General features: G+C 44.8%; 3 protein-coding genes across 3 annotated transcripts; 2 read left to right on the plus strand and 1 right to left on the minus strand.

The window, feature by feature from the left end:
• The first annotated feature begins 20,041 nt into the window (after window positions 1-20,041).
• Window positions 20,042-23,955, plus strand: LOC139377395 (protocadherin-8-like). The gene is made up of 3 exons (XM_071120422.1): window positions 20,042-22,601; window positions 22,729-22,963; window positions 23,218-23,955. Exons 1-3 carry the CDS (start codon window positions 20,184-20,186, stop codon window positions 23,583-23,585), a joined length of 3,021 nt encoding a protein of 1,006 aa, XP_070976523.1. The 5' UTR covers window positions 20,042-20,183; the 3' UTR covers window positions 23,586-23,955.
• A 1,663-nt stretch (window positions 23,956-25,618) lies between these two features.
• On the plus strand, window positions 25,619-32,111 carry LOC139377396 (leukocyte cell-derived chemotaxin 1-like). The gene is made up of 7 exons (XM_071120424.1): window positions 25,619-25,753; window positions 25,992-26,132; window positions 26,747-26,887; window positions 27,010-27,123; window positions 30,006-30,159; window positions 30,957-31,063; window positions 31,818-32,111. The coding sequence occupies exons 1-7, from the start codon at window positions 25,682-25,684 to the stop codon at window positions 32,040-32,042; spliced, it is 954 nt and encodes a 317-aa protein (XP_070976525.1). The 5' UTR covers window positions 25,619-25,681; the 3' UTR covers window positions 32,043-32,111.
• A 1,450-nt stretch (window positions 32,112-33,561) lies between these two features.
• On the minus strand, window positions 33,562-54,881 carry LOC139376275 (SGT1 homolog, MIS12 kinetochore complex assembly cochaperone). The gene is made up of 13 exons (XM_071118633.1): window positions 54,713-54,881; window positions 54,576-54,624; window positions 53,861-53,951; window positions 53,536-53,605; window positions 49,328-49,398; window positions 48,380-48,433; window positions 44,594-44,622; window positions 43,833-43,852; window positions 43,545-43,641; window positions 38,771-38,878; window positions 34,895-34,985; window positions 34,515-34,687; window positions 33,562-34,404 (listed from the first exon to the last, which is right to left on the minus strand). The coding sequence occupies exons 1-13, from the start codon at window positions 54,724-54,726 to the stop codon at window positions 34,303-34,305; spliced, it is 969 nt and encodes a 322-aa protein (XP_070974734.1). The 5' UTR covers window positions 54,727-54,881; the 3' UTR covers window positions 33,562-34,302.
• Between the last annotated feature and the right edge of the window lie 4,831 nt (window positions 54,882-59,712).

Raw genomic sequence — 59,712 nt, forward strand, 5'->3', positions numbered from 1 at the left:
GAACCAAAAATCATCAATTTGGATTCATCAGACCAAAGGACAGATTTCCACCAGTCTAATCTCCATTGCTCGTGTTTTTGGCCCAAGCAAGTCTCTTCTTATTATGGGTGTCCTTTAGTAGTGTCTTTGTAGTTTCTTTGCAGCAATTAGACCATGAAGGCCTGATTACTTGAACTCTGTGAAGCATTTATTTGGGCTGCAATTTCTGAGTCTGTTAACGCTAATGAACTTATCCTCTGCAGCAGAGATAACTCTGGGTCTTCTTTTCCTGTGGCGGTCCTCATGAGAGCCAGTTTCATCATAGCGCTTGATGGTTTTTGCGACTGCACTTGAAGAAACTATCAAAGTTCTTGACAATTTCCGGATTGACTGACATTCATGTCTTAAAGTATGGATGGACTGTCCTTTCTCTTTGCTTATTTGAGCTGTTCTTGCAATAATATGGACTTGGTATTTTACCAAATAGGGCTATCTTCTGTATACCACCCCTACCTTGTCACAACACCACTGATTGGGTCAAACAAGTAAAGGTAGACCTACCAATTAGGAAACAGTGTTTTTACTGATAACAATTTGGTTGATGATCTATTAAGTGGTTAAAACACGTAATTCTCTTATCAAATCGGTAACAGAATGACTGCAACTGAATTGGCTACAATGGGAATTTATAGCAATCACAATCCACAGTTGGGTCACCTGCTACTTGTCCTCTCTTCCACTGGCATACTGTTATGTTCAGCTCATTCTTGTTGTCAGCGTTTGTGAGGAATGATGATCTGCCCAATGGCTCCTTTTCCAAGTACACCTAGCATATCACCAATCCAATCCAACCGTCTCTCTCTCTCTCTCTCTCTCTCTCTCTCTCTCTCTCTCTCTCTCTCTCTCTCTCTCTCTCTCTCTCTCTCTCTCTCTCTCTCTCTCTCTCTCTCTCTCTCTCTCTCTCTCTCTCTCTCTCTCTCTCTCTCTCTCTCTCTCTCTCTCTCTCTCTCTCTCTCTCTCTCTCTCTCTCTCTCTCTCTCTCTCTCTCTCTCTCTCTCTCTCTCTCTCTCTCTCTCTCTCTCTCCAGTTAATGTCACCAGCCTTCTCACCCGCTGAGCACCGGCCGACACCAGACGTCCTACGTTGAAAAGCAGTTGAAATTTGGTCAGTCCAAATCTGAACCAAACATAGACGTCTGTTTCACAAGTTTGAACAGCTCACTATAGTAGAGCACAGTGCAGTACAATACAGTAAAGACAAGTAGAGTATCGGTCAGTACAATACAGTACAGCAGAGGTACTCAACTAGTATTAGCGCAGGTCCAGTGACACAAATGTCCTAGGCGGCAAAGGTCCGGATGGATGTCGTCCAATTTTGGGGCTGTGGTACAGCCGTGGCAACAAACATAGTCGCCTACGACTTAGGAAACATGTTGCCATACAAAAATGTTCGTTAAATGAGACTACAATTGGAATTGATTACACATTCTTCAGAACGCAAACATGCGCAACGTTGCGTCAACATCGCTGATGAACAAAAGTGGTTGCATAATTGTCTATGCAACGAGTGCACTTTGAACCATTGTACACTGGCCTTGAGTTATTCTGACTTGTTTTCAACAAAACACAGTGCATGTTTTCTGGAGAAGGAAGTGAGAGTTGAACCAAAAGAATCCTCTGAACACACATGACGTCACTGTGGGTCATACAATGTCCATGTATAAGTCACTCGGGGCCTTGCCCTGTATTAATGAGAGAAATGACACTTTGTCTCTTGCCAAAGCTTTGAACTTTGGCACAAATGGTGCGAGAGCAACTCAGAGACACAGGTGTTCATTGACGAGCCTGGTGCGGTATTTGTTTTGAAGAAAGTTAATTGTGGAGAAGGCTGATTCACAGCTGTATGTGGAGCCAAACATGGTCAGGATGTATGGTGCCAGTTTCTTGAGAACAGAGACTTCAGCTGCAGGCACCATCTTTCCCCAGAAAGTGACAGGGTCATTTCCTCGCCGCTCAATCAACTCCATTTGCAGTGATGTAACTTCTACCGATCTGAAGATCTGTGTTGCTTCTTCTGACAACTTTTGTCAGTTTGTGACCAAGATGGGGTTCTGGATGAGCAGCAGCAGTTCTCTTCCAACAGTGAAGTCATCAAATCCTTCAACTTCAGTATGAAATCAACATGGTTGGGAACATCTTTGTCTCCCTGCGTTTGCACCAGAAGATTGGGGAGATGGACAAGTTCTCCCTGCGTTTGCACCAGAAGATTTGGGAGGTGGACAAGTTCTCCCTGTGTTTGCACCAGAAGATTGGGGAGGTGGACAAGTTCTCCATGGGGATCCTCCTTGAAAAGCTCCAATTTCCTCTGGAAAGCTCGGACTGCTGTTATCATATCACACACTGTGCTGTCCCGTCCCTGCAGCTTAACATTCAGTGGATTAAGTTGTGATGTAATGTCTGTCAAAAATGCAACTGTTTCCCATCTTCTCCTCATCTTCCAAAAACTCAGAAACTGAGTGGCCTTGTCACTCTTTGGCTCTGATAAGAAAGCTTTGATTTCCTCCTGAATGGCCAAAAAGTGTTTCCAAAACCCTGCCTTTGATGAGCCATCTGACATTGTTGTGCTGTAGTAAGTCATCAGAATTGCCATTGGCCTCTGTCAGAATGCCTTTGTAGCAGGCGGTGTTGTAGGGATGATGTTGCTCTTAAAAAGTTGATCGGTTTCATCATTGTTGCAACCCAAGCCGAATGGTCGTCCATGCTATTGGTTCGGTTGCCAGATACAGTCTTTTTCTTCTGTATCTATGTTGTGCAGTAGTAAGTCATCCAAATTGCCACTGGCCTCTGTCAGAATGCTTGTAGCAGGCGGTGTTGTAGGGATGATATATACTTTTAAAAAGTTGTTCATGACCTCAGAATAATATTTTCCCAGACTGGCACACAGGACAGATTAATGGATGATGCAGTGATATGATGTCAGGTCAGGGTGGTCGTCTTTCAAGCGTGCAAGCAGTCCCCTCATGGCTGAACCTCCATCTGTAGTGATGGAGACCAGTGACTTCCGGTGTACCCCCATTTTAGTCAGAGACCTTTGATGGCCTCATGGATATCCTCTATGTGTGTGTGCTTCTAGATTTGTTAAGCCCAACCGCTCCTCAAAGTAATTCTTTCTTTGTTTCGTTATAAAATCTGACAAACACCAGAAGCTGGGCATTATCAGTGTTATCTGTTGATTCATCCACAGCTAATGAAATGCATGGTGCATTCTGAATGGCCTCATCAAGTTGTGAAGTTAAATCTTCAGGTAATACTTCAGTTCTCCTCATTGCTGTGGAATCTGACGGTAGGATCTGTTTGATCTTTTCTCTGAGCTCATCTTTTAGTTCACCTTCGAGCAAGGTGTCAGCAACTTCACACGTGCATTCTTTTACCATCTCAGCATCTGAAAAAGTTTTTTTTTGTGTTTTTCCAAAACCCGAGCTATCCTCAGTGAACAATCCATTGCCATTGCACGTTGTTGGACTGTAAGGGAATATACAAGGACTTTGGTGGAACTCTCAAATTGGGATTTGAGTTGGTTAATCTGGTTTGTTCTCACCTCATGTTCAGGGGATACGTCTGACCGAATTTACTATGCCTGGTGTCATAATGGCGCTTAACATTGGCACTTTTCACAAGAGCTAAGGACTCCCTGCATATCAGGCACATTAGTTTCGTGCTAGTTGAGGGGAGAATGAATAAATACTGTTCCGTCCACGTCTTGGAATATATGTTTTTTTTTTAAACAAGCCATATTAACAAAGATACTGGAAACTAAGCTCCTTCTATCTGTGATATTTACAGTTGAACCGTGGTCAAATCTTTCTGTTTCTTTCTGCCTGCTTGTCCCAAGGTTCCGCAGAGGATATTTGGATGAATGTGATTGGGTAAGACGCGGTCTCTTGTATTTAAGCCAGTCGTTCGTTCTAAATGTTCCATTGCCATACTGGCTGGCAACATTCGTATCCCTTGCTTGCTAGCTAGCCAACTACAGCTAACTTACACATCACGTCAAAAAGTAAAACCAGAATAACAGCAAAGTAGCTTCATTTGCATTTGTTTAAGCTGGTTGCATTTAATTGGTCACATCCATAACAAGGAGCTAATGAGGCCCTCCATTTGTTTTGTACACTGCTGTTACTCGCTGTTTATTATCTATATATAGTCACTTCACCCCTACCTACATGTACAAATTGCCTCAACTAACCTGTACCCCCGCACACTCACTCGGCACGGGTACCCCCTGTATATAGCCTCGTTATTGTTATGTTATTGTGTTACTTTTTATTATTTTTTACTTTAGTTACTTTGGTAAATATTTTCTTAACTCTTCTTGAACCGCACTGTTTGTTAAGGGCATGTAAGTAAGCATTTCACGGTAAGGTCTACACTTCTTGTTTTCGGCGAATGTGACAAATAAAGTTTGATTTGAACTATACTCTACTGTATTTGACTCTACTTAACTCTACTCAAGACTATAGTACTATACTGTACTGTGCTGTGCTGTACTGTACTGTACTGTACTGAACTCTACTCTGCTGTGCTGTGCTCTACTGTACTGTACTGTAGTGTAGTCTAGTGTGCTCTACTGCGTGATGTCCAAACTTGTGAAACATAGACATCGATGATAGGTGCAGTGCGAACCAACCAAATGTGGTCTTGTTTGGGAGCGGAGTACATTAGAATAATAGACCGTGTGTAGAATAATACCCAATGAGGATGTTACATATTTCTACCTTTGTGTACCTATTCAGGATACATCACCAGGAAGAGAATGACATCCATCATTATGCATTTCTGTATAGTACAGATCAGGGAACCATGATGTCACTCTGTTACCATCACTCTGTTACCATCACTCTGTTACCATCACTCTGTTACCATCACTCTGTTACCGGGTGTTAATACACTTCACTTACTGTAGTTCAATAATCAAAAGATATTTTTTTTCAAACTCAAGGTGTCATATCATCGTTGACACCCCATTCTTTCTGCAGACATCGTTGAATCTTAATTCCGAGTAGATATTTAACCGTTTCTGGAAAACGAGGTCGCATAATTCTGTTTTTCAAAATGTACATCTGCACTGTTCTTTGAGTAAATGTGTTTTTGTCAAATGTTCCGTGGAAATTGTTGAAAGTAGTCCTTCTCTCAGAGCACTATCCTTACGACTGACAGGACACAGTCACACGGAGTGTTACAAATGGAATGGTCCCTCTGCTTCTTCCCAGGCTACGCTAGAATTGACCCTTGTATACACAGATCATCTTTCACCACTTGGCCAATCTGAGAGGATAGGAGTTCCATTCAGTGGGTCTCTCTCTCCCATCCAGTCATTGCATGAAGCTGAGTCCCTGAACCACTTGAAACGAAAATGTGCAATGCACTGCATGTAACCCCTCAAAAAGTGCTATAGAAATGTCTATCCAATACGTGTTGGCTGCTGCAGGCCTATTTTATGAAATATTGTGATACTGGGTTGGTATTTCGAGTGCCACTGCTTTAAAAATAAGCCTAGGACTAATTGTGGCCTGTCTTTCACTTTACCTACCACTGCTGGTCTATCCTGTTTGTCTCTAAGCTATGGGAGTCCAGTGTCTGAAAGCACACGCCTGGTAGCAGGTTCGTGGCACCCACACTCTTTGTTGTGTGTTCTACAGAATATTAATGCAATCTGTTATATTCTATACGGGTCTTGTTTACCATATATAGATAGCCACTCGCCTCTGTTGGTTAAACAGTAGCAGTTGCTATCAACAGGGGTTTGGAGCTACAATATAACTCCCGCCGCGTGCGCCCATTCACTACCGTTTAGCGAGGAAAACACTCGGGTGGCTTTTGTCTAATAAGGACTAACTAAACTAGGAGAATGGCGCGCTGCACGGAGCGCCTTTTGATGGATTTAGACGCGCCTCATTAACAGTTTAAATGTACACCTGTCTCACGGGTTCCAGTCCTCGCCGGGGAGAAGAGGGACCCCGCGGTGTTCTAAATGGCCCTTCTGACGCGCGACGACAATGACGTCCTGTCTAAAAAGAGCACTTTCCTTCGGACCAAGAGAGATGCATTTACACAGTAGTTATAAAGCCGTTGATTTGTGATAGGGTATTTGAATGACTATGAAGTTGTGTAGTTTAAATTCATCATGGCTATTTCTGGAGAGGTTATTGACGGTGGGGGTTCCCCTAATGACATTATGCATGCAATAGGCCTACGCTTCCTTACACTGAGCTGGCTAATATAGCATTGAGTTGATCGACTGTATAAATAATGTATTTGAGAAGAGAACATGAAGCAGCCTATAACGCAACCAAACAACCCCTCTCCCGTGCGTAACAAAAATATTGGGTTAGGCCTATAGAAAAATAACATTAGGCCTGGATATTATAGCCTTCTAGATTACTCTTAGAGACAGATTTTAATTCGTAGAGGAATCTGGACCAACTTCAACTGTGTTCCTTTGCTGTTTCATTCAAAAAAATCCAACGGAAATAGCCTAAAACAAAAATCCAATAGCCTAAAACATCGATTGCAGGAATATACGCCAACCTCGTGGTCTTCATTTGCAATCGTGTCTCTTTGATGGCTCACTTAAACTCCATAATATATGTATGACCACCAGACTCTGGTGAATGGAGTCTCCATCGGCCAACCAGGCCTGCACATATTTCACGCAGTAACGAGGGCTGAAGCGCAGCGAGAGTTCGCCTCCCAAACGCGTTTAATTGTCCTCGTTATTGACAATTCGGTTCCGGTTTATTACCGATTTTCCGCTACTTCTTGGAGGCTTTGGTTTGGTCGGGCCATCTGCAGGGGGTCACGAGAGAGGGTAACCCCCAGAGTTCTGTCCATCTGCCCCACAAATACACGTTTCTCCATCATGCATGGGCTCTCAGATCAAATTCATTGGTAGGCCTAACTGTTTTATAATGTACTATAATGCGGTCAAATTGGTCAACGCAGTGCAAGACTTGTCATAGGCATGAACCACTTTATGTATTTATCATCTCATAATGATCCACAGTTGTATCGGCCATTGACACCATTGGAAGCTTACCACACATAGCCTAGGACATACCATGACATGAGTTGATGATTTAAAAAAAAATGTCATCTGCCATGTTTTTTATTTAGCTGAATATGCAGGTTTTAGGTGTTACCACATTTCGCCCTACCAATGGATGGGAAAAGAGACAGCCATGCACGGCACCATATGAATAGATGAACAGACACCAAGACATGATAGCTGTGTTTTCTGACCGCAGGTTCTACCCTGAAAGGTACCGTTATGTGTGTATAATATTGGGTCCAATAGACAGGCCTACTGTTCTAAACAGCTTGAGGCTATGGATCTGAGTGAGTCTATTGAGATGGGGTCTTTGAATGAATGGACATCGCCTAGGGCTCTGGCCTGAAAGCTATAGCTTGTAGGCTCGGCATAACAGTAGTCACCAAATGGGGAGCGCTACAGGGTGTGTATACGCTTTCCTTCCAGCCCAGCACAACACACTAGATTCAACTAATCAAGGTGATTGTGATTATTTGATTAGCAGAACGTGTGTTTGTGCTGGGACAGAACAAAAGCCTGCAACCTCCAGTACCAGAATTGATGACCCATGCACGGCTAGAGCTCACAGCAGGGATGGGCAATCCACCCCCAGAGGACCGAGCTGGTGTGGGCGAAGGCTTTAACTCCAGCCAACAAATCTGAATCAACTAATTATAATATTCAATCAAGGCTTTGACGAGAAGCTTTGAATTAGGTGTGTTAGGCCTACTGTTTGACTAAAGCAAAAGCATGCATCCACATGGGCCCTTACAGCGTAAGATTCCTAAACCACTCCTTCAGGTTTATAGACTCATTTAGAACACTGTGTAGCAAAGGAGGCTGGTTGGAGGAGATATATTACATTGTAATGGCTCGTATGTTTGATACGTTCCATTTATTCCATCCCAGCCATTACCATGAGCCCTGTCCTCCTATAGCTCCTTCCACCAGCCTCCTCTGCTGTATATATTACCCTGGGCCCCAGAAGCACTTGTTCTGGGGTAATGAACTCATTTTAGTCCAGTCACTGCCTCTCTATTAGACCGCAGAGACCTTGAATATAGAGCAGGCATTCTTTCTAATGAGGCAGAACTTCATGGTTCCTCTTTAATAAAACTTTGTCTGGCTCCACTCCTTCAGCAACAAAGCCTACATTTTAAAAAGTTTTCCCTGTTTTTTTATATTTTTTTGCTGTGACACACAAACGATTCAGATGAATCGAACGCTGCCTCCTTTCTCCCCCTCATGCTGATACAGTGACGCCAGCATGTGTGACTGCGTTCCAGAGATGCTCATCCAGAGAAATAGGCCGCTTTGGCGGGAAACGCGAGCGTCAGAACAGCGGCTCCTCAGGGGAAAGCTTTGATGGTGCCGGTTTGTAGTTAAATAATCTACATTTCAATTTGTGTCTAGAAGTCTGTTAGGAATTGAGGTTAAGGATTTTTTCATTCCTTTTTGTATGTTTAATTATTCTTCCCAGCCCCTATCCTAATTTAGCTTGTTTATTGTATGCAAGGCTGGGGGGGTAACTGTGTGTGTGTGTGTGTGTGTGTGTGTGTGTGTGTGTGTGTGTGTGTGTGTGTGTGTGTGTGTGTGTGTGTGCGTGTGAGAGAGAGGGGGAGAGGGAGAGAGAGAGAGAGTGAGAGAGAGAGAAAGAAAGAGAGGCCTACAGGTTCACTGGCCCCTAGCCAAAGAAGGCTAATCACAGCCACATTGTATTAGATTATTCAAATGGTTTGTTAACCTCCCTCAACAGATAGGGGTTAAGAAAAGATGGGTAATGGGTGGTCTATCTGCATGCCTCTGGAGTGGAGGTGGCTCATTGAACCACAAGATATCAAAATGTGTGTTCGCCCCCACAAATGCCAAGGCTTTAGCTCAGTGGGCTAACACAGTATTGAGTCTAGTGCACAACCTGTGTCCAGATGTCCAGTTGACCCATAGTTGACCCATACCAGTCGGTCACACCTCTCACATTTAGAGACAAACGCCTTCATGAATGACGTTCATCCTCTCTGAGTCCAACCATCGAACATTCCCAGAATTTCACACAGTGTGGAATCTGGAAGTTTCAGTCCAATCACAATCACTCCTGGGAGGAAAGTGTGTCTTTGGGCGGGATCTAAAGACTTAGAACAAGTATATTTTGTTTTTCAAAGAGTTAAACAGAGTATACTTTGGTAAGTGCCAAGAACCCAGCCTCGGCTCATTACTGTCTCAGGGCCCTCTTGAACAAGAACAATCAAGGCTGAGTGTTGAAATATTAATTAGAGAATATTGTGCTCGGTGTTGTTTCAGAGTTCTCGTGTGAGGCTTTGCTGCATATGTAAGTGATCTTCTTTTTTCTTTTTTTTAAACAGCGGTTGTTTTCTCCCTCAGGAAACCGGGGCCCTTTCTTCAAACCCTCCCTGACGCACGCGGAGGGAGGACAGTGTATGCGACGCGTTGATCATGCGCTACCGCGTGTGTGTGTGTGTGCTGTCCCCTGAAAATAGCTTTTTTAAAGAAGTGTGTGTTCTAACATCTAAAGGGAATTCTATATGAAGGATTTGCATGTGACCCCTAAACATGGGCCTTTCCTGTGTGCTCTGCGAGTGCCAATTTCCTCTCCAATGACACACCTTCTGATGATAGGCTTAGCGTGTTTGTCACATCAACAGCCCACCAGGAAACTGCCCACAGTCAAAGGTTCCATAACCAGACCGGTACAACAGCAGCCTAATCCAAATAATAGGAATGTTGTCATTCTTCCTAACATGATCCAAATGTCAACATGTGACCAAAGAAGCATGAGATCACATCATCAACAGATATGACATAGGGATTTGGCACAAATTCTCATTAGTTCATTTGTAGGTATTTTTGAACTAAAATTCCTTTCTCTTTCTCTCTCTCCCTCCCCCCACCCCCACCCCCACCCCACCCTCTCTCCCTGGACCTCTCTCACTCCATCCCCCTCTCTCCCTCCACTCTCTCTTCTGTCTCTCTTTCCCTCCACTATCCCTCTTTCTCCTCTCCCTCTCTCTTCATTCTCCCATCGCTCCATTCTCTCGCCGCCCCCCCCCCTCGCTCTCTCTCGCCCCCTTTACTCTCTCTCCGTTCTACCTCACTATCTCTCCCTCAAGTGTGGGCAGGTATCAGCTTTACATACTGATCCACTGATCCTGCTGTGGGCTGATGAGACCACCATAGTTATTGGCTAATTAATTACAAATGCATGCAGACAGAGAAGGAGCGATAGAGAGGGGGAGCGGGATGGCGGGGCGGGGGTAGCGATGCGACAGAGAAAGGGGGAGAGGGAGGGGGTGGTGAGAGTGATGGGGGAGATGTGAAAGGGAGCGGGAGAGTGGGAGAAAGATGAGAGAGGAATTGTGAAGTGAGTGGTGGGAGGAAAGGAGAAGATTTCTGTATCGTTGTTTACTTTAAAGACCCGTTTCCACCTCGGCCATTAATGCAGTCAGTAATTCTTGCGTGTGACTCATCGGCTCTTTATAAAGTAGGTCAGTAGGTTTTTTTGCTCAAAGTTCTAATAAGACTTGCAGAGTTCTAAAAGCCCCCGAGTTCTCATGTTCTGGGGGGGGGGGAATCACACAGAGATTCAAGGCTCCCACGCTCACCTCTACAGTATCATGCCAAAAATGGTGGAATAGATAATTCTACCCAAAACATGTCTTACTAGATGTCAATGGTTATCCTTTTCATTCTATTGTAGTAACTTGTCCTACATTGTATATATGCCTAAAATGATCCCATGTCTGTCTCAAGGCAGGTAGCCTTGTGGTTAAAGAATTGGGCCAGTAACCGAAAGGTGAACAAATCTTTCGAAGTGCCCTTGACCAAGGCACTTAACCCTAAATGCTCCTGTATGTCGCTCTGGATAAGAGCGTCTGTTAAATGACTAAACTGTTAAAACATTTAAATGGAAGACATTGATTCTGGCCCTTAGCACGAGTCAGGATCAGCTTTGGCCTACCTCTTCCCTAAATATTTATGGGGTGAATTTTAATTCTGATTTATGGTCAGTGTTGGCAACAGCATGTTAGAAGGGACAACAGCAGACATAACTTCACATGAGTGATACCCGGCGTCTGCCGCTCCCCCTTTTAACAGCTTTCTTAACTCATCCTCCCCATCTGTCCATCTGCAACCCACCCAATCTGGCTGGCCCCTGTCATCAAGTACGTATGTGTGCTCGCAAGTGTGTGTTTGTGTGCTGGAGCACATTTGTAGCTACTCCTTTGATTATTCTCCCAATTAAACTCTTAAACTCCCTTATTTTCTTTTAAAGAATACTGAAAATATTTGTCCTTCCACAGACGTCCTGAATCCTTTAACTACAGCCTCATCTTCTGTTCATTCCCTCCAACTGAAACACTCACTCACTCAGTAGTGTATGGACCAAGGTTGTTCTTCCTCAGACAATAACTTACTGCCATTCCCTTTATCCAATTCTAATGTGAGGATCTTTATGTGCGTGTTCCTTTGACCTCCTGCCTCTCTTTCAATGAAACAGCGCAGGGGTGGCGGGCGGGGCGGCGTGGCGAGAAACAGCGAGACAAAAGCTGATGAGTTTCAAAAGCTGCAAAAGGAGAGAAAGAGACAAGGAACGGAGGAGGTAGAATGAGGGAGGAGAGGGAGGAACCCTTTAAATCATCATTTTAAAGTAATTAGAAACCTGGCGGGGCCGGACCGGGACGGCCGCACAGATTGCCTGCTCCCGAACACAAAACCAGTAATGAAGTGGAAGGCAGAAGGGAGTGGCGGGGGACAGATTTCTTTGGGTTAGCTATACTGGCCCTAAAGTTCCCCTCAGTCTGTGTGGGTGTAAAGAAAGCTGTATTCATGAGGTGTTAACCATTTTGTTTATCTGATGGCTGAATTTATTCAAAGTGTTGCCGCTATGAGTGACAGATGGCTGCGATGTGATGGATCTGAGCAGAAGTTGACACATCGGTGAAGAAAAAAACAGGAGAAAAGGAGAGAAAAGAGAACATAGTGGAGAGAAACAAGGTTTAATGTGCTGCCCTGCCCCAGTATCTGTGCGTTAGCGATGTCGATAATGAGTAGGCCTATTAATATGTCTCGTATATTACGCCCAGGAAGCTCTGATTTAAACTCCCGTTACACAGCTCTGAGAGCGCTATAATGTCAAATTATGTTAATTACTCGTCAAATATGGAGTTTCGCCGAACAACTATATTCAGTTATTCCCGTTATGGCCGGTATGTACTTCCAAAAAAAGGATTAAATAAACATGTCAAAACAACCGAAAAGATGCCGATTCGGCACCTCCACTCATTAGCCCACTGCCACCCATAGGTCAGAAGTCTACAACAGCTCAATACATTCGGGGGGCTGAAGAGGCCTTTTGTTTTGGGTTGCTTGTAAATTAGTATTTAGACTTAAAAAAAAAAAAAATGGAAGTACATACTGGCGGTAATGAAGACCGCTGATCAGCTAAACTCCATATTTTGTGAGTGATAACGCTTGCAGAGCTGTCAAATTGGAGTGAATCGGAGCTTCCTGTCTCTTTAACGCACAGGAAGCTCCGATTCACTCCAATTTGACAGCTCTGCAAGCGTTATAGGTGTTGCAGCTCTGCATCGGTGTTGCCCATGCTATTTCGATGTTACCAATCTGGTGGTAATTAGAGGCTATCTGAGCTCACCGCTCTAACTGGTTCCCGGGTCATATGCGCATAGAAAATGTGATTGGAAAATAGCTGTGGTGAACACTGATAATACATTTTTCAATCGAACACGTTGTGATTTTATAATTGGTTCCGACCTGCATGAAGTTTGGTCTGGAGTCGGTACATGATGTAGCCTAGGCCTAAAACGTTCCATGCTAGAGTTGTCCGTGATGAGATTTGAACTCGCAACCTTTAGGTTGCTAGACGTTTGTGTTATACGCTCGTTTATGCCTAAAGTAACCACATGTCTTATGTAAGTATAACAAACATAACGTATCATACTAATTTGAGTCTAGTCTAAGAGACCAGGTTGGCCATCCATGGAGGATCATGTTCAAAATGTCCCTTTTGATTATTAAATCAAACACTTTAAACGCCTTCAACAAGGTGTCTGAAGCAGTCTCATTTCTATATTATTCTGTCATTCTGTGACCTGATTCCTCAATTCACACGACATCTGGAGCCTAAATACTGTCAATTAGAGAACATGACTCAATACTCTCTAAAATGCCCCTCAATTTAGCCTGGTTAAACCGACTGCTAACTGTTGAGCTTGATGATGTATTCACACATGGTGGGGAGGTATAATTTAAAAACTGGGCCCTTTGAGTCTCCTCTTTCCATTGGTGAGGCGATAATTGGATAATTAGTGGTGAATTGCGTTATGAAATAATTAGTATATGTGCGTGTGATGGCACGTGAGTTAAGCAAAGGTTAGCGGGGTTGAAGGGGTGCGAGAGAGGGGCTTCGACTACCTGCCTAAACAGCTGAGGATCGATTATCTTGGACAGCCCTCTGTACCCCTCCAGCCCTAACCCTCTCACCCCTCCTCTCCTCCTCTGCCTCTATTATCTTGGACAGCCCTCTGTACCCCTCCTCTCCTAACCCTCTCACCCCTCCTTTCCTCCTCTGCCTCCATTCCCTACCGCTTATCTGACGGACAATAGATCCTAAATCGCCTCGTTTCCATCTCAATGAGTTAAGCCCAACAAGAGGCGAGGATCAGGAGACCAACTCCACACCACAAATGTCGGGCGATCACTTGAGCAAATGGGACGTCAATGACAGGAAGAGAGGGAGGAAAGAAAGGGAAGGTGTGGGTCTCCTAAAATATATATTTTTTAAGAAAATGCTAATACGTCTCGTGAAGAATAGATGGGATTTGCGAGGCTCGCTCTAATTCTGCTATTGTTGAACTCGCGTGCAGACGGGCGAGATTGACACACCAATCACGTGAGGGAATGAGTTGTGTGCGAGTGTGTCAGAGCTGGAGTAGTGAAAGCACGCTCACACAATAGGCAGCTTCGGGTTGGCCGAATGTCTGGCCAGCAGTTTAAAGAGAATCAAAAGAGGTCTTAAGAGCAACCCCCCCCCCCTCTCTCATACATAATCCGTAATGCGAGACTCTACACAGTGTAATTTGCCTTTGATTGCTCTCTCTCTGTGAGAACACTGAGCTGTATTAGAATATGCAGACCCGTGTATTCGCAGCCTAATAGAGAATAAACAGAACAGTTCTCACCGCATAGAATAGAATAGCCTGCAGTGAACAGGCTATATAGGCATAATACAGCTATAGAATCAGTCTATAGAATGTATTGAGTTAGAATGGATTTCAAGAGGTATTAAACCGTTTTATTAAAGAATGTTTGGATTAAGGCTGTTTCCACAATCGCAGCCTATTTGATGTAGATTGTGGCAAACACTTTGCCCAAGTGTATTTTCTCACAGGCTGTTGCTTCTCTGGTAGGCCCCTACTATAGCCAACATATCGTGTTCACAGGTATAACCTAGTTCATGGTTCTCAGAATATTTGACATTCTGCGACAGATGGGTCTTTAGAAGGTGCCAACTAATACTAGTTCCCTCTGGAAAGGCGAGTGTTCCCTAAGAGTTGTGTGTGTGTGTGTGTCTGTTTTACTTTCGGAAAGAAGAGAACATCTCTTAAAGAGCCGTGACGAGGCCCAGGCCGTCTTCTAAATGTATTTTAATACCCCGTCCGATTCATCCACCATCTCCTGTTTAATGAAAGGAGTTGTGGCCGGGTCTGGCTGGGGCAGGCTCATTATGCTGCCGTTAGGTAAAGTGCTGTGTGAGAGCAGCGGAGCTTAGGGTCCCTACAGGCCAGCTCACAGGCACAATACACCAGGCGCTGCCTCCAAAGAGAGGCCCTGCCATGCCATTATACTGCCTTTGCTAACGAGCGCTTCATACGCCTTTGATATAATATCACCATTGAAATCTGGATAAACCTCCCCGCGCTAACAGCCAAATCCCATTTGATACGGGTGTGTGTATGCGACTGTGTGTGACTGTGCTGGTGAGTGTGTTGTCTCTTCACCTGCGCAGCTCTGTTCTGGCAGACGAGGTTATGGAGGCGCGCGACGCGCTGACACGCATGTTAAAACGGCCCCGGCACACCGGATTTCATTAACGAATCCCCTCTCACATGACATCTCGTGAGCTGATCTGAGCTGAGTCGGAATTAGAAGAAAATCAATGTTTAAGTAGATAAAGTGGATATAGCCGTTTCTATTGAGTCAAATCGGATCTGATAACAGTTATTGGATTAAGCCACGGGGGGGTAGTCAAAATATCTAGACGGGTCTTGGTGAATAGAGTTATGGAATTATGAATGACAATGAAATAGCCACATTGGAGAAGCATAGGAAACTGTTGCACTTTTTTTTTGGTTTGTAGTCCAATATCTCATACATTTGTGAAGCATGGCTATAGGCCGACACAAGATTTGGACAGACCTTTCAAGTTTCTATTGTCACCTTCATTAGTATGGGTGGCAGGTAGCCTGTCGTTGGGCCAGTAACCAAAAGGTGGAAAGAAAATCTTCTTTTTTTAAGTCAAGGAGAACAAAAACACATGAGAAATATAATTAAGAAGAACATGAGATAGTAAAGTAAGCTATATACAGGGTCAGTGCCAAAACCATATTTACAATATACAAAGGTATACTGGAGTGGTAGGGTTAGATAGAGTGCCTTCAGAAAGTATTCAGACCAGTTGACTTATTCCACATTATGTTACGTTACAGCCTTATTCTAAAATGGATTAAATCATTTAAAAAATCTCAGCAATCTACACACAATACCCCATAATGACAAAGCAAAAACTGTTTTTTTTAGAGATTTTTGCAAATTAATTAAATAAATAAAACAGAAACATCACATTTACATAAGTATTCAGACCCTTTACTCAGTACTTTGTTAAAGCACATTTGGCAGTGATTACAGGCTTGATTCTTCTTGGGTATGACACTACAAGCTTGGCCCACCTGTATTTGGAAAGCTTCTCCCATTCCTCTCTGCAGATCCTCCAAAGCTCTGTCAGGTTGGATGGGGAGCATCGTTGCACAGCTATTTTCAGGTCTCTCCAGAGATGTTGGATAGGGTTTAGGTCCGGGCTCTGGCTGGGCAACTCAAGGACATTTCAGAGACTTGTCCCGAAGCCACTACTGCATTGTCTAGGCTGTGTGCTTAGGGTTGTTGTTCTGTTGTTGTCCTGTTGGAAGGTGAACCTTCGCCCCAGTCTGGAGGTCCTGAGCTCTTTGGAGCAGGTTTTCATCAAGGATCTCTCTGTCCTTTGCTCCATTTATCTTTCCCTCGATCCTGACTAGTCTCCCAGTTCATGCCACTGACAAACATTCCCACAGCATGATGCTCCCACCACCATGCTTCACTGTAGGGATGGTGCCAGATTTACTCCAGAGGTGACACTTGGCATTCAGGACAAATAATTCAATCTTGGTTTCATCAGATCAGAGAATCTTGTTTCTCATGGTCTGAGAGTCTTTAGATGCCTTTTGCCAAACTCCAAGAGGGCTGTCATGTGCCTTTTACTGAAGAGTGGCTTCCGTATGGACACTACCATAAAGGCCTGATTGGTGGATGGCTGCAGAGATGGTTGTCGTCCTGGAATTTTCTCCCATCTCCACAGAGGAACTAGAGCTCTGTCAGAGTGACCATCAAGTTCTTGGTCACTTTCCTGACCAAGGCCCTTCTCCCCCGATTGCTCAGTTTGGCCGGGCGGCCAGCTCTAGAAATAGTCTTGGTGGTTCCAAACTTCTTCCATTGAGGAATGATGGAGGCCACTGTGTTCTTGTGGACCTTCAATGCTGCAGACATTTTATCGTACCCTTCCCCAGATCTGTGCCTCAACACAATGCCGTCTCGGAGCTCTATGGACAATTCCTTCGACCTCATTGCTTGTTTTTTGCTCTGACATGCACTGTCAACTGTGGGACCTTATATAGACAGGTGTGTGCCTTTCCAAATCATGTCCAAGCAATTGAATTTACTACAGGTGGACTAGAATCAAGTTGTAGAAACATCTCAAGGATGATTAATGGAAACAGGATCCACCTGAACTCAACTTCGAGTCTCATAACAAAGGGTTTGAATGCTTACAAATAAGGTATTTCTGTTTTCTATTTCTAATAAATTTGCTAGAATTCCTAACGACTTGTTTTCGCTTTGTCATTATGGGGCATTGTGTGCAGATTGCTGAGGATTTTTATCTTATTTCAACCATTTTAGAATAAGGCTGTAACGTAACAAAATGTGGAAAGAGTCAAGGGGTCTGAATACTTTATGAATGCATTGTATATGATGATTGCATGTACGTGTGAGTGTGTAGAGTGTGCATAGAGTGAGTGTATTAACATCCTTTACAGTGGTGCCGTGACCCGGATCTACAGTTGCGCTGGGCTTGCTGTTGAGTACATTTGAGGGGTGAATGTAGCACATGGGGATGTGTGAAACTTATTCCTCAGCCTGAAGTATCCCCACTTGTGCCAGCGAGGCACCAACTGCTAAGATGCTTCAGGTGGGCTGTCACGTGTGCTAGCAGAGGTCCCGAGTTCGTGCCAGGTATTGGCCGAATTGGGAGGAAGTGTTACTCGCTACGCAAGCAATGTCCTTTACACATAGAGAAGATATATGGGTCAGTGCAGATAGTCCGTGTGGCCACTTAGCAGTCTTATGGCTTGGGGATAGAAGCTGTTCAGAAGTCTGTTGGTGTCAGATTTAATTCTCCGGTACCACTTGCTGTGCACAAACAGCGGAAAAAAGTCTATGGCTTGGGTGGCTGGAGTCTTTCCTTTCACACCACCTGATATGATATGTGGGGTCCTGGATGGCAGGGAGCTAGGCCCCAGTAATGTACTGGGCTGTCCACACCATCCTCTGTAGCGCCATGCAATCGAGAGCGGTGCAGTTGCCATAGCAAGCAGTGCTGTGGCCAGTCAAGGTGCTCTCAATGGTGCAGCTGTATAACTTTGTGGGATTTGAGGGCCCATGCCAAATTATTAAACCTCCTGAGGGGGAAGAAGCGCTGTTGCACCTTCTTCACAATTGTTTTTTTTTGCGTGTGTGTGAAGCTCTTGACCTGCTCTACTGCAGCCCCGTCAATATGGTTGGTGGCATCCTCACCCTCCTGTTTCCTGTAGTCCACGATCCTTGGTCTTACTAACGTTGACGGAGAGGTTGTTGTCCTGGCACCACACTGCAAGGTCCCTGACATCCTCTCTGTAGGCTGTCTCATCGTCACCAGTGATCAGGCCTACGAACTTTGTGTCTCCAGAAAACTTGATGATGGTGTTGGCGTCGTACATGGCCATGCAGATGTGGGTGAACAGGGAGTACAGGAGGGGACTAAACACACACCCCTGTGGGGTCCCCTTGTTGATGGCAGTAATGTTACATACCATCACTACTTGGGGTCGGCCTGTCAGGAAGTCCAGGATCAATTTGCAGTGGGAGGTGTTCAGTCCCAGGGTCCCAAGCATTTTCACTTTTGTTAGCAAAATTGGAATGTATATTACACGTTTTAATTGGGTTATTGGGGGAAAGAGATGCTGATCTGTCAAGGACAAACAAATGTGCCTTCTTAAAGGGTTGAGGGGCTCTTTGGGTTGGGACAGGGCTACGGAATACGATTTCCCCTCATAATTGGTCCTTTACAAAGAGGGATGGATAGGCTTCTGTTCAAAGCTTCCCAACCAAACTTATCAGCCTGGTCTCATAGATTAGACACAACTTGGTAAAAGTAAATCCGGGACACTCAAATTAGTATGATATGTTAGATTTGGTATAGTTACATAAGACAGACGGTTATTTAAAGGCAAAATAAAAGGAAGGTGGATGGGTAGGCATATAATGCAAATATTTAGCGACCCAAAGGTTGTGTTCAAATCTCTTCAAGGACAACTTTAACATTTTAGCTAATTGGAAACTTTTCAACTATTTACTACTTTTTATCTACTTAGCATGTTAGCTAAGCCTGACCTTGACCCTTTAACCTAACTCCTAACCTTAAACTTAACCCTAACCCATAGCCTAGCTAAAGTTAGCCAGCTAGCTAAAGTTATCCAGTTAGGTAAAGTTAGCCAGCTAGCTAAAGTTGGACACCTAGCTAAAGTTAGACACCTTGCTAAAGTTAGACATCTAGCTGAAGTTAGACACCTAGCTAAAGTTAGCCACAAAAACAAATCTGAATTCGTAACATATAATACGTTTAGCAAATTCATTGCATATTGCACATTTGCAAATTGTAACCATATTGTACGTTTGGCAAATTCGTAACATATCATAATAATTGTAATACGTAACATATCATCCATCCTTAATGGATGATGGACAACCACAAATGAATACATACCATACGAAACTTACGAAACATATCATATTAAATGGAGGGGTTTGGGTTCAGGTACAGAATAATACAAAATACTCTGGGAGCAGGTTGAACATATCAATCTTCTGGTGAAGAACCTGATATGACCCTGTGGATAATGCATCAATAGCCTAATGATCCAGTAAATTGTAGGCTGCCTGGCATACAGCAGAGAACAATAAAAGTCCCTATGCATTGTCCATAATGACCCATATTTGTCTTTATATGCGACTGTAGCTATACTGTCTGTTACCCGAGTGCTTTGTCCTCTAGCTCAGGGGCACTGCGCATCACAGCGCCCCGCGTGTGTTTGTGCGCAGACTCATTAAACAGACCAACAAGACGTAAATAATCAACGGAAACTAAACATTAAAATCAAGCCTTGCCTTTAGACCACATATCTGTGCCAAGTTTATCCGCACAGTCCAGGAATCTCTAAGCAGGCTTAGAGGTCTTTTAGGAGTCCCCTTTTCGTTTTCAACGCGCGGATTGGTTACAGTGCAGCTCATTTGCATGCACCGCGGTATAAACCCTCCCGCCACTGCAGCCCTCTCGCGCTGAGAGAGCACACCTCGGAGCGAGCACGGCGGAGAGAGTTAGAGCTTTATTACGTCGTCGTCCTAAAACGAACACTGTCGTACCCAACGAGACTTGGAAAGTGCTTTTGTTTGAATAAATAGTTGAGCCAAGCTCCAGACAGTTTTTAGTGGATTTTTGTTGTGTTATTTAAATTGGCAGGATGGGTATGAGAGGGTGGAATTGGTGGGTGCTGGTGTGCACCTCACTGGCTGTCCTGCCCGCTCTCACGGAGGGAAAGACGGTGAAGTATGAGACATTTGAGGAGGACGCCCCGACGACTGTCATCGGAAACTTGGCCAAGGACATTTCAATCAGCCCCTCCTCGGGCTCCAAGACAAATTTCAGGATGATGAAGCAGTTCAACTCGTCTTTTATCCGTTTGAGGGAGAGCGACGGCCAGCTGACTATCGGAGAGAGAATTGACAGAGAGAGAATTTGCAAACACACCCTTCACTGCCTCATCGCATTTGATGTGGTCAGCTTCTCCAAAGAGCAGTTCAAACTCATCCACGTCGAGGTGGAGGTCAAGGACATCAACGACAATTCCCCCGAGTTCCCCCGGAAAGAGTCGAGTCTGGAGATCTCCGAAAACACAGCTGTGGGCACGCGGATCCCGTTAGACTTCGCTGTGGATGAGGACGTGGGTTTGAATTACATCCAGAGCTACCAGATATCCGTTAACAGTCACTTCACCATAGATGTGCTCAGCAGAGCCGACGGGGTTAAATATGCGGAGCTTGTGCTCATGAAGGAGCTGGACCGTGAGACACAGGCTTCCTATGCGCTCGAGCTGGTTGCTATGGATGGTGGCAACCCGTCCCGCACTGGAACGACTCGCATCAACGTCAAGGTGAAAGACTACAATGACAACAGCCCGGTGTTCGACAGGAACAATTTCTCAGTCGACCTCCCTGAGGACGCACCGGTAGGGTTTCTCTTACTGGACCTGAACGCAGAAGACCCGGATGAGGGGCTGAATGGGGAGGTGGTGTATGGGTTTGGTAACCAGGTGCCATCAGAGATTCGACAACTTTTCAGAGTGGACCGCAAAACGGGACGCCTCACCCTTGAGAGCCCCATTGACTTTGAAAGCAAAAAAACGTACGAATTCGACGTCCAGGCGACTGACCTGGGTCCAAACCCGAGCCCGGCTATCTGTAAGATAGTGGTGCAGGTGCAGGACGTTAACGACAACGCGCCAGAGATCTCCATCACGCCTATGACCTCCATCACCGCGGGAATCGCCTATATCACGGAGTCTGCGGCGCGCGAGAGTTTTGTTGCTCTAGTCAGCACCTCGGACAGGGACTCTGGTGCTAACGGACAGGTGCACTGCACGCTCTACGGCCATGACCACTTCAGGTTGCAGCAGGCGTACGAGGACAGCTTCATGATCGTGAGCACAAGCCCGTTGGACCGGGAACAAATCCCCGAGTATAATCTAACAGTGGTGGCAGAGGACTTGGGTTCCCCACCATTCCGGACCATCACCCAGTACACCATCCGGTTAATGGACGAGAATGACAATGCCCCTGTGTTCAGTAAGCCGGTGTATGAAGTGGCTGTGGTGGAGAATAACGCACCGGGTGCTTACATCACCACGGTGGTCGCCAGGGACATGGACTTGGGCCACAACAGTAAGGTGAGCTACAAGCTCGCTGACGCCTATGTCATGGGCTCTCCAGTGTCTGCTTTTGTCTCACTGGACCCCGCGAGTGGCTCCCTTTATGCACTCAGGAGCTTCAACTATGAAGTCATGAAACAGCTCGAGCTCCGCATCACAGCCAGCGACGGTGGGTTCCCGCCCCTCACCGGAATCGCGACCGTTAACATTAGGATAGTGGACCAAAACGACAATGCACCTGTCATCAACCAGCCCGTGCTCAATAATGGGTCCGCGGAGGTTCTGCTGCCCCGGGATGCGCCCTCAGGCTACATCATCACCCGGGTGGAGGCGCAAGATGCTGATGAGGGCTTGAATGCAGAGCTGTCCTACAGACTTGCCTTTGGAGAAGCATCCGTGTTCTCCGTTAACAAAGCCACCGGAGAGGTCTACCTCAACCGCGTGCTCAGTCACGGCGTGGACGAGACCCTGCGCGTGACCGTCACGGTGAGTGACAATGGGAGACCTGCGCTCACCACCGCCGCCACGCTTCACTTCCTCATCATTGCGGGCGCCCCTCCGAGCGACAGGACCGTGTACCGGGCAGGCAGCAGGGAGGCAGGGGAGCACACACAGTGGGACCTGTCAGTGGTGATTATCATCGTCCTCGCGGGGAGCTGCACGCTCCTGCTGTTAGCCATCATCCTCATCGCCACCACCTGCAACCGGCGGAAACGGGACAAGACTGGAGATGACACCGACTCGTACGGGGAGAAGGAGACTCTGGAAAGAGGCAAAAACAACGGCGACAACCCTCTGCTGCCGCTCCACGGAGTCGTGGGAGGGTTTGAAGCCCACACCTTCTCGAGCCAGCCTGGTTTTGCCGGGGAACACACTGGTAGCAGTGACCTGTGCTCCGCCTCAGAAGATGGGAGCGAGGCCCCGTGCGTCTACGAACCGGACAGCAAACCCAAGGTGAGATTCTGTTCCCTCTCCCCTTCCTCTCACTCTCTTCCTCTGCATGTGCCCTCAGCCTCATACAGTGCTCTTGTAATGTGTTACTGTCCATGGTGCTGAACTGTGCTGTTTCTCTTTTCCGCAGGGCTACTCCACTCTGCCCGGCTATGGAAACGGCTACAATAACGGTAAAGAAGTGGTCAGACCAATCACCATCTGGAAGGGCAACTCCTACACCACCATCTCCGCAAGAGACCCCGCATTCAGCGGGAAGGACAGCGGGAAAGGCGACAGTGACTTTAACGACAGCGATAGTGACATCAGTGGCACCGACCTGAAGAAGGAGGGAGCACCAGTACCCCCCATGGGTGGCCAGAGTGGTAAGAGATACTTCTGATACTTCTATTTCTGTACCATAACCATTACAGTCATTCGAAGGAAGTCAATGTGTACAGGGTTTTGCGCTTCTGTTTGGTCGCACAAGGAGACTAAACTCTCTCTCTCTCTCTCTCTCTCTCTCTCTCTCTCTCTCTCTCTCTCTCTCTCTCTCTCTCTCTCTCTCTCTCTCTCTCTCTCTCTCTCTCTCTCTCTCTCTCTCTCTCTCTCTCTCTCTCTCTCTCTCTCTCTCTCTCAGGTCTATGGGCGTGTACCAGCGAGTGTAAGATTCTGGGTCATTCTGACCGCTGCTGGAGCCCTTCCACTGTCCACGCTAACACCGGTCCCTCGCCCGTCCCCACCCCCACCGGCCAGACTCTCTCCTCCTTCAACAGTCTCTCCAAGACGGCCTCGCTGCCCCGAGACTCGCTCCGACGGGACAATTATTACCAGGCGCACATCCCCAAAACAACCGGCCTGCAGAGTGTGTGTGAGAAGGTTCTGCATAGAGAATATGACTATGTCCTGGTCACTCCTCCCATACCCATGAGAATTCAGGAGATTAGTGAAATCACTATCCCAGTCTACGGTCCGACCACCACACGGTGTCCCAGCAATGAAGTCTAGAGAAGAACCTACATAACAGCATTCAAAAGTTTCATTTCGTTTATAAAACCATGACAATGAGAATTACATGTTGCTTACAAATGTAGGAGATTATTTGTCATGCAAATTAGTTTGTATATCCTAAAGAATATTTGTGTATTTTGAATTTTTAAGTGTTTCAATGTAAAAGTCACATTTGGACTCTATCCAATCACTGTTAAGACTTTGTTGGACATATACTGTGTAACTTATGCAAGGATTTGTACATAAAGAGAGTTTATTTTTTTATAAAAAATCATAATTAAACACCGACGATGTGTACATATGAATTGTAATTATACTGATTCTAAGGCATGCCTACTATTCAAATGGCCCAGAAACCACGGTTTGATGCCGGAGACCCAATGTATCAAGTTGATAACTATGTATGAATTTATTTAAATGCAATGATGTAATAATTGTTTCGATTTTCTATCACAATATTCGAAAGAAAATAAACGTTGAAATACCGTTTTGAAACCTTCATCTTGTCCCTGACTTATTTCTGTTCACTCACTCCTACATCAACCTATTTTAAGACATGCTACTCTTAGTCCTGGAGGGATAAGGGAGCTCAATGAAAGTGCTTCTATGTTATTAAACAGGCATATTAATCAAGGCACTTAGCCCCCTTTGACAATTAAATAATAGCCCTACAATTGGAGCCGAGAGGTGTCGCTATTGAAAAAACTGTGCGCTCTGACAGGACAGTGGAGGAGTGAAGGGGGACATTTCACCTACAACCGAATATAAACGGCGAACCTCGTCTCGTCTACATTTGATTGATAATTTAGTTTGACTATTGGCAACAAAACGATCTTGCGGTCTAATCATTCTCGCCAGAGGCTAGCAGTCGGAGCCAATCAAACTCATCAATAAGATTAACATACTCATCCGTGTATATTATAATCTCCAGGGGTTTCTGCATGTCTAAAGAGTCTAATACAGTCTGTAAACCGACCTCCTCAAGGCACAGAATAGAAAACAGTTGCGCACAGCACTCAATTAAAACGCACACGCCCAATGGGCGCCTATGCGTAAATGCACGCCTGATACGTTTGGATAGAGAACTATAGTCGATTGACTATTGCCTTTAACCACAGGATGTAATTCATGTGTTTGGTAACAAAACATGTAATGATAACTCAATCAGCGCACATACAGCTGGGAACTAGATATCCCACGTCTCCTTTGAGATAAGCATTTTGGATGGATATTTGTTCCCATGGGGCCTTCACTGAGTGGCCCATACTGTATCGTTAGCTCGAGATAGGATGCCACACATTCCACCTCGGACCTTCGGCCCGTTAGAACTGAGGGAGGGAGGGAGGGAGGAAGGGAGGGAGGAAGGGAGAGACTACTACAACAGCAGCTCAGATCCCCTCTGACTGAGCGTATTGGATGTTCCAGGGTGATTTAAGGAAAGGCTTCCGTACAGCCTCTGCATCAGCTGTGCACGTTTACATCATTTGTGTTCCACATACGGAACAATCCGCGTTCCCGTTAGAATCGGACTCCCAAAGAAATGTTGGAGAAATACAGACGTTTTCCACTGCGCATCATATATGCCTGTCAAATGTAAATACACACATTTTGACAAAGGGCTTTCTTAGGTTGTGTAGGCCCACGCTGTCTGGACGCGTTTTGCACAGAAGGTAGCGCACTTGCCCTGTTGTTGGTTCAAGATCCGAACAGCCTGTTCTCTCTCAGTCTTCCAAAGCCATAACATCGTTCTACTCTGCATTCCTTGATGGACCCCTGTCCCGAGGCAGGGCGCCAAGCCAACATAATGACCATTTTAAAAGATTCCCGGTGTGGCACGCCGCACGCGCATACTTTCCACCGGGTTTTGGGGGGATTTATTTCTCCAGGCAGGTAATATAACAATCATCGCGCATGAATAGGCAGTTTGGTTAGCCCTGCCCTGTCCCAGAGAGAGAGAGAGAGAGAGAGAGAGAGAGAGAGAGAGCACGAGAGAGAGAGAGAGAGAGTGCACGAGAGAGAGAGAGAGAGAGAGAGAGACAGAGAGGGAGGATTAGTGGACACCTTTGCTCAGGCTCTCAGACCCACTCGCAGCCATGGCCGAGAGTTCAGATAAAGTGCCCATCGCTTTAGCGGGACCCGAGGACCTGCAACAGTTTATGCCACCTGTAAGTAGACTATCATATATCGTTGCTTGAGTTTCTAAATGATATACCTGTGCCAGATAGCCTAGGCTAGGGTCAGTAACTTTATGTGGCTAATCTTTATGTAGGTGTTGATGTTGAGTTGGACTTTATGAAGGCAACGCATTATAAATTATTTATAAACCTTTTTTTACAAAAAAAATTCAATTTGCGAACCCAGTATAGGTGGCATTCATGTAAATGATTGATGTGTTCATCTCAGGCATACACTGCGGTGGCAGTTAAACCGGTGGCCACCGGCCGCCTGCTGAAGTCCGGGATTGTGGTTTTGATCGCCGGGGCAATACTGCTGCTGTTCGGGGCTATCGGAGCTTTTTACTTCTGGAATATTAACGACAAACATGTAAGAGTTTTAACATGAATCCTTCTGTAATAATGGACTACAGCGAATTCAAGAGGCATTGGGCCTTGAACCAGCGACTCTAGTCTCTGGCAGGCCTAATGTTAAAAGCTGATAAATCATATCATTGTGTTGAGCTACGCCATTTAGGTGTTGGAGCGCTTAGTAGAAGTCAAGAGCGTATGATGAATGGAAGCCTTGTGTTTCTGAGACTTGGGCGGGGGGGGGGGGGGGGGGGGGGGGGGGCTCATAGGGTCCTGCTGATGTCCCGGGGACGAGAGGTGTAATCGAGGTAAGCCTAGGCTACTGTCGAATAATAAAACAATTATGTATATGATTTGAATGCATTTGGTAGCTATAGGCCTGCATGAGTTTAAATGCATTGCCTGAACGAGAATAGGAAAATCATTTGGTTGTTTTTGTTGCTGCTTCTAGGATGGAGATGGGGGTGTCAACGAAGCCCACCCATTATGAAGAAGGAGAAGAAAACACTCCTGCCCCCGAGCCAGATAGAGAATCTACCCCCCCCCCCCCCCCCCCGCACAGACCAAACTCCTTCTTACAGGTGTTATAACATTCCCTGTGTGTGTGTGTGTGTTTGTGTGTGTGTGTTGCAGGTCTACAACGTCCACTACAGCATGAGTATTAATGGTAAGGTGGAGGAGGGCTCTATGGAGATTGATGCTACCAACAACATGGAGAGGTTCCGTACTGGGAGTGGAAAGGAGGAGGCAGTGGAGGTCCACGACTTCCAGATTGTACGTTTGAAACAACAACAACAGAAATAATTCCAATTGGTATATTGAATGCTAAATCAATTTTGTAACATGTCAGATGCACATTGTTATTTTCTTTACAAGCAACTTCCTCTCCACCGCAGGGTATAACTGGTATCCGGTTTGCTGGAGGAGAGAAGTGTTACATTAAGACCCAGGTCAAAGCTCATCTGCCTGACGTGGAAACACTCAACAAAGACTCTCTTCTATTCGACCTGGTAGGAATGACCTGCTCTCCTGCTCTCTCTCTCTCGTCTTTCTGGCTGTGTGCATTTCTGGGTTACCTACGACCACGACACACCTATCTCTACTGTCAGACACAGTTAACATTGGTTGTGTGTTGTGGGGGGTTGGGGTAGATATAGAGACTGAGTTCATTTAAGCGATTACAGGAGAGATGTATGATGAACTGAGTGGTTTACTGGCTGGGTTGTGTGGTTGTGTGTGTGTGTGTCTGTGGTTAGTTGGCTTGGATGTGTTTAGCCCGAGGGTAAGGGCTTGTACATGTAAAGGAAGAGATTGTAGCAGATTGGTATCCAGCCCCAAACATGAGCTCTCTCTCGCTCTGATCTGGAGGATCTCTTCTGCCACAAACTATCCCCAAACAAGACCTGTGATCTGGACTCACCTGACGTACATAACTCCCCCACCCCCCATACCGCAAGTCATGTGTGATAACCCTAACTGTCATGTTGTCCATTTCTCTCAAAGTGAAGTCAGTTAAGAAGTATTGATGGGAAGGTGAGCCGAGAGGACACCCACACCCACCCGCCAGCAAACACACATACACACGCGCGTGCCGCTCAGAGAGAGGGATTGCTTTCACTCGTGAGTCATGTTTTCACAGTCTCTCTCTGGCCAAACTGAAATGAGGCGGGTTGGATCAACACACTGATCTTAACATCATCTGAACAAGCCTGTCAAGCTGTCACAGTGCTGCAAGATGTCTGTGTTTCTGTCTGCGCGTTTGTGAGTGCGTGTAAGCTGTCCCACTGCCCAAATGAGGCTTTCTGATTATTTAAATCAGTTAGCGCTGTGTATGCTCCATGCACACATCATTAAACATCACGGAGGCCATCGCAGGCCATCGCACGCACACGCACACGCCTCTCTGCCTCGTCAACAGCCGTTTATTTATTCCACTGTGTGTGCTAGACAGTGTATGTTTGTGTGTATGTTGGGCTCAGTGAGATGTGGTTATAATAGTAGCTGCAGGCTGGTCTTCCAACAATATCTCAGTATTTAAATTTCGTCCAGGTGGCATAAATGTCTATGGGTGAAGTGAAAGTACAATACATGACCAAAAGTACTTGGACACCTGCTTGTCGAACAACTCATTCCAAAAACAAGGGCATTAATATGGAGTTTGTCCCCCCTTTGCTGCTATTACAGCCCCCACTCTTTTGGGAAGGCTTTCCTTTCATGAAGCTCCTGACGAACAGTTCTTGTGCTGACATTGCAAACTGACTTGTTGGAAAGGTGCCAGGTCGAGTGGCACTGAGCTCTTCAGTAAGGCCATTCTACTGCCAATGTTCGTCTATGGAGATTGCATGGCTGTGTGATCAATTTTATACACCTGTCAGCAATGGGTGTGGCTGAAATAGCAGAATCCACAAATTTGAAGGGGTGTCCACATACTTTTGTATATATAATATAAGTAAGGATTAAGGTTGGTACCATAAAAACCTTGACGGTTAAGTTTAGGCAATAACTCTGACTGGTTAAGGTAAGGGTTAAGGTTTGTGACAGGGTGAAAACAGAAACCATTTTAAACGATTGCCTAGCACTGGGATTGAACCCGCGATCCTCGCCTGGCAAGCCGCTCGAGAGTAATATGTGCTCAGGTTGCCCCTATTGGACGGTAATTGAAGGCATCTCCCAACGTCCTCGGGACGTGGACAAACGTTGAATACGGAAGTCTATCGGGTGTGATCTTGCTGGGTTATCGGTTGTGATTTAGTGATGGGAAATATGGGCACGATAAACTCTTATCAGTGTCAACACACAAACACAGACAAACACAGACAGACAGAGAGAATGGGTTAGGTAAACTCATCAGTCCTGCACTGGAGAACGCTTGCTGTTGTTTGCACCCCAAGCTAATAATTTAAAATGAAAAATAAAAGTGTGTACATGTAGGTTAGATGATAGCATTCCCCTAACTATCTATTACCTGTTGAGTAACCAGTAACATGTATATTACTCTAGTAATACAATCATATTATTCATGTTAGCAGTGTGTGTGTGCATGTGTGTGTGTTTGATCTACACATCAGCAGGGAGACTTTATAAAATGTAGGCCATCCTGCTTTTCCGTTCAGCTTGTTGACTTGATGTGAATGATTCTTGACGTTGTTGAAGCGCCTAAACGCTGGAGAGAATCTGAGGGCTTCTCATAGACAGGAGAGCTCCTGTGTCTTCGGCTGAATCTACCCTTGGGGATGAGTAAAGTACGTTTCTAACCCAGATCCAATCTGTCTGTCTAATGAACACCAGGTCAGGAACTATATATTTACAAGAAGGCTTGAGGGATATCCCTTTTGCGCTATGCACTTTGCTTGGTTTCATTAAGAAAACATGCAAAGGGTTAAAACAGACAATGAGGAACGAGACAGGAAACCACATCAAAACAAACAAGGGGGTCGAAAGAGTCGCAAGAATATTGCAATTATACAAGAAAATTCTACTGGAAAATCAGTCAGACAGTGTAAGCCCAGGGACATTCCTTAAAAGCTTGTCTGTCTGTCTGTCTGTCAACACGGTAGAGCCCAGAGCTACTTTTTTTGTTTCTTTTTGTTTTTATTGTCACATCCACTGGTGCAGTGAAATGGGTTGTTTTAATTGGGCTCGATTCAATCTGTAGCGCTGAAGACCTGCACGGTCGAAATTTAAACCCAAATGTTCCAAGCGTTCGCGGAACACTGCGTTCACGCCACGGTAAACTGCACATGTCGGCTCAAATGGGAATGACCTTTAAACTTCAATCACGCCGCAGCGCAGATTTTCAACGCTGTAGATTGAATATAGGCCTTATAGGATACACATTTTAATCTTCATCCTGTAATTACATTACTCCACCCCCCCATATCTCTCTCTCCAGGAGGATGAGGTGATGCCTGCTAAGTTTGAGGAGGACTCTCTGATCTGGGTGGCGGCTGACATGCCCCTCTCTGACCCCACCTTCCTCAGCTCCAAGATCCGCGATTTGTGTGGAGACCTGCCAATCTTCTGGCTCCGCCCTACCTACCCCAACGGTACCCAATTAGCACCTTTATATTCTCACACACAAGTCCTAATATGGGAGTAGTAAAGTGTGCATTTGAAGGACAACAATAAGTTGTGAAAGCGACTGGTCATCTCCAAACAATGCACATAGCAACATAAGCAAAACAGTACAATTAGTGTTTTCTTTTCACAATTAGTGTATAAAACATTAAAAACACCTTTCTAATAATGAGTTGCACCCCCCACCCCTTTTCCCTCAGAACAGCCTCAATTTGTCAGGACATGGACTCTACAAGGTGCTGAAAGCGTTTCACAGGGATGCTGTCCCATGTTGACTCCAATGCTTCCCACAGTTGTGTCAAGTTGGCTCGATGTCCTTTGGGTGGTGGACCATTCTTGATACACACAGGAAACTGTTGAGCGTGAAAACACAGCAGCGTTGCAGTTCTTGACACAAACCGGTGCGCCTCGCACCTACTACCATACCCTGTTCAAAAGGCACTTCAATCTTTTGTCTTGCCCATTCAACCTCTGAATGGCACACATACACAATCCATGTCTCAATTGTCTCCAAACTTAAAAATCCTTCTTTAACCTGTTTCCCCCCCTTCATCTACACTGATTGAAGTGGATTTAACAAGGGACACCAATAAGGGATCACCTGGATTCACCTGGTCAGTCTGTCATGGAAAGAGATGGTGTTCTTAATGTTTTGTACACTCAGTGTAGGTGTGGTGCTTCCAAAGGGGGCTCCAATAACACCCCGATATCAACATATGTTGTGTTGGCCTAGGTGGCATATTGACGGTCTCTGTGCTCTCCCCAGGTGGGCAGAGGAAGAGGAGGGCAGCCCCCCGGCAGCGCCGCCAGGCACCGGGGGCAGAGGAGGAAGTGGACCCGGAAGCAGAATTTAACCCTGAGAACCCCTATCACGTGAGTGCCTTCGCCCACTCAATCAGCGTGCTGTGTAACTTCAAACTCCAGCAGCACAGCTCGAATGTTTGGCCTTCATAGACCGTGTTTGCTGTGTCACCACAGGCCTGTTCTAGCAACCAGACTGCACATCCTCTTAGAGACACAGTATAATGTTACGCGCTCACGCCCATGTCAACAGCTGAGCGTCTGACAACGGGTCAAATGGTTCCTGTCCCGTCTCTCTCCCAGCATGCACAGCTGTGTGAGCAGGAACAGATGCTGGGTTCACGGCATCACCCTGAGCGGCCACGCTTGTCACCCCAACTGTGTGTGGGTGTGTGTGTGCACGCCTGTCCCTCAGAGCATGTGTGTGTGTGTGTGTGTGTGTGTGTGTGTGTGTGTGTGTGAGAGAGAGAGAGATCGCTGTCACCCTGAGTCTGTCTGCGCCTCAGAGACTCCTTTACAATACCAATCTAAAGTTCCATTGAGGCTCTGTGTGAATAGCTCCACTATGAATCTCCCCACGCCCTGTACCCCCTCCATGTGTAGGCCTCTAGACTCCCCCTAATCCTGACTGCTCCTCCCCCAGACATCCCCAGACCACCACAGACATAGAACAGACATAGAACTCAGTGTTTGCATTTCAGATAAACCATTAAATAAGAAATTATATTTCTTAGTTCTTCAGAGATGCATTTCTACATAGACATGTCTACAGATGCTGCTACTACCAGTATTTAACACGACTTCTCCCCTCTCACTCAACCTGTAGCGTGGTCTGGAGGGCGAGGACGGCACAATGACCTTTGACCCCATGCTGGACCACCAGGGCGTGTGCTGTACGGAGTGCCGGAGGAGCCACACCCAGTGCCAGAGGATCTGTGAGCCCCTGGGCGGGTTCCAACCCTGGCCCTACCACTACCGCGGGTGCAGGGTGGCATGCAGAGTCATCATGCCCTGCCGCTGGTGGGTGGGTCGCATCCTGGGCATCCTCTAAACACCCCCTGCCTAGACCTGGAGTGGTAGAATCCAGAGAAAGACAGGTGGTGGAGAGAGAGAGAGAGAGAGAGAGAGAGAGAGGAAAGAAAAACAGAGAGGGGGAGATAGGTCAACCAAATTGAGTACTTAGCTTGGCTAGGTATAGTGCAGTTCACTTACGATTTGGGCAAGGGAGGAAGAGCGAGACAAAGATTATTATTATTATTTTTAAAGGGGAGTGAGCAATCAATCAAGGATATTCAGTTTTCAACCACAACAGAGAAATATGTATGCTGTAAGACATACGGTAGGTAGGCTACAATAACATAAGTTGTATATCATTATTCATACCATACTCTTTAAGAGTACTACATACCCTGAGGCAACCTGTCTGATCTTGTCACCTGAAACCAAACATTAAAAGATTTTATGTATTTTCTGTCAATAGTTTTATCTTATTAGTGACTGACACGACAGTTAGTGATGTGTAAACTTACCTTTCAGTTTTTCCTTTGCCTTTTTGATGGAAACAAATGTCAGAAATAACAAGTCTTCTGTAGGCAGAAGTTAAAGTATACAAGTTGGGACGAGACTGTCAGCTGTGTGTGTCTGTAGCTATTCATCATGCTAGTGAGAAGTGTTTCTGTCCTCCAGACCGTTATTCATTTCCCCAACAGTTTCTCCAGAAGTAGAGCCTACCAACATCTACTGTGCACCGTCTGACATTCTGCACATTCAATGAATAAAATGTTATTTTAAGTAACCATATAAACGCATCATTTTTGCATCACTCGATCAAATTAAACACATTAGTTCAGTAATGTACTGACCCGAACAGAGAAGACAATTCATACTGTACAAAGCAAATTAGTCTACTGTATATGGTTCAACAGCAGAGATCAATGATACTATACATACAGTTCGCATGCAGGCACACTTCCAGCCGTATGTACATGCAAACACACTTGAGTTTATACCCAACGCAGTAGTTGATCAATAAGGTTAAAAAAGTGGAGCGCAGCAGAGTTTGAGAGGTCTGGGCGACTATGATGAGACTAAAAGACTATGCAGCCGTCACGCTCTGATCTTACCCGCGATGCAAAGTGCTTAGCTCCTTTTGATGTCAGGAGAGAAGCTTCAGGCAGGGGTATGGGAGGGGGCAGCGTGTGTGTGTGTGTGTGAGATGCAGTTATATCCGAAGCCAAAAACAGTTTTTGATTGTCACAAGAGATGAAACGATGTGCAATGAATCTAACACAACTCAGCGAGGAAGGGGTGTGTGAGTGAGTAGGATTTTAAAACTTAACTAGGTGTGAGAGCTGATGATGCGGATAGCAGGCAGGCAGATGCATATTAATGCTCCCGTGCTTCTTTTACACAACGCCCACTCGTAGCAGAGAGAAGCGGAGCGTGTGTGTGAGGATGAGGTCTATGCCTTCTCTAATACAGTAGATCAGAATTGTACGATAAGCGTGTTTGGGATTGGTGATGCTAGCCTTCTTCAGGTACTCAACACTAAAACACAGTAAAACTCAAAATTGGTGATCCAGAAAATAAATCATTTATTTACATTGAAGTTTGAATCACATTGAGGAAAAGGAAATTAAGACTCCAGACTTCCATTTCATGACCGTATTGCTGCTGATGTGGAAAAAGAAATTATTCTACGAGTGTACAGAAAAAAAAGGTTTCATTTTTCATGAAAGCAGTGAATGAGGCGATAGAAACATTTCCAACCTCCAACCCACCCCAGAAAAACGACAGGCTTTAAAAACAAGAACCGGCCATTGCTGAGACACAAGAAGAGGTGAAAAGGGTTTCTGTTTCAACTCATTACCGCCTTTAACCAGGTTAACCATCAAACAGCCAGAACTGACCATGAGGATGATTCCTACTGTTTCTATGAGATCTAGGAAAGACAGTTTGATATATCTATGACAGTCTTCATAGAGTGTGAGAATGGTTTAATGAGGGTAAAGACTGGTTTCTGGATTGCTGCTGAGAATCACCAAAGCTCTAAAAACCAATATTGACAGACCACTGGAAGGGGGAGGTGTTGGAAAAGGTGGGTTTTGGCGAATAAGGTGGACATCCATCGGAGGCAAAGAGAGAACGAGAGTTGGCCGGGAGAAAGCAATATTGACAGACGGCCTGGGATGAGGAGTGTGTGGGGGGGGGGGGGGGGGTAGAGGAGATATGGGGCGGTCCACTTGAGGCAGAGAGGGGGAACGTAGGACTGTGTAGTACAGAGAGAGCGAGAGAGACACCCCTCTGGTTCTTCAGTATTTCTTAAACTCCACATCGTCTGGAGGGCTCATCTCCACTGTTCTCTTCCCCACGTCCGTCCAGTTGGTGCTCAGGACTGTACCACCTGACTCCATCTACAAGGGGAGGAGTGTAAGTCAGTGAAACTGCAAAAAAAATTGAAAATGAAACTACATTTCACAGTTTCTCTCCGCGTGCAAGTGTGTGTATATATAAACACACTCACAAAGGACTTGTTCATGGCCCGTTTGACCTCGTCGGTGCCGTCCCCGTAGATCTGCTGGAAGAGTTTGTTGAGCGCTGCGTCTCCCTCCAGTTTCTCCTTCTTCTCCTCCTCACTGATGTCGACCACCACCTTGTCCCAGTTACGGCTGGAGTGGGACGAAGACGGGTACTGGTCTGAACAGGAACACACACACGTTTAGAGAGGGTTACCATGGGTACTGGTCAACACAGGAGACAGGGCTTTCAGTAGTACACACCAAATGCTGTAAAAAAAAATATATAAAGATTGTGAAACGTATTTATTTAGCGGTATGACTGGTGTGTGTAAAGGAGAGAGAGCAGAGGAAACTAAGTGTGTGTGCGCGTTAGAGAGGTACTCACTGGGGGTGAAGTGTTTGACGCTGGGCTCCTGTCCTTCACCCTCCAGTTTCTCCCACCTGGTCCCCTCAGTCTTCTTCATTTTGATCTCCACCTGAGAAAAAGAGGAGAAGGAGAGAGGAGAGTGGAGGAAGAGTGGAGGAAGAGGGCGTGGAGAGCAAGGAGAGAGAGAGCGAAGCTAATGTCTTTAGTTATCATTACGTCTATATTTGGGCTCAAAACGTGAGATCAGAAGACGGTAGCTCAGCGCTCACCAGTCTCTTTTAATGGTGGGATCAGCTCACGGCAGAGAGAGACAGTGATATGCGGGGGCACAGCTCACTCCCAAATCTTCCTGACAGACAGAGTGCTAACGAGACATCTGTCAGCTTGAGGGGCCGGATAGTGTGTGATCAGATCAGCTCAACGTACGTGTGTGTGTGTGTGTGTGGGGTGAGAGCTATCGGTCTGTCGACCAGTGGCAGGAACACACATTTCTGGACAGATCATTACATCGGAGGAGAGGAGACGAGAAGAGAGAGGACAGCCGCCACCACATGCGAGCTGCAGTGACAGGCCTCATACCAGTGGGACACTTAAGCTGCTGAGATTTCCAGTACCCCCCCCGTCATCTTGTGTGTGTGTGTGTATGTATTTAAGAGAGCATGTGTGTTTAGAGACAAAAGTTTGACAGAGTTATAGCGTGGGGGGAGGGATGCGCTGGCATGTCGACGCAATTAAAATAAAATTTCTGCTCTGTTGAGTTAAGGGATGTTTCATTCATGAACGTGTCAGGAGCAGAAGCCAGAGCATCAAGAGGCTTGCTCACACACACACACGACTAATAGATGAGCTCAATACTTACCCGAGACTAAACACCTCAAATCTTAGGACTGAATGCTCAACCATGACCCATGCTTTAACTGATGTTCACATGGAGCCCTTCTTCATTGAATTATTTACAACCAACATCTGTCTGCAGACACCGACCTAGTCAACCTCTGTGTACAGTGTAGGGGAATGGGCTGGGAGACAAGGCAGAGACACACAGACCCCTTGCAGTGGCAGGGAGGTTTTTATGCTCTTCTGTGCACACAGAGTGAGTGAGTGAGTGAGTGAGTGAGTGAGTGAGTGAGTGAGTGTGTGTGTGGTGATAACTGGTGCAGTCTGTGCCCGTGCAGAGTGTGTGCTGGGGGCGCTATACAACATTAATCTGCTGCCACATCTGTGTCTCTGCGTGTTAAAGGGACGCGGCAGGCGAGGGGCTGGGTCTTAAAGGGATGTGACAGCACCGTCACATACAGGACCACCACCCACAGCTCCCAGGGGCCATACTGAGCAACACACACACACACACTGTCAGTCCCTCAGAGGGGGAGTTAAGTCCCTGTGTCCCATGTCACCAGTCCCACGTGCTCTTACCCCCACCGAAGTCCCCCCTGTCCCACACTCACCCGCCCCAGTCTTATACAACATATGCACACACACACACACCCTCCCCTCTGCCCTCCACATACAAATCCACATACAAAGAGTCTCCCATCTCAGCCCTTCACAAAGTAGCCCCTACTTTAGATTACAGCAGAGAAGATTTTAAAAAGCAACTTAACAAATAAATAAATAAAAATAGAAACAGTCTGGCGAGGGAGGCTGACAGGCATGGAAATTACGGAGGGAGGCTGTATGTTATCTATTCACAGAGACGAGAGGAGTTTGGAGCAGAGCGAGTGTGTGTGCGCGTGTGTTTACCCTTCCGTTCTGATCAAACACTCTGGTGTGTAATTGGCTCCCTGTTGTCATGACGACCCCGCGGGTTAGAATGCCTCATTGCCGACGACGGGAGGAGGTCAGAGAGGGTAGCACTGACGAGAGGGTAGCACTGACGAGTGCGTGTGTGCACGACACACACACACACACAACCAAAATCACGTGAAGATGGCACAAGTGTGATTCCAGGACGCGCAACTGTGCATAGTACAGCCTAGCATGCCTTCCTAAGTGTCCTCTGAAGAAAGCAGTGGAAGTAAACCACCATTGGGAAAGGGAAAAAAAAAAAAGTGAGTCTGTCGTTAGTCTGACTAGCGCAGAACCCTTGGACTCTCACAGAGAGTAGTTAGTTAGGGACAGGTTTGGCCTGGGTCTCTTCTGGTGGCTCTCTGACTCTTGGTCATACCAGGATGCTGCACGGCTAAAATGAAGTCAGAGAAGCGTCATATAATCTCAGCACACTCCCACACACAATAACTGAACACAGTTCACCTGTTCAGAGACCAGCCAAAGTCTCTCAGTGTGCCTAGTGGAAAGGAATGCAACCGACGACTGATGTGTTTAGTGTGCACATTTGTCCCCGTGTCATGTTCGTGTGTGAATAAGAAAAAAATATACATATACAGTAAGTGACATTGTGTTTTGTGTGTGTACATTCTCTATATTTCTCTGTAGGACCATGAGAGCCTGTGGAGCCCTGTGGACCAGGGAACAGACAGGGCTTTGTGGGAGTGGAGGGGGCCTAAACTCACTTCGCTCCCTCCCCAAACTCCATCCCCTTCTCTTCCTTTAAGACTGACTCCTTGTGCGTGCGTGCGTGCGTGCGTGACGCACAAGATTAAGTTTGTGTGCATGTACGACAATCATTTAAAAAAAAAAGACAAATAGTTGAATTTTGGAATTTGAAAATGCTCAAATACACTCCCATGGACATAACCCAGGCATTTGAAAAAAGTATTTTAAATTACTTTCAAACAGTAGGCTATTTATAAGAAATAATTTTTTAAATACTTCCAAAAGAAGGAATTGATTCGGGCCACATTATCGGAATATACTCAAATACACAAGTATCAAAATAGACATGTATTTGAACCCAGGTCCGACAACAACCTGTGTGTGTGTGTGTGTGTGTCTCTTAGGCAGTCATCTGCCCCTCCTCTTCCTATTCTAAGACTGGGTCTTTGTTTGAGCTTCAACACACGTGCACCTCTGGTATGCAGTGCCTGATGTTGCCATGGCGAACTGTGAATGACTGTATGTATGGGAGTATGGAGAGGGGCAACGTCCTCTCTCGAGGGTGGAAACTAGTTTTGGCATTGGCTGGCAGGAACTCTCAGCAATAACCTCTTCTCTACCACACTTACTATATTCTATTCCTCCATCTCCTTCACTCTCTGCTTAGCTAGAGGCTGCACGTCGGTCGGACTACCAAATCATCTCTTCACTCGGGTCTCTGTCAACCTCCCCCTGTTGTGCCGTGTGTGGGGCATGTCCCGCCGTCTCGTTAGACTGAGTACCATCTCATGCCCCAAACGAGTCCCCAAACGAGCACCCATCCCCAGATTCCCAACGCACACTAGATGGATGAGCGGAGTGCCTCTCTCACATGTACACACGCACAGGATGAGTCTCTCGCACGCACACACTTCGTTTCAAAACAGTCACACTCATTGACCACAGGCCACATTTTGGATCCAAGATAATAAAGTGGGAGTGAGAAAAAGCATGGAGATGCCTACACACAAATTACTCACTAATGTGTGTACAATAACAAGTGCCCTTCCCACTCATTATCGGCCATAATTAGTTACAACTGCAGAGCTTGTGAATTCTCACAGGGCAGAGTTCTAGTGTGTGTGTGTGTGTGTGTGTGTTGACCCAGTCAGGGCTGTATTAAAGAGGATTCTCCTCCTCTCAGTCTTTCTGCTCCACTAATGGTTAATTATCACATTCCAGTCTGGTCATTGTCTGGTTAACCTGCTGTGTTTAAATCACATTTCTAAGGGTTCCTGGGGACTGCATATCACCTTGAGGACTGTTGTTTTAAACACATTTCACCTGTGGGAACATTTTCTCAGTTCTTGAGGCAAATGATATGACAGTTCTGAGAGGCTAAGGAGTATGGAGTATTACCTTAGTGGAGAGGACCTTGAAGGTGCTGTGTTGGGGGACGATGGGATGCAGTAGGTTCATGTTCAGGCTGAAGTCCTCCCCCGACGGAAGTTTCACCACCGCCGACAACTACAGATAGAATCACACATTATATATCCTCCACTGCAGACCATTATAGAGGATTGGGGATAGGATGTTTGTTCAAATTCACCCCGAGGGGGTTTTAGTGCTGGTCTTAGATCAGCTGGGCTTTCTTTCTTCGATTGAGGATTTAGACTTGGGGAGGGTAAACTGTTCCTAGATCTGAGCTTACAGGCACCCCTGGGGGCATAGCTGGGCCCAAAGGGAGTGAGTGTGTGATAACCACTGCTGTAAGGTGTCCCAAACTTTTTATAATCCCGTACACCTTCAAAAATTCAACCTTCAGCTGCGTACCCCCTCTAGCACCAGGGTCAGCGCACTCTCAAATGTCCTTTTTTGCCATCATTGTAAGCCTGACACACACACTACACAATATATTTATTAAACATAAGAATGAGTGTGTTGTCACAACCCGGCTCATGGGAAGTGACAAAGAGCTTTATAGGACTAGGGCACAAATAATAATTTGACATATAAAACCTTATTTGTTCATCGAAAATTGTGAATAACTCACCACGGGTTAATGAGAAGGGTGTGCTTGAAAGGATGCACATAACTCTGCGATGTTGGGTTGTATTGGAGAGAGTCTTAGTCTTAAATAATTTTTCACAGTCTGTGCCTGTATTTAGTTTTCTTGCTAGTGAGGGCTGAGAATCCACTCTCACATAGGTACGTGGTTGTAAAGGGCATCAGTGTCTGAACAGGGTGATTGCCAAGGCAGGATACTCAAAGTGCAGCCCAATCCAGAAATCTGGCAGTGGCTTCTGATTAAATTACATTTTCACAGAACTGTTTGTTGCAATTTCGATGAGGCTCTCTTGTTCAGATATCGGTAAGTGGACTGGAGGCAGGGCATGAAAGAGAGAACGAATCCAGTTGTTTGTGTCATCCATTTCGGGAAAGAACCTGTGTAATTGCTCACCCAACTCACTCAGGTGCTTCGCTATAATCACATTTGACAATGTCCGTAAGCTTGAGTTCATTTGCACACAAAAAAATCATACAATGATGGAAAGACCTGTGTGTTGTCCTTGTTAATGCAGACCGAGAAGAGCTCCAACTTCTTAATCATAGCCTGAATTTTGTCCTGCACATTGAATATAGTTGTGGAGAGTCCCTGTAATCCTAGATTCAGATCATTCAGGCGAGAAAAAACATCACCCAGATAGGCCAGTCGTGTGAGAAACCCGTCATCATGCAAGTGGTCAGACAAGTGAAAATTATGGTCAGTAAAGAAAACTAAGCTAGTCTCTCAATTTTAAAAAACGTATCAATACTTTGCCCCTTGATAACCAGCACACTTCGGTATGTTGTAAAATGGTCACTGCCCATATCATTGCATAGTGCAGAAAATACACATGTTCAGGGGCCTCGTTTTAACAAAGAACCATTTTCACTGTAGTGTCCAAAACATCTTTCAAGCTGTCAGGCATTCCTTTGGCAGCAAGAGCCTCTCGATGGATGCTGCAGTGTACCCAAGTGGTGTCGGGAGCAACTGCTTGCACGCGATTTCCCACTTCACTTTGTCTCCCTGTCATGGCTTTTGAGCCATCAGAGTACAGATCGCAACATGTATACATGTATAGCCCCGTTGGAAAATATAAAAATTGACTGTTAAAAAATGTGAATAACATATTATTTATATTTTAAACAAAAAAAAATAAAAAATTTAAGTGACATTTTTAATTGGCGTACCCCTGATGTCATTGTGCGTATCCCTTACAGCATCCCTGCCATAGATCCTCTGGACGGCAAGCCCCCTAGCTATCTCATAAGCCCTAATAACACCTCCCCTACTATTCTCAGAACAACAGAAAGAGTGGGCGAGGGCAGAGGAAGGGAACGAGATGTGGAACTGGAATCGGGCATCTCTCTGTGTGTATCAGAGAGAGCTGCTCTCCTGTAGGGGGACCTCAGCAGAGAGAACAACTAGGCTTGGGCAGTATACCGGGGTATTTGGAAAGCGCCACAGGATGGCTTTTCAATACTGTCAAAACTATTTTTTCCATACATTTTAATATGTAGCTACTGTTTAAGTTAATACCTGCAGTCAACTTCTGCAACACGTTAGATGACAAAGCAGATGGCGTTCTTCACTTCACAGGTCACATTATGGAACTTACCGTAGTTCCCCCAGAACAGTTGAACCAGTGACGTGTTTGTTTGTAAATAGCACAATGGGAGAAAGAAGGAGCTGGTGAGTCCATAGCACATACACTGCTCAAAAAAATAAAGGGAACACTAAAATAACACATCCTAGATCTGAATGAATTAAATATTCTTATTAAATACTTTTTTCTTTACATAGTTGAATGTGCTGACAACAAAATCACAAAAATGATCAATGGAAATCAAATTTATCAACCCATGGAGGTCTGGATTTGGAGTCACACTCAAAATTAAAGTGGAAAACCACACTACAGGCTGATCCAACTTTGATGTAATGTCCTTAAAACAAGTCAAAATGAGGCTCAGTAGTGTGTGTGGCCTCCACGTGCCTGTATGACCTCCCTACAACGCCTGGGCATGCTCCTGATGAGGTGGCGGATGGTCTCCTGAGGGATCTCCTCCCAGACCTGGACTAAAGCATCCGCCAACTCCTGGACAGTCTGTGGTGCAACGTTGGTGGATGGAGCGAGACATGATGTCCCAGATGTGCTGAATTGGATTCAGGTCTGGGGAACGGGCGGGCCAGTCCATAGCATCAATGCCTTCCTCTTGCAGGAACTGCTGACACACTCCAGCCACATGAGGTCTAGCATTGTCTTGCATTAGGTGGAACCCAGGGCCAACCGCACCAGCATATGGTCTCACAACGGGTCTGAGGATCTCATCTCGGTACCTAATGGCAGTCAGGCTACCTCTGGCGAGCACATGGAGGGCTGTGCGGCCCCCAAAGAAATGCCACCCCACACCATGACTGACCCACCGCCAAACCGGTCATGCTGGAGGATGTTGCAGGCAGCAGAACGTTCTCCACGGCGTCTCCAGACTGTCACATGTGCCCAGTGTGAACCTGCTTTCATCTGTGAAGAGCACAGGGCGCCAGTGGCGAATATGCCAATCTTGGTGTTCTCTGGCAAATGCCAAACGTTCTGCACAGTGTTGGGCTGTAAGCACAACCCCCACCTGTGGACGTCGGGCCCTCATACCACCCTCATGGAGTCTGTTTCTGACCGTTTGAGCAGACACATGCACATTTGTGGCCTGCTGGAGGTCATTTTGCAGGGCTCTGGCAGTGCTCCTCCTGCTCCTCCTTGCACAAAGGCGGAGGTAGCGGTCCTGCTGCTGGGTTGTTGCCCTCCTACGGCCTCCTCCACGTCTCCTGATGTACTGGCCTGTCTCCTGGTAGCGCCTCCATGCTCTGGACACTACGCTGACAGACACAGCAAACCTTCTTGCCACAGCTCGCATTGATGTGCCATCCTGGATGAGCTGCACTACCTGAGCCACTTGTGTGGGTTGTAGACTCCGTTTCATGCTACCACTAGAGTGAAAGCACCGCCAGGATTCAAAAGTGACCAAAACATCAGCCAGGAAGCATAGGAACTGAGAAGTGGTCTGTGGTCACCACCTGCAGAACCACTCCTTTATTGGGGGTGTCTTGCTAATTGCCTATAATTTGTCTATTCCATTTGCACAACAGCATGTGAAATTTATTGTCAATCAGTGTTGCTTCCTAAGTGGACAGTTTGATTTCACAGAAGTCTGATTGACTTGGAGTTACATTGTGTTGTTTAAGTGTTCCCTTTATTTTTTTGAGCAGTGTATATCAGCGAGTCTTGTGCGGCGCAGTTGCCATTTTCCCCTCTGTGCTTCCTACTAGTGTTTCCCCCTCTGTTCTTCTCCCCTATGTACACACATCCTGCACTTCCTTCAGAAAAGCATGCATCACAACTTTGTTCATTTGCACAATTTCTCTCGATCACTTTCGCTTGTAAATATCCACACTCACCTAAAATGACATTCACTAGCTATTCTTCTATAACTTTATGAGCTGATTTGCTTGTCTTTGCAATTCGTTTGCTTCTCACTTATTAGCATTTAGCATCTATGTGGTTTTGCTATTAGCTTGTGCTAAGATTGTTAGCATTCTGGTAATATACTTTTCTTGCCTTTTTAGCAAGAAAAGTGCCCTGCGCGGTATTACTGTAAATCATGGGATGAGAGAAAATCTGGATACCGGCCAAGCCTAACAACCTCCCATCGTTACTAATCTACCCCCACACCCCACCTCTGGGAAGACGACTCCCCCGCCTTTCCTCTCTGTCATTCCATAATCCTCATCAGCCTTTTTATATGCCACACCTGTCAGTTGGATGGCTTATCCTGGCAAAGGAGAAATGCTCACTAACTGGGATGTAAACTCATTAATGCACAACATTTGAGCGAAATAAGCTTTTATGTGCGTATGGAACATTTCTGAGATCTATTATTTCAGATCATGAAACATGTTGAGTTAATACTTTTAAAGTCAGTGTAAATAAGATGAGAAATAGACATGTCTAAAGTTAGCTTCCTCAGTGACGACAGTACTGGGCAGCTGATACTCTGGCAACACTTCTGACAGTTTAGAACTGTCATGCGCTCTCCTCAAGAGCTTCTTACACTGACCTGTGTTTGTGTGTGTGTGAGAGAGAGTTAGGGTGTGTACCTGTCTCTCTTCGAAGTTGATGTTGACCCCATCCTTAGGCACATTTTTCACCATGATGGTGACGATGACCTGAGACTCTGTCTGGTACCAGTCATGCCTGAGGACAAACACACTTAGTACAGGTTGCCCCTGAAGAGTAGGAACAAGTTATCCACCTTCTTGCACACAGAGTGCATCCCAAATGGCCCCCTATTCCCAATATAGTACACTACTTTTGACCAGGGTCATAGGTAGTGCACTATGTAGAGAATATGGTGCCATTTGCGACTCAGCATGGACTGTACGTACTTAATGTGTGGCGTCGGTGTCTGCGGTGGAATCCAGTCATCCCAGGAAGAGAGAGAGAAAGTTTAAACAAAACAAGAGAGAAAAAAAAGAGAAAGAGGGTTTAATGATGAGCTTTAGCCATTAGACCAGACGGAATACGGTCTGAAATACTGAGAGTAACACTGCCCCCATGAGGCGGAGAGTGGAACTGAAAGCCATAAGGCAGGGGTGTCAACCTCTTTCCATGGAGGGCCAAGTGTCCAATTTTTTTTGGTTTTACCTTTCAATTAAGACAGACAACCAGGTGAGGGGAGTTCCTTACTAATTAGCGACCTTATTTAGTCGAATTAAGTACAAGGGAGGAGCGAAAACCCGCAGACACTCAGCCCTACCATGGAATGAGGTTGGCACATGTGGTCTGAATGTATGTGGACATCATAGAGAATGATAGAGGCCTCTAGTGGCCAAAAGGCTGTTTTGGCATTGGGCAGCGCAATTGAGGGCTTCCACCATTTGAATGTCGTGAACTGGGTGGGACTTCCAACTTCATTGGCTGATCCTTCCTGGTGACCCTGTTGGGAGTCATGTCCAACGGGTCATCAGGAGGGATCAGCCAATCGTGAAGAAGAAAATGTACCACCTCAAAATGGAGAACGCTAGGGCAGTGCCATTGAGGCTGTCACAGATGGCCTAATGGAACAGATAAAGATGAGGCCGCTTTCCATCTCTACTGTGGACATAGAATAATGGCAGGAACGTCCAAAATGGTCATTGGCGCTTACCTTGTTCTCCTTTCCATTCTGATTGGCCACTGCAAAGGAGAGGAAAAGGAATAGTATAGTCAGCCAGTTTCCACTTACTCATAGATTAACAGGCCAGATAAACACACACACACACACCTCCCTGTGAGATCTGAGGCAGTTTGTTTACCCTCTGAGGCTAAACAGGCCTGATCTGTATTTACCAGTTATGTCTGTTACATTATTCACTGCTTTCATTAGAGAGGGAGGTGGCAGAGGGAGGCCAGTAGAGGGGGAGGGAGAAAAATAAATAGCGAGAGAGGGAGAGAAAAGGAAAGAAGAGATAAAAGGGGAAGGATGAGACGGAGCATTAATGTTGTCTAAATGAGGTCGCGTTTGAAAAGGGAAACGGGGAGGGGGTGTGTGTGTGTGATATCACCATATGCACACCCCGTTTTGATGTGTGGGGGCGTCAAGCTGAAGCGCCTAGCGGTAAACACTGTCACTTCACACATGAAAGAGACGGGAGGGAACTCACAGGGTAAGGCCAGGGTATGGCTACGGAGGACTGAGGTGTGTGTTGGTGTACTTGTGCAACAATGTGCTTTTGAATCTGTTTGAACATGTATTATATATCTGTATGTGCGTGCGTCTGTATTTTGGTATGCATGGGGGGGGGTCCACATGGGCTGTTTAGAATGCGAGCCCAACACGCAATGGATGTGTGTGTTTGGATGTTTACTGGGGTTGATCTGAGGCCTCCCACCCCACCCCAGAGACCTAAATTATTAATGCGATTCAAACAGGTTCAATTTAAACCCTCAGACGATGACAACCACACACACATATTCTCTAACGAAGAGTTTAGCTAGTACAGGGTTAGAGTTTAGATAGAGGTTGGAGATGCATTCCACTCCCTATTTGAACAGTGAAGCTGAAATCACCAGCATTTTGGATTTGAGATAAAAATGTTTCACGAGGTGACAGTACATAAACACCCCCCCCATTTTTTTTATATACCAATAACAGGGGAGGTCAGCGTTTTTGGAGGGGTATGACCTCTAACTTGCTCATTATTCACAAATCATTCATGATTATCCATAATCGAGGTAGCAGCCACATTAATGAAGATGTTTCTGAACACTTCTATTCTTATTTACAATAAAAAGTGACTCCAAAATGACAATACATTTTTCAGTTTGTATTGGGAAAAACATAATCTAACAACGAAAACAACCTGCAAATGCATCCGACAAGGTTATAGAGTCACAAGCGTGATGTAGTCATTGCGTACTAGGAATATGGGACCAAATACTAAACGTTTGACTACTTTAAAGCTGCAATATGTAACTTTTTGGGCGACTCAACCAAATTCATATAGAAATGTTATAGATCTGTCATTCTCATTGAAAGCAAGTCTAAGAAGCAGTAGATCTATTCTATGTGCACCATTTCTATGCATCCCGTTCTTAAGTTTTTTCTTTCGGTACATTAACTTCAAACAGTTGAGAAAACAATATTTTTGGTTATGGAAAGGATATTTCACAGCGATTTAGATGGTACAATGATTCTCTACACTATACTTGCTTGTTCTGTCAAACTGAAATTAGGCATAGTATCAGAATTTTAGCAACTGGGAAATGGCAGAGCAATTTCTGTCTCATCACGCACCAGCGACTCCTGTGGCGGGCCGGGAGTTGCCAGGTGCACAGTGTTTCCTCCGACACATTGGTGCGGCTGGCTTCCGGGTTGGATGCACGCTGTGTTAAGAAGCAGTGCGGCTTGGTTGGGTTGTGTATCGGAGGACGCATGACTTTCAACCTTCGTCCCTCCCGAGCCCGTACGGGACTTGTAGCGATGAGACAAGATAGTAGCTACTAACAATTGGATACCATGAAATTGGGGAGAAAAAGGGGTAAAATTCACACACACACACACAAAAAACAAGTATTCAAATAGGGGTAGTAGAAAGATAAATAATTTGTGTTTCAAAACAGTACAACATACGTTTGACAATACCCTCAAATAAAAGGTTACATTCTGTAGTGTCGCCTCATGAAACATCTCATCTCAAATCCAAAATTCTGGAGTATAGAGCCAAATTCACAAATGTTTGCGTCGCTGTCCAATTTATTGATTATATTTGTCAGCTAAGTTAACATACACTTAGGTTGGAGTCATTCAGTCATATTTCAACGACTCCACAAAGTGTCTTGTTAACAAATTATAGTTTGGCAAGTCAGTTAGGACATCTACTTTGTGTATGACAAGTACTTTTTCCAACAATTGTTTAGAGACTATTTCACTGTATCACAATTCCAGTGGTTCAGAAGTTTACATACACTAAGTTGACTGTGCCTTTAAACAGCTTGGAAAATTCCAGAAAATTACGTCATGGCTGTAGAAGCTTCCGATAGGCTAATTGACATCATTTGAGTCAATTGGAGGTGAACCTGTAGATGCATTTCAAGGCCTACCTTCAAACTCAGTGCCTCTTTGCTTGACATCATGGGAAAATCAAAAGAAATCAGCCAAGAACTCAGAAAATAAATTCTAGACCTCCACAAGTCTGGCTCATCCTTTGGAGCAATTTCCAAATGCCTGAAGGTACCACGTTCATCTGTACAAACAATAGTACGCAAGTATAAACACCATGGGACCACGCAGCGTCATACGTCATACCGCTCAGGAAGGAGACGCGTTCTGTCTCTTAGAGATGAACGTACTTTGGTGAGAAAAGTGCAAATCAATCACAGATCAACAGCAAAGGACCTTGTGAAGATGCTGGAGGAAACAGGTACAAAAGTATCTATATCCACAGTTAAACAAGTCCTATATCGACATAAGCTGAAAGGCCGCTCAACAAGGAAGAAGCCACTGCTCCAAAACTGCCATAAAAAAGCCAGACTACGGTTTGCAACTGCTCATGGGGACAAAGATCATACTTTTTGGAGAAATATCCTCTGGTCTGATGAAACAAAAATATAACTGTTAGCCCACAATGACCATCGTTATGTTTGGAGGAAAAAGGGGGAGTCTTGCAAGCCGAAGAACACCATCCCAACCGTGAAGCACGGGGGTGGCAGCATCATGTTGTGGGGGTGCTTTTCTACAGGAGGGACTGGTGCACTTCACAAAATAGATGGCTTCACGAGAAAGGAAAATTATGTGGAGATATTGAAGCAACATCTCTAGACATCAGTCAGGAAGTTAAAGCTTGGCCGCAAATGGGTCTTCCAAATGGACAATGACCCCAAGCACACTTCCAAAGTTGTGACAAAATGGCTTAAGGACAACAAAGTCAAGGTATTGGAGTGGCATCACAAAGCCCTGACCTCAATCCCATAGAAATTTTGTGGGCAGAACTGAAAAAGCATGTGTGAGCAAGGAGGCCTACAAAGCTGACTCAGTTACACCAGCTCTGTCAGGAGGAATGGGCCAAAATTCACCCAACTTATTGTGGGAAGCTTGTGGAAGGCTACCTGAAATGTAACGCTACCAAATACTAATTGAGTGTATGTAAACTTCTGACCCACTGGGAATGTGATGAAAGAAATAAAAGCTGAAATAAATCATTCATATTCTTAAAATAAAGTGGTGATCCTAACTGACCTAAGACAGGGAATTTTTATTAGGATTAAATGTCGGGAATTGTGGAAAACTGAGTTTAAATGTGTTTGGCTAAGATGTATGTAAACTTCCGACTTCAACTGCATACACAGTACTTAGATTATAATTATTTTTTTTATAAAACGTGACCCGGATTGCACAAAGTCAGGGACTTATTTTCGTTATGGCGGTCGAGGTACAAAAGCAGATCCTACTTACTCTCCATCATCTCCTCACAGCGTTTGATCCACATTTGGAAAGTGTTATCGGAGCCTGTGGAGCATAGGGAGAACACACTGTTAGGATTCAGACAATCTCAACCAGTTTGAACACAACTCTACTGAGGAATTTCAAATATACCCGTAGCCACATACTTCTGTAGATACAAACAGACAAGATAAGCAATATAGCTAATATTTCACCTAACCCAGAAGTATTACAAAAAAGAAAGTCTCATTTTGATGACCCCAACCGAAAAAATATTGAATTAGAACAAATTAAAAACACAGATTATTGTATGGGACAATATGTTTTTATTTATAAAAATATATAAAATAATTTGAAATTAAATATTGAGTAACGCCTCGATCACACCGACAGCGTCATGGTACACCAGAAGTACATTCATGTCCAATGGAACGCTGCCTAGCAGTGTGGTGCATACGGTGGAAAAACTGAACGTATGCGTCAAACTGTATGCGTAGACTGCTTGATAGAAATGGTAGCAGAAGGTGAATGTTGAACTTTTGTTGCACACAAATTCAGATGCCGCATAACATTTTACACAAAAAAACACTGTAGGTGTGTTCAAGGTATAAACGTATGCATTGGTTTCTTTTCATTTTGATAAGATATGAAAATGTATCGATTTGAAGGTTGTCATTAGATTTGGGCTGGGGTCACAAGAAATTATTGCAGAAAAAAGAAAAAAAAGTGTCCAAAACTTTTGGCTGAAAGGGGTCCCCGCTGGAAAAAATGGAATACCACTGACCTAACTTATCAGAGACCAAGAGCTGTTCGTATATTTCTATTACCAATAATATATTTAGCTTTTAGATATGCATGAAATGTCTAATGGGCTAGCAGTCGATTTGGGATGAAGTGGTTAAGGTTAGAGGAGGTGTCTAGGTGATAGGTGCTTCACAGGTCCCCTCAGCAAGACCTCACCGTCCAGGCTGTGTCCCTGAGTGAAGGCAGCATGTGCCGACTCAAAGTGGTTCAGGTGGAACTCTGCCATTCTGCAGGGAGGGAGACAGGGATGTTATCAGAAGCAGACCAACAAAAAAATAACCTGGGGAGAACTGACAACCAATTTAAGTTTGACATATAAAGGCAGTGTTTTTTTTAAATCGGTGGTCCGCGGCCAAGTACTGCACGGGATCAGCAAAATCATTGAAATATATACAGTGCATTCGGAAAGTATTCAGACTGACATTTTCCACATTGTTAGGTTACAGCCTAACTCTAAAATTGATTACATCTCCCCCCCCGCTCATCTATCTACACACAATAGCACATAATGACAAAAGCAAAAATAAGCTTGGAATATTTTTCAAATGTATTTTTTTTTTTTTAAACGTAAAAAACCTGAAATATCACATTTACATAAGTATTCAGATCCTTTAGTCAGTTGAAATACCTTTGGCAGCTATTACAGCCTTGTGTCTTCTTGGGTATGACGCTACAAGCTTGGCACAGCAGTATATGGGGAGTTCCTCCCATTCTTCTCTGCAGATCCTCTCAAGCTCTGTCAGGTTGGATGGGGAGCGTTGCTGTACAGCTATTTTCAGGTCTCTACCAAAGCCACTCCTGCGTTGCCTTGGCAGTGTGCTTACGGTTGTTGTCCTGTTGGAAGGTGAACCTTAGCCCCAGTCTGAGGTCCTGAGCGCTCTGGAGCAGGTTTTCATCAAGGATCTCTCTGTACTTTGCTCTGTTCATCTTTCCCTTGATCCTGACTAGTCTCCCAGTCCCTGCTGCTGAAAAACATGCCCACAACATGATGCTGCCACTACCATGCTTCACCATAGGGATGGTGCCAGGTTTCCTCCAGGTGTGATGCTTGGCATTCGGGCCAAAGAGTTCAATCTTGGTTTCATCAGACCAGAGACTCTTGTTTCTTGTTTATTTTGGCAAATTCCAAGCGGGCTGTCATGTGCCTTTTACTGAGTGACTTCCGTCTGGCCATTCTACCATAAAGGTCTGATTGGTGAAGTGTTGCAGAGACGGTGGCCCTTCTAGAAGGTTCTCCCATCTCCACAGAGGAGCTCTGTCAAAGTGACCATCGGGTTCTTGGTCACTTCCCTTACCAAGGCCCTTCTTCCCTGATTGCTCAGTTTGGACGTGCAGCCAGCTCTAGGAAGAGTCTTGGTGGTTCTAAACTTGTACCATTTAAGAATGATAAGGCCACTGTGTTCTTAGGGACCTTCCATGCTACATACATATTTGGTACCCTTCCCCAGATCTGTGCCTCGACACAATCCTGTCTTGAAGCTCTACAGACAATTCCTTTGACCTCATGGCTTGGTTTTTGCTCTGACATGCACTGTCAACCGTGGGACCTTATATAGACAGGTGTGTGCCTTTCCAAATCATGTTCAATAAATTTAATTTACTACAGGTGGACTCCAATCAAGAAACATCAAGGACAATCAATGGTAACAGGATGCACCTGAGCGCAATTGAGTAAAGGGTCTGAATAAGTTATTTTTATACATTTGCAAAAAAAACAAGCTTTTGCTTTGCCATTACGGGGTACTGTGTAGATTGATGAGAACGTGTATTTATTTAATACATGTTAGAATAAGGCTGTAATATAACAAAATGTGGAAAAAGTCAAGGGGTTTGAATACTTTCTAAATGCACTGTATAAAAAGTCATTTTTACTTTAATGTTATGAATATCCCTAGCAATAGAATAAAATATTACATTATTTCGCAAAGATTAATATTGAGCAAATTACATTCATTGGAGCCAAATACACTCACTGGAGTATCTGACACAGGCTTTGAAAAAGCACCCGCGAACAGGCTACCACTGCAGCTGCTGGTAAGCTTTGACATACATTTTTTCCAACAGACAGCTAAATATTAACCAGCTAAACAGCTGCGCTTAGGGAAAATGTGTTTGGAATGACCTTTCTAGCTAATAGGCTATATTAGAATTTAAACATTATCATTCAATTATAAATGTGGGGAGGTCAAAATAACGGAAAAACTATGTAACAAATCTATTCATTTTAGAATTTTGATCATCATTCACCTGATGAGACAAGACTTGAAAAAAATATGTTTTTGCTAAAGTATGATGGGGTCGCTGATATGCCTGGGAGGGAGTCGCTGACATGCCTGGGAGGGGGTCCCTGGTCAAGAAAAGTTTGAAGACCCCTGATATAAGGGAGATGTTGAGTTTAACCAAATGGATTTTCTGATTTATTAGGAAAAACGCATCACATTTCTGTAAAAGGTTCAACAACAGTGCTTAGTGTTCTGAAAACATCTTTAAGCAGTCATCCTCATAGTCATTTAAAATCAACAGTGACATTCCCCCCAGAAAACACAAGCTGCCAAAATAAATGCATGTCAATTCAGATCGATTGACATTGTTTGACAGGTGTCATGGGCTAGACTTTGGGCTGGGTGATAAATTGATTTGAATTCATGTTTAAGCGCGATATTCCAAAATTCCACAAGAATCAAGGTTTTAATATATTTTTTTGTTTCTATGAGCGTGTCTTTTTGGTCTCGTCTACTTCGCTCCTTCTGTGCACCTTGCCCCCTCGCACAGAGAAGCCCCTCCTCCCCCACCACTCACAACAAAAGAAAGATCACCTTCTGCCCCTGACAACAGTTTCCCAACTAGTTATTTGCATTTGAGGTTTGGTCCAACATGTTTTTTTTTATTACTAAAAAAATTACAATAACGTAAATTAAAAAACAGTCATATGGACACCAAACCACATTGAGCCATTTTACTGTAAAAGAGGAGAACTTAACCTTTGTAACGATACCCCTTTGCTCTCAACTCCCAATTTTAGAACAGAGTAGACCCTACTAAGACGGGAGTATCAATGAATATGATTGTGGGAAATTAATCATTTTTTTGATGCGCACAGAATTGCAGTACCGCTAGCAGCATTTTAGCAAGAGTGTTATGTGCTGTCTAGTCTGTGTTTTATAAATGTGCATTGAACACAAGACACAAGTATATAAGGAATTGGCAATTAATTCTCATTCTGAGAAATAAGCATATTTATCTTGGTAATCCACTTGATTTCAACATCTAAACAAAGTGTTCAAATGGTTTGAGACGGACAGGAGGCTGTCTGTCATAGTTCAATTGTTCTACCTTGTTAGCAAGCAAATAGATTCAAGTTGGAGACTTTAAATATCAAAATTGCTGGCTACTCACTAGCAGGTGGTCTTATGAGTGAGACATTGCTGTCATTATTAGTGGATGTGCATTATGCATGGTTCTGGTTAAATTTGTTACAAAAAGGGCATTTTCATAGACTTGAAAGCCAGCCCAGTGATTATTGCAAAAAAAGCTGGTTAAACCATTTTGATAACATAAATGATATACACAGTACCAGTCAAAAGCTTTTTTTGTATTTTCTACAGAACTATGAAATAACACATATGGAATCATGTAGTAACCACAAAAAAAGTGTTAAACAAATCAAACGCATAAAGAAGAAAATAAATTCCACAAATTAAGGAACACCTGTTAATTGAAATGCATTCCAGGTGACTAACTAATGAAGCTGGTTGAGAGAATGCCAAGCGTGTGCAAAGCTGTCATCAAGTCAAAGGGTGGCTACTTAGATTCTAAAATAACTTTTGATTTGTTTAACACTTTTTTGGTTACTACATGATTCCATGTGCTATTTCATAGTTTTGATGTCTTCACTATTATTCTTCAATGTAGAAAATAGTATGAATAAAAACTCTTGAATGAGTAGGTGTGTCCAAACTTTTGACTGGTATAGTATATACGGTTTATTGTCACATACACTGAATATCATCAGCCATAGTAGTACAGAGTCCCTGCAGCAAATGAGGGTTAAATGCCTTGCACGAGGACACAGAATTTTCACATTGATGGTTTTGGTATTCGAACCAGCGACCTTTCGGTTACGGCCCAACGCTCCGTTAGGCTACCTGCTGCCCTGGTAGTTACGGTTAGCCTAGGCATAATTTTACAAGCCCTGAATTAATTAGATTATTCCTGACTGTTTGAAATGCAGTGTATTGACCATTAAGTTGCGCAGCAAAGCTTATTTAGAAAAAATACAAAAATTGAAATGTATACATTTGACAAAAAAAATAATAAATTAAGCCATATTGCCAGCCCTAGCTAGACTCCTTCTGCACACATACCCTGTTCTCATGAAGGCAAGCGCAAGACTGGGGTTGAGCTGCTGGGCTTTCTTGGCATCATCGACAGCACCTGTAGAAACAGATATACCCAGATGAGAAACATAGCTCAAGTTTCTGTAGCAAAAACAAAATGAGGGAACTAACATATGCCAGTCACTTGAATTAAAATAATTCTACAAAACACCAATTTCAGAAAATCAGTAAAGCTAGGTAGGTTAGTCAAGGGTTAGAGCTGTAGTTTGTCAATGGAGGATTAAGGTTTGTCTGACTGATATCAGGGGGGGAGGGGGAGGGAGGGGGAGGGGGGGGGGGATAAGAGACTTACAGCTGTAGTTTTTCAGTTGGAGGTGGGCATAGGCTCGTTGGCAGAACCATTCTGAATTGTCCGAGTTACCTTCCAATGCTTCGTTAAGTTCCTGGGGGGAAATGACGGTGACATCCAATGGGCAAACTTGGGGTCAATTGAATTGACAAGACATTGAAAAAAAACATGTTTATAACCACTATCTAAGGTTAACTATTGTTTAGATACATTTTCCCAACTATTTAACTTGGCTTTCTGCACACAATCTTCTTAGTCTTACATTAGTAAGTGGTTAGCTACATTCAAGACATGGTGGTTAGCTACAGTCAAGACATGTACAGTATGGCAGGTGGTTAGCCAGTTAGCTAGCAATGCTAACATTAGCTGAACTGGCTAGCGAGTACAACAAGATACAACCAATAAGCTAACTAGCTCCTGTGACGGTACACACATACTAGTAGCTAGCTAGATCACTACTGCTGGAGTTGAGCAACTACCGAGAGTACGTCGTTTCAGACCAAAATAGTCCGATAGTGTGGCTAACTTAACTGGCTCACTCGTTAGATTAGTTTCTAAAGTTAGCAGAAGATTAGCTAGTTAGCCAGCCCCGAAAAGTGTATAGCCAGCTATCTAGTTAGAGTTATTGAAAACATTTCCAAACCCATGACAACTTTATCTAGCAAAAATGCTATTTACTTTCAATAAAACGAGTTCATAATGACAGGCCGTTGTTTACCTCGATAGCTTTCTGTGGGTTCTCGTCTATGAAGCTATCGGAGAAACTGCTAAGACAAGAAAACAAAGCTAACGTTAGCCTCTTGAATAAGGAAACATTTATGACAAAATACTCGAAAAGGTAGCTTATATACTTGCCGTTCGGATGCCATGGGGCTAGAAGTGTTGTCAGTGGGAGAAAGAGCAGAGACTAGCTAGCTGGAAAGTTCTAGATGGGAATCAGAAAACGAAACTATGCTGGAGAATGGAGCCTAAACTCTTGCGCTATAGTTCAGTCAAAGATGTGTATAAGTAAACCAAGATAGACCACTGCCTGTCATTTCCAATGGGAACTAACGAGCCTCAGTGGGCAGAACAAGCAGAGCCAAGCACGAACTAGCGAGATCCTATTGGTGCGTTCTAGCATCATCTGAATATTTCCGTTAGGGAACACACGCTATGTGAAGCGCGCGTGTGCAATAACTCAATTCCCCATTGCGCTCCTTCTAAACAACGCGATTTTTAACAACTTTTCCAAAGGGTAAAGTTTGCTAAACTTAATCCATTCTGTTCATAACATATTCTAGTTTTGGAAACCCGTATTGAGATCAAATGTTTAATCGATGAGAACATTTGCCTAATGTCGACCAAAATCCATCTCGTTCCATGTTCTCCCACTGCTCGCAGGTGGGCTTCCTGTCACTGCCATATTGGTAGTGAGTGGAAAGGCCAAGCGGATGCTTCATATTTAAACATTCAGTGAAATATCTGTCTCATTGTTATATCTGTGGTGCAGTAAGTGGATTGGAGCACAGCGTAGCAGACATGCGCCGTGCGGGCCTGTCAGCCGGCTAGGCGCAGTTGCTGCTGCTGCTGCTGCTGCTGCTGTCGTTGTTGTTCTTCTTCTTCTTCGACATTATGGCGTTCACACATTTTGTTTGTGCATGCCGCCACCTATTGTGCGGTAGTGTGTAGTCAATCACGTTACATTTTGTGATACAAACATAAAAAAGGAAAGTGAATAAGAAAAAGAAAAACGAACCCTACACCTAATACACCACTATTTCATAAAGATACAAATCACCATCCCATTCCTCCTATATTATTTAAAATATATATATATTTTATTTTTACACATCACTGACAATCTGAAATGGTCCACCCACACAGACAGTGTGGTGAAGTAGGCGCTTGTCAGTACAGTATGTAGGCACAAGTAGGCACAACAGCTCCTCTTCAACCTCAGGAGGCTGAAGAAATGTGGCTTAGCCCCTAAGACCCTCAGAAACCTTTACAGATGCACAATTGAGAGCATCCTGTCGGGATGTATCACCACCTGGTACGGCAACTGTACCGCCTGCAAACACAGGGCTATCCAGAGGGTGGAAGGGTCTGCCCAATGCATCACCAGGGCACAATGCCTGCCCTCCAGGACACCTATAGCAACGATGTCACAGGAAGGCCAAAAAAATCATCAAGGGCATCAACCACCCAAGCCACTGCCTGTTCACCCCGCTATCATCCAGAAGGCGAAGTCAGTACAGGTGCATCAAAGCAGGGACAGGGAGACTGAAAAACAGCTTCTATCTCAAAACCATCAGACTGTTAAATAGCCATCTAGCCAAGTACCACTAGCCAAGTACCACCCAGCTACTCAACCCTGCACATTAGAGGCTGCTGCCCTATGTACATAGACATGAAATCACTGGCCACTATAATAATGGCGCACTAATCACTCGAATAAGGTTTACATACTGCTTTACTCATCTCATATGTATATATTGTATTCTATTCTACTGTATTTCAGTCAACGCCACTATGACATTGCTCGTCCTAATATTTATATATTTCTTAATTCCATTCATTTACTTTTAGATTTGTGTATTGTTGTGAATGATTAGATACTGCTGCACTGCTGGAGCTAGGAACACAAGCATTTCGCTTCACCCGCAATAACATCTTCTAAATAAACTCAGCAAAAAAGAAACGTCCTCTCACTGTCAACTGCGCTTATTTTCAGCAAACTTAACATATGTAAATATTTGTATGAACATAACAAGATTCAACAACTGAGACATAAACTGAGCAAGTTCCACAGACATGTGACTAACAGAAATTGAATAATGTGTCCCTGAACAAAGGGGGGGTCAAAATCAAAAGTAACAGTAAGTATCTGGTGTGGCCACCAGCTGCATTAAGTACTGCAGTGCATCTCCTCCTCATGGACTGCACCTGATTTGCCAGTTCTTGCTGTGCGATGTTATCTCACTCTTCCACCAAGACACCTGCAAGTTCCTGGACATTTCTGGGGGGAATGGCCCTAGCCCTCACCCTCCAATCCGACAGGTCCCAGACATGCTCAATGGGATTGAGATCTGGGCTCTTCGCTGGCCATGGCAGAACACTGACATTCCTGTCTTGCAGGAAATCACGCACAGAACAAGGAGTGTGGCTGGTGGCAATGTCATGCTGGTCATGTCTTGATGAGCCTGCAGGAAGGGTACAACATGAGGGAGGAGGTCTTCCCTGTAACGCACAGTGTTGAGATTGCCTGCAATGACAACAAGCTCAGGCTGATGATGCTGTGACACACCGCCCCAGATCATGACGGACCCTCCACCTCCAAATTGATCCCGTTCCAGAGTACAGGCCTCAGTGTAAAGCTCATTCCTTCGACGATAAACGCAAATCTGACCATCACCCCTGGTGAGACAAAACCGCGACTTGTCAGTGAAGAGCACTTTCTGCCAGTCCTGTCTGGTCCAGCGACGTTCGGTTTGTGCCCATAAGCGACCTTGTTGCCGGTGATGTCTGGTGAGGACCTGCCTTACAACAGGCCTACAAGCCCTCAGTCCAGCCTCTCTCGGCCAATTGCAGACTGTCTGAGCACTGATGGAGGGATTGTGCATTCATGGTGTAACTCGGGCAGTTGTTGATGCCATCCTGTACTTGTCCCACAGGTAGGATGTTCGGATGTACCGATCCTGTGCAGGTGTTGTTACACATGGTCTGCCACTGCGAGGATGATCAGCTGTCCATCCTGTCTCCCTGTAGCGTTGTCTTAGGCATCTCACAGTACTGACATTGCAATTTATTGCCCTGGACACATCTGCAGTCCTCATGCCTCCTTGCAGCATGCCTAAGGCACATTCACACAGATGAGCAGGGACCCTGGGCATCTTTCTTTTGGTGTTTTTCAGTCAGTAGAAAGGCCTCTTTAGTGTCCTAAGTTTTCATAACTGTGACCTTAATTGCCTACCATATGTAAGTTGTTAGTGTCTTAACGACCGTTCCACAGGTGCATGTTCATTAATTGTTTATGGTTCATTGAACAAGCATGGGAAACAGTGTTTAAACCCTTTACAATGAAGATCTGTGAAATTATCTTTGAAAGACAAGGTCTTGAAAAAGGGACATTTCTTTTTTTGCTGAATTTATGTGTATGTGACTAAAACTATTTGATTTGATTTTGACCCTAACTGATCCCTTTTGTTCAACACACCTTGTAACTGCAGTAAAACCTCGTACACCCAAGTGCTTCTCTGCAACTGCCACCACATCTATTTTCTGTCCCGGCACCCCAATGTGGTGGTGGTTGAACCATCTTCCCCCTGAATATAGGACGGCAGAGTCGCTAAATGACTCAAATCTAAATTGACATTCCATTTCTGCAGTACAGTTTATAACCATGGCAATGAATGCTAACAAGTCAACCTTACTGAAGCACAAATTCATAATATTGGCGTAGGCCTACTACTTACACCTGACCCATCGTCCTCTACTCTCTTCTCTGCCTCAGCACACGACACCTTCTGCTCTACTCTGACCCTGGCAACCTGAACCTGTCTCTCTCGCACTGGGCACTTCTGATCCCCAGCATCACGGGCACCACCACAATTGACACACAATGTTTTTTTCCACCTATACTACACAGTCCCTTGTCATCCTGCACACTTCTCAGAACCTCCCTCCAACAAACTGCAGCAACATGACCATGAGCTTGGCATCGGAAACGCCGTAGTGGGTTCAGCACAAACGCTCTCGCTGGATAACATGATTATCAGGTAAAGACTCTGCTTCAAAACGCAAAGGGACAATGTCTTCTCAGTTTCACCATGCTCGCGTCGCACCAAACGGTAGGCGTCACAGACACAGGGATTTTGTGCGGGTGAGGAACATTTAAGGTTTGCCAAAAAACTACCAGGATTCATTTCAAATTATAACTTTTATTTCATGAAAACAATAATTCATTTTTTTTTTTTATCTACTACTTCTGTATAATAAATTGCATGAAAACATCAGAATGAACATCAATAAATTGATTGATAGTATAAAAGCCTGGTACAGCATTTCCACAATGACATTTTAACCATGTTTCTTCACACAATATAACAAATATATCAAAGCCTTCCAGCTAAAGCAGAGTAGCACAAACAATATTATCAAAGGAAAAGATTGCATATGAAAAAAACAAACAAGCTTTTTATTAGGAGCCAAGGTCTTACGGCTTTGCAAGGCATATTAGATAGAGGATCCTCGTAGGAACAGCATAACTAACCATAGATCAGTCAAGGCCAAAAGGGCAACATCATCTTACCTCTTTACAGACTGAGTTAGAACGTTTGGGAACTGGGACCATGTATACTGTGTGCAGAAATAAAAAACGCATACAAACCTGAGACAACTGACGGAAAAACATCAAATACACACACACACACACACACACACACACACACACACACACACACACACACACACACACACACACACACACACACACACACACACACACACACACACACACACACACACACACACACACACACACACACACACACACACACACACACACAACAAAAAACCAAGGCATATACGGTCCAAGAAGGCACAGTCATCGCTACTACAGCATATCATGAATTCATATCTGGAATGCTAACGGGACTGTCTATCAGAAGGGCACTGGGTAGAAGTTGCCCACAGGGGCAAATCTAGGATCAGTTTACCATCTCCAAATAATAACCAGAGAACACCACAAAACTGACTTTAGATCAGTGTCGATAGAACATTACCGACTCCGGCAGAAGTACTTTCACGCTCTCCAAAAAAAAAAACAAGCCGGAGAGAAGTTATCAGGCAGGTTATCAACATTAATACGTCTT

This window comes from Oncorhynchus clarkii, chromosome 20, assembly GCF_045791955.1.
Source record: "Oncorhynchus clarkii lewisi isolate Uvic-CL-2024 chromosome 20, UVic_Ocla_1.0, whole genome shotgun sequence".
NCBI lineage: Eukaryota > Metazoa > Chordata > Actinopteri > Salmoniformes > Salmonidae > Oncorhynchus > Oncorhynchus clarkii.

What these genes read in the sequence shown, in the direction of transcription:
- LOC139377395 (XM_071120422.1), top strand. Translation starts at nt 20,184, where the DNA reads ATGGGTATGAGAGGGTGGAATTGGTGGGTGCTGGTGTGCACCTCACTG. An exon ending in AACCGGACAGCAAACCCAAG is followed by an intron (nt 22,602 to 22,728) that starts GTGAGATTCTGT and finishes TCTTTTCCGCAG; the next exon opens with GGCTACTCCACTCTGCCCGG. An exon ending in CCCCATGGGTGGCCAGAGTG is followed by an intron (nt 22,964 to 23,217) that starts GTAAGAGATACT and finishes TCTCTCTCTCAG; the next exon opens with GTCTATGGGCGTGTACCAGC.
- LOC139377396 (XM_071120424.1), top strand. Translation starts at nt 25,682, where the DNA reads ATGGCCGAGAGTTCAGATAAAGTGCCCATCGCTTTAGCGGGACCCGAG. An exon ending in ACTCTCTTCTATTCGACCTG is followed by an intron (nt 27,124 to 30,005) that starts GTAGGAATGACC and finishes CTCTCTCTCCAG; the next exon opens with GAGGATGAGGTGATGCCTGC. An exon ending in ACCCTGAGAACCCCTATCAC is followed by an intron (nt 31,064 to 31,817) that starts GTGAGTGCCTTC and finishes CTCAACCTGTAG; the next exon opens with CGTGGTCTGGAGGGCGAGGA.
- LOC139376275 (XM_071118633.1), bottom strand. An exon ending in TCAACTTCGAAGAGAGACAG is followed by an intron (nt 38,879 to 43,544) that starts GTACACACCCTA and finishes TTCTATCTGTAG; the next exon opens with TTGTCGGCGGTGGTGAAACT. An exon ending in GGGCCATGAACAAGTCCTTT is followed by an intron (nt 34,405 to 34,514) that starts GTGAGTGTGTTT and finishes CTCCCCTTGTAG; the next exon opens with ATGGAGTCAGGTGGTACAGT.